At 40.1% G+C, this 60948-nt stretch overlaps 2 protein-coding genes and 2 non-coding genes across 5 annotated transcripts; 2 read left to right on the forward strand and 2 right to left on the reverse strand.

The window, feature by feature from the left end:
• Positions 1-4868: 4868 nt before the first annotated feature.
• Positions 4869-4941, reverse strand: TRNAF-GAA (transfer RNA phenylalanine (anticodon GAA)). Its single transcript has one exon. It is a non-coding gene; the product is annotated as a tRNA-Phe (tRNA).
• Positions 4942-6024: 1083 nt separating this feature from the next.
• TRNAA-UGC (transfer RNA alanine (anticodon UGC)) lies at positions 6025-6096 on the forward strand. The gene has a single exon. It is a non-coding gene; the product is annotated as a tRNA-Ala (tRNA).
• Positions 6097-10480: 4384 nt separating this feature from the next.
• DHX37 (DEAH-box helicase 37) lies at positions 10481-41838 on the reverse strand. 2 transcript variants are annotated; one of them, XM_072144362.1, is made up of 28 exons: positions 41692-41838; positions 39648-39760; positions 39398-39564; positions 37963-38075; positions 37434-37779; positions 36884-37032; positions 35318-35410; positions 34266-34362; positions 32006-32119; positions 31756-31857; positions 30503-30617; positions 30091-30189; positions 26850-26926; positions 26192-26327; positions 25651-25727; positions 25335-25567; positions 23255-23366; positions 22493-22599; positions 19402-19590; positions 17953-18077; positions 17613-17729; positions 17337-17509; positions 16790-16904; positions 16345-16482; positions 13345-13439; positions 13192-13265; positions 12677-12774; positions 10481-10814 (listed from the first exon to the last, which is right to left on the reverse strand). In XM_072144362.1, the coding sequence occupies exons 2-28, from the start codon at positions 39748-39750 to the stop codon at positions 10732-10734; spliced, it is 3447 nt and encodes a 1148-aa protein (XP_072000463.1). In that variant the 5' UTR covers positions 39751-39760; positions 41692-41838; the 3' UTR covers positions 10481-10731. The 2 variants fall into 2 exon arrangements, with proteins under 2 accessions (XP_072000463.1, XP_072000462.1); XM_072144361.1 differs by having other exon boundaries at positions 41686-41837.
• A 2871-nt stretch (positions 41839-44709) lies between these two features.
• BRI3BP (BRI3 binding protein) lies at positions 44710-54551 on the forward strand. The gene is made up of 3 exons (XM_072144363.1): positions 44710-45163; positions 49042-49144; positions 49688-54551. Exons 1-3 carry the CDS (start codon positions 44987-44989, stop codon positions 50104-50106), a joined length of 699 nt encoding a protein of 232 aa, XP_072000464.1. The 5' UTR covers positions 44710-44986; the 3' UTR covers positions 50107-54551.
• The last annotated feature ends 6397 nt before the right edge of the window (positions 54552-60948 follow it).

Consider the following 60948-nt stretch of genomic DNA (forward strand, 5'->3'; position numbering starts at 1 on the left):
GGACTAGAGATGAGCTTGAAACTGCTCGTTGCTCGGACGAATATTTCGCCAGCTCGAGAAAATGGCATCTCCCGCCGTTTTGATTTTTGGCGGCCAGAAACAGAGCCATTCACAAGCCAGGAGACTCTGCACTCCACCCAGCATGACGTGGTACACTTACACGTCGATAGCAGTGGTTGGCTGGCCTGATCAGGTGACCCTGGAATAGACTAGCCCCTGCTCGCATCATTCTCTGTCTGGATGCCGTTAGGGAGAGAGCTGCTGCTGGTCAGGGATAGCGTTAGGGTGTTCTATTAGATTAGTGTTAGGCAGGAGTGATTCTACAAGAACCCAACAGCCCTTGTTAGGGCTACAATAGTGTTATATATATTTTTTTTTATTTGCTTGTGGCTGGGCTTGCTGGCACTAGTAGTGCAGCTAGTACCATATTGGGACAAATTTGCAGGGAGACTTGCGAACGCTGTATTTAGCTCTTAGTGACACATATATCCATCTCAAACACCTAAGTGGGACAATTTATTAGGGGTTTGATTGAATTAGGCACAGTCTGCCAATTTTTTTTTTCAAAACTTAAATTGACAGGCACACCACAAAATCCAGTTGTGTGCTGTCAGTGTAGGTCAGAAACTAGGCATACAAAAACCCAACCGGCTTTCTTAGGGCTACAATAGCGTTATATATTTTATTTTTGGTTGATTTGCTTGTGGCTGGCCTTGCTGGCACTAGTAGTGCAGCTAGTACCATATTGTGCCGAATTTGCAGGGAGACTTGCGAACGTTCTGTTTACCTCTTAGTGACACACATATCCATCTCAAACACCTAAGTGTCCACCCATGTCACCGAAATCAGCACTCCTCCAGCTCCTCCACCTCAGCCTCCTTCCCCCCAGTCTTTGGCATTTGAACCGGCATACTCTGAGGAACTGTTTTCTGGACCCTTCCCAGAGTCACAAACCACTTGTCCGGTTGCTGCTGAGCTCTTTTCCGATGCCCAGGTTTTCCACCGGTCGCAGTCTGTGGGTGATGATGACATTGTTGACGTAGTGGAAGAAGTGTGTAAAGAGGTGTCGGACGATGAGGAGACACGGTTGTCAGACAGTGGGGAAGTTGTTGTTATAGTGTTATATTTTTTTTTTTTATTTGCTTGTGGCTGGGCTTGCTGGCACTAGTAGTGCAGCTAGTACCATATTGGGACAAATTTGCAGGGAGACTTGCGAACGCTGTATTTAGCTCTTAGTGACACACATATCCATCTCAAACACCTAAGTGGGACAATTTATTAGGGGTTTGATTGAATTAGGCACAGTCTGCCAATTTTTTTTTTCAAAACTTAAATTGACAGGCACACCACAAAATCCAGTTGTGTGCTGTCAGTGTAGGTCAGAAACTAGGCATACAAAAACCCAACCGGCTTTCTTAGGGCTACAATAGCGTTATATATTTTATTTTTGGTTGATTTGCTTGTGGCTGGCCTTGCTGGCACTAGTAGTGCAGCTAGTACCATATTGTGCCGAATTTACAGGGAGACTCGCGAACGTTCTGTTTACCTCTTAGTGACACACATATCGATCTCAAACACCTAAGTGGGACAATTTATTAGGGGTTTGATTGAATTAAGCACAGTCTGCTTTTTTTTTTCTTTTCTTTTTTTTCAAAACTAAAAGTCATCAGGCACAGCACAAAATCCTGTTGTGTGCTGTCAGTGTAGGTTAGAAACTTGCCATAGCAATAGGATAGCATCGTTTTGTTAAAAAAAAGAAAAAAAAAATTACAGTTTACACTTTAATTTTGAAAATGTTGAACCCGAGGGCTAGGGGTAGAGGACGAGGGCGTGGGCGTCCAACTACTGCAGGGGTCAGAGGCCATGGTCATGGGCGGGGTGAGACACCACCTGCTGTTGAGGGAGCAGGGGAACGCCGCAGAGCTACACTCCCTAGGTTCATGTCTCAAGTTACTGGGACTCGTGGTAGAGCACTGTTGAGGCCAGAACAGTGCGAATAGGTGATGTCGTGGATTGCGGACAATGCTTCTAGCCATTTGTCCATCAGTCAGTCTTTCATGCAGTCCACCCATGTCACCGAAATCAGCACTCCTCCAGCTCCTCCACCTCAGCCTCCTTCCCCCCAGTCTTTGGCATTTGAACCGGCATACTCTGAGGAACTGTTTTCTGGACCCTTCCCAGAGTCACAAACCACTTGTCCGGTTGCTGCTGAGCTCTTTTCCGATGCCCAGGTTTTCCACCGGTCGCAGTCTGTGGGTGATGATGACATTGTTGACGTAGTGGAAGAAGTGTGTAAAGAGGTGTCGGACGATGAGGAGACACGGTTGTCAGACAGTGGGGAAGTTGTTGTCAGGGCAGGAAGTCCGAGGGGGGAGCAGACTGAGGGATTGGAGGATGATGAGGTGACAGACCCAAGCTGGGTTGATAGGCCGGGTGAACACAGTGCTTCTGAGACTGAGGCGAGTCCTCAACGAGAACAGGTTGGAAGAGGCAGTGGTGGGGCCAGACGGAAAGGCAGGGCCAGAGCTGGTGCATCAGCGCCAAATGTTTCATCTAGTGAAGCTCCCGTGGTGAGGGCTAGATTTTCGGAAGTCTGGAGGTTCTTTAAAGAAACACCGGATGACCGACGGACTGTGGTGTGCAACCTGTTCCACCACTACTAGCTTAACCACCACCAGTGTGCGCACGCATATGAATGCTAAACACCCCACTCACTGGAACCAAGGCCGTTCACCTCCGGCCGGGCACACCACTGCTCCTTCCCCGGTGTCATCTTCCCCCAGCCCAGGACCCCCGGCCCAAACACCTCCCATGCGAAAACCACACCTTCGCCTCCATGATCCTCCACAGCATCCACCAATGTCTCCATGCGCAGCGTTCAGCTCTCCATACCCCAGACGCTGGAGCACAAGAGGAAGTACAGTGCAACCCACCCACACGCCCAAGCCCTCAACGTCCACATCTCCAAATTACTTAGCCTGGAGATGCTGCCCTATAGGCTGGTAGAGACCGAGGCCTTTCGCAACCTCATGGTGGCGGCCGCCCCTCGGTATTCGGTCCCCAGCCGCCACTACTTTTCCTGATGTGCCGTCCCAGCCCTGCACCAGCACGTGTCAGACAACATTATCCGTGCCCTGACCAACGCCGTTTCTGACAAGGTCCACCTGACCACAGACACGTGGACGAGTGCTGCCAGGCAGGGCCACTATATATCGCTGACGGCACATTGGGTTAACTTGGTTGAGGCTGGGACCGAGTCTGACCCTGGGGCTGCTCATATACTGCCAACGCCGAGGATTGCGGGACCTACCTCGGTGCAGGTCTCTCAGGCCTACTATGCCTCCTCCTCCCACCCCTCCTCCACCTCCTCCTCCGAGTTACCATCCGTGGGCATGGCGCCATCAGTCGGTAGCTTTAGGCACAGCAGCAGTGCCGTCGCTAAGCGACAGCAGGCGGTGCTCAAACTGCTGAGTTTAGGCGATAAAAGGCACACCGCCCAAGAGCTATTACAGGGCATCATGGCGCAGACTGATCTGTGGCTGGCACCGCTGAACCTGAAGCCAGGCATGGTTGTGTGTGACAACGGCCGTAACCTGGTGGCGGCTCTGCCACTCGGCAGACTGACACATGTGGGTGTTTTCCCGCTAATCGCCGCTGACTGTTCCTCTATATGTCATAAACTGGAGCAGTTTAGGTGACAGAGATTGAGAAAACACATCATTAGCAGGAAGCACATAGGTACTTACAGTACCCTTGTACAGTACTTGCTTGTTCCTGCTCTGAGGCTTTAAAAGGACCAATTTGTTAAAATAACATGAAAAACAACATGCTTATGTGCTAAAGGTCCAGAAACTTTTATCAAGTATAAATTGAGATATTTCAGCTCTTAATAAATAAAACAGACTATAAGAAGTCTCATTGTATGAGATCTTTGTATGATCTTTGTATGAGATCTTTGTCTCATTGTATGAGATTGTATGTATCTACTCAATTCGTTTTAGTTATGCTTCTCTATATAAAACAAAATTAAAACAATATAACAAGAAACAATATTTGTCTGGAGGGATTAAAAAAAGAATTGCCTCCCCGTCGGGGAATCGAACCCCGGTCTCCCGCGTGACAGGCGGGGATACTTACCACTATACTAACGAGGACTAGCTGTATAAAGCCATCTTCAGTATCACTTTCACAGCTGATGATGGAATGTACACACTGCTCGACTACTGTGGAAGGAAAGCCCCAGAGATCTGTGAACCAGTGACATTATTTGGCCAATACTGTATCACAATTGAATTGTGATATTTAATGAAGTGTCTTTGGTAACTGATGTTCCTTAATTTGGATTGTGTGCTTAATTGCTTCACTTTTTCAATATGCTGCATCTAGCATATGTAGGGTTAATAATCTATTGATATGAGAGGACGTTAAAAGTTGATGGAATGTACAAAGTGCTAAAATACTGTTGAAAGAAAGCCCCATAGATCTGAGAACCAGTGACACAATGAGCAAGCGACAAATAGGATCTCAATAGCAAATATAAAAGTACGTTTTGTATCTGCTGGTTAAAATAAGAAAAAAAAAACTTGCCTCCCCGTCGGGGAATCGAACCCCGGTCTCCCGCGTGACAGGCGGGGATACTTACCACTATACTAACGAGGACTAGCTATTGAAATTTGCTAGTGAAACAGTCTGAACTGAATACCAAGCAATGCACAATCACCCATAGAACTAATATTTCGTACATTAGTCATCACATTTTAGGACTTTACAAACATAAAAATCACATAGTATTAGGGTTTAATTATGCAATTAAAAAACTACAATATAAAACACATAAAATAAACCATAACAAGTAATTGCAAAACAACTGCCGAAACCCGGGATCGAACCAGGGACCTTTAGATCTTCAGTCTAACGCTCTCCCAACTGAGCTATTTCGGCTGTGAATGCAAGAACGGCTATTAGACCCTTATGCCGAATATGTCATTGAAGTGTCAGGTCGGATCATCTCTATTAAGTTATGTATTCCTGTAACACAGAGGACGCTCTTTCATTATCACTTATGTTTTCAGTTTAATTTTACACTGAGCTTCTTTACATCATCCTAGTGATATAACATTAATACAATGAGGATGCACTCAGCTTCATCACATTACCATACTAGTGCTTCTACATTAATACAAAGGGGATGCACTCAGCTTCATCACATTACCATACTAGTGCTTCTACATTAATACAAAGGGGATGCACTGAGCGTCATCACATTATCATACTAGTGCTTCTACATTAATACAAAGGGGATGCACTGAGCTTCATCACATTATCACACTAGTGCTATAACATTAATACAAAGGGGATGCACTGAGCTTCATCACATTATCATACTAGTGCTATAACATTATTACCAAGAGGATGCACTGATCTTCATCACATTATCATACTAGTGCTTCTACATTAATACAAAGGGGATGCACTGAGCGTCATCACATTATCATACTAGTGCTTCTACATTAATACAAAGGGGATGCACTGAGCTTCATCACATTATCACACTAGTGCTATAACATTAATACAAAGGGGATGCACTGAGCTTCATCACATTATCATACTAGTGCTATAACATTATTACCAAGAGGATGCACTGATCTTCATCACATTATCATACTAGTGCTTCTACATTAATACAAAGGGGATGCACTGAGCGTCATCACATTATCATACTAGTGCTTCTACATTAATACAAAGGGGATGCACTGAGCTTCATCACATTATCACACTAGTGCTATAACATTAATACAAAGGGGATGCACTGAGCTTCATCACATTATCATACTAGTGCTATAACATTATTACCAAGAGGATGCACTGATCTTCATCACATTATCATACTAGTGCTTCTACATTAATACAAAGGGGATGCACTGAGCGTCATCACATTATCATACTAGTGCTTCTACATTAATACAAAGGGGATGCACTGAGCTTCATCACATTACCATACTAGTACTATAGTATCAATACCTAGGGGATGTAGCTCAGTGGTAGAGCGCATGCTTTGCATGTATGAGGCCCCGGGTTCAATCCCCGGCATCTCCAAGGATATAATTTTGTTTCCACTATCATTGTGTTTCCATGCAAGAAATCATACACAAGTAACAGGTGGTCCCCTACTTAACCCCTTATCACAGACACTAGTTTTCAGCTCAATGACCAGACTCGATTTTTCTAATCTGACATGTCTCACGATAATTGGTTATAACTTCGGAACGCTTTAACATATCCTGGTGATTTTGAGAATGTTTTCTCGTGACACATTGTACTTCATGTTAGTTATAAAATTTAAGTGATAAGTTTTGCTTTTCGTTCTGAAAAAAAGTGAAAATTTGGCAAAAGTTTGTAAAAATTCTTCATTTTCCAAGTTTGAAATGTTCTGGTTTCCAGACAGGAAGTAAAACTACCCAAAAAGTTTGATAATTAACATTTACAGAATATCTGCTTTATGTTGGGATGATATTTTATGCTTCCGGTCATTTTTCTAGGATGTTATGAGGCGCAGAACTTTAGGTGCGATTTTTCTTATTTTCATGAAAATTGCCATAACTCACATTTTGAGGGACAACTCAGCTTTCAAGTGACTTTGAGAGGCCTAAATAATAGTAAAACCCCATAAATTACCTCACTATAGAAAGTTCACCCCTCAACATATGTAAAACAACTTCTATTAAGTCCATTAACCCTTTAAGTGTTTCACATGGGTTAAAAAATATGGACCTGCGATTTAGAAACTATGGAATTTTTTTGGAAATACATTCATTTAGGCCAAAACTTTTCAGAATAAATTAAATGATGAAACGCACTGCAACGCTTGATGCCCAATTCCTCCCGAGTGTACTGATACGGGCGCACGGCCGGGCATAGAATGAATGGAGGCGCCATCCACAGCAGATTTGTATTGTCACATTGTACGACCTATAAAATTTTTTTTTTTTTGGTAATGCGATCATATGAGGGCTTATTTTTTATGGGATGAGATACAATGTATAAATAATTTATTTTGGGAGTCTAAAGCTTATTCATGAGATTTTATTAACTATTTCAAGGGGGACACAAACAAAATCATCAATTTTTATTTTGGATTGTGAGCATTTCCCCCCCCCCCCCCGCTCACCGTAACGTAAAAATTATATTTTATCTTTATTCTCTGGTTCACTACGATTGCGGTGATACCTCATTTATATAGTTTTTCTTATTTTGCTCAATTTTCCTGAGCAAAACCAATATTGGAGAAAATCGCATTGTTTTTACTATTGACAACTTTTCAGGGCCATAACTTTTGTATTTTTCTGTTGTCAGATCTGGTTGAGGGCTTATTTTTTGCGAAAACAGTTGTTCTTTTCAGTCGTATCATATTAGGTACCGTAACTTTTTTGATCACTTTTTAGAACATTTTTTGTGATGGTGTTTGATGAAAAATTGTATATTATGGGAAGTTTTTCGAGTTTTCTTTTTACGTAGTTCACCGAGCGGGTTCAATATTGATTTAGATTTATTGTACAGATTAATACGGACGCGGTGATACCAAATATGTACGTGTTTTGTGTTTTATATACTTTATTTGCATTTTATGTGTTACTGGGGAGATTATGGGACTTTTATTTTATTTATTTATTTAATTATATTATAAAAAGATTAAATTTTTTTTTTTTTACATTTTCTACTTCTTGGCTTGAATAAGCGATCATCCGATCGCTTATTCAAGCCTTTACACTGCAATACACTTGTATTGCAGTGTATAGTGAAAGTAACTGAGCATGCCGCGCATGCTCAGTTACTTACAGCCGGGTCCTGCCAGGAAGGCAGGACCCGGTGAGAAGAGGAGCCGACAGCCCCGGGTCACTCGTCGGAACCCGGGTCCGATCCACGGGGGACACACTTGCACGCTGCGGTCATGCTTGACCGCGGCGTGCAAGGGGTTAAACACCCGGGATCGGAGTTTTTCCGATCCCGGGTGTTAGTGCCGGGTCTGGGCTGTGATATCACAGCCCGACACCGGCACCAGCGAGACCAGGTGTCCCGAAAACTTCTTCTGATGCGCCGCCGTAGAAAGGCGTCGCATCAGAAGAAGTACCCTTAATGACCGCCGTAAAAACCCGATAGGGCGGTCATTAAGGGGTTAAGGACACCCGACTTTCAGACAACCCATAGTTACAGACAGACACCTCTGGTGAAGCTTTCTTAATTCTTTACTATAATCCTAGATTGCAATAATCAGCTGTAAAGTGTCTGTAATGAGGCTTTATGGATTATCCTTGGTCCCATTACAGCAAAAAATGTTTAAACTCCAATTGTCACTGGGGCCAAATTTTTTTTTTCTGGATCTACAATTATAAAATATACAGTTTCGACTTACATACAAATTCAACTTAAGAACAAACCTCCGGACCCTATCTTGTACGTAACCCGGGGACTGCCTGTATTATGTATAGGGTAAAACTCTTCCCCCAACATCATGTCATAATTACAGAAGTATTAGCCATAGAATGGGCATGGCCAGCCTATTACCAGCATGTAGGAGAAGCATGGTGTTTCATACAGCAAAGGACTGACATCTACTTCTGTTGATACTGTACACTCCATAAGAAATTAATTATATTGGTAATACTGCATCACAATTGAATTGTGATGTTTAATGAAAGGTCTTTGGTAACTGATATACCGTAATTATGGAAGGCCGCATCTACTAATAATCTATAGGAGAGGGGGTTATGAGTTGATTGGCAGCAGTGCCAAGTGTTGCAATCCAACCAATCAGTTGTCATACATGGCAGTTGTAGCTGGGAGGGCACCGTCCTGTCTGTTCTGTACCAAACATCCTAATGTGCCTGGCACAGCTGATACAGTACAGACAGGTGTGTTCTCCCAGCTACAAGCAATGGTGCCAGGTGCCACATCCTCACTCATCACATTTTAATGACCTGCTCTATGGAAAAATAATTAGCAGCATAGATAGCCTGAGAGTATTTCCAGTGCACGAGTGCCGGCATATGATAAATGCCCCCACTGAACGCCTCTGCGTAAATGTGCCCTTATAGGTTGACATTTATCCTGCCCAGGCGCATGATGAAGCCTATTGCACTGCCGGATACAGGCGGAGGTTCCGGCCTCTATGTATTTGGCAGATCTGCAGTGTCGGCATACAATTATATGCAAGGGTGCGGCCACACGCTGCGCTTCCAAGCTCAGGGGGGCTGTGCTTCGGCCCGCTCTCATTAGAATTTTCAGTGAAACGCATGCAATTTGTTTCACTGCAAATGCATTTGACCAAGGCACGCCCCCATTGCGCTAGCACAGCATGTGACTGCACCCTCAGGCTTTGTTTGGTGTACAATTGAATGGCAGCCTTTCACTCATTAAAGTTTTCAGCATATGGTGAGTGCACAGGTGGGGGAAATAACAGCCCACTCCATGCCGACATAAAAGCCGTGAAATCTCCCCCTTGTCCCTATCCATAGGATGTCTGTGGGATAACCCAATAAGAAAAACAAAGGACTTATCTCACGTGCGACGAAAAGAAATGGGGTACAGTCATAAGATATCTGGGACCCTCTAAAGCAATTAATCAACACAACATAATAGAGGGATGACACCAATACTACAATTGAGGTTAAAAATGGTATAATTTTATTATTAAAAATCAAAGATTAGTATACCTGTTTAAATATTGGTGGGCACATATGTCCCATCTCAGAGCTATTATGTTTTAGGGTACATACACACAGCCCTATGGCCGTCCGACCGCAGCCGGGCGAACATACAGATGCGCGGTGGAGGAGGTGGTGACCCCTCCCCCCTCCATAGAGAAAAATGGCACACGGCCCGCACACACAGGAAAAGATATCTTTTCCCCATGTACGGCACCGTACTGCCAGCGAGCTGCCATTGCCGTCTATGGGGTCGTATATATGCCACTGCATATACATCCTGTCTAAATGTACCCTTAGGGGGATCTTAGGATAATATATGTTTTACTAAATTTTCTTATTTATTGTTTTCTTATTTTATATTATTTCCTATCTGGTTTTTCTTGCATCTTTGATTTTTAAAAAAGCCAACACTTAACAATAGATAGATGACACAAAGACTACAACCTAGGTTAAAAAGGTATAAACTGAAAAAAAAATAATCAAAGATATATACGAAAAATTAGGACATAATGAAATCATTACGGGACCAATTGAAGGAAACCTGTCCACATTGAGGCATTAACCAGCTTACAATGCAGTGGCGTAATGTCCTGCGAAATTTTAGGCTACTGCTATTGTAGACATTAAGTCAACGATCTGGAGTTCTTATGTAAAGGAAGTGTGAAGTTCAAAACAGCTGACATCATAAACATTGTAGGAACTGGTAAAGCAATGTTACCCAATATACATCCCAATCCCACATGAAGACACAGCACAAAGCAAACTTTTTTGGGGGGTTTATTTTACCAAAAAAAAAAAATTGATATTTTATTTTGTTGTATATACATATTATACAATATGTAGTCCGTGTGAAGCAAACATCATATTCTCATGAAAAATGTGAATTCAGTTACATTGTAACAATGTATGAGACACGAAGGAAGGACGTCAGAAAGACAACTGTAGAGGACAGTAAAGAAATTCATTTGCAGTCGTCACAGTATTTCAAGGCACTTGAGATGTTTTCACATGTTTGATCTTAAAGGATTTAAGAAGAGACAGGAGGCCAAGCTTTTGTGACATCTGCGTGTGCCGCTTCAGGAATCCATTGACAAAACGCATGTAAGAGGTCTGGGAACAAAAGAATCAATATCAATGTACAGATAGAAAGTAAATTCAATACTTAACACAGCCCTTTTTCATTTTATCTTTTCCATTTTTCACACCCCACTTTCAAAATTCCATAACTTTTTAATTTTTTTCATGTATAGAGCTGCCTAACCAATTGTACATCCTAGTGATTATATTTAATATTCCATACCGTGTACTGGAAAATTGCAAAAAAAAAAAAATTACAAATCCAGTGAAACTGATGAAAAAGCACATTTGCGCCATTTTCTTTTGGACTTTGTTTTTAAGGCTTTCATTGTGCGCTACAAATAAAACCGCCCCCATATTATTTGGTCAGGGAAATTATGGAGATACCGTATATACTCGAGTATAAGCCGAGACCCCTAATTTTACCACCGAAAACTGGGAAAACCTATTGACTCGAGTATAAGCCGAGGGTGTAGTATACAGCCAGCCAGCCCCCATGTAGTATACAGCCAGCCAGCCCCCATGTAGTATACAGCCAGCCAGCCCCCATGTAGTATACAGCCAGCCAGCCCCCATGTAGTATACAGCCAGCCAGCCCCCATGTAGTATACAGCCAGCCAGCCCCCATGTAGTATACAGCCAGCCAGCCCCCATGTAGTATACAGCCAGCCAGCCCCCATGTAGTATACAGCCAGCCAGCCCCCATGTAGTATACAGCCAACCAGCCCCCATGTAGTATACAGCCAACCAGCCCCCATGTAGTATACAGCCAACCAGCCCCCATGTAGTATACAGCCAACCAGCCCCCATGTAGTATACAGCCAACCAGCCCCCAGTAGTATACAGCCTGCCCCCATCAGTATACAGTCTGCCCCTATACAGATAAAGAAATAAAACGTAATACTCGCCCTCCGTTGTCCCGATGTTCGTCGCGGCTCCCGGCGGCTTCCGATCCCCATCGCAGCTCCCGGCGGCTTCTTCACTCTTCTCTGGTCGGGAGACCGCGCTGGCCGTCACACACTGTGATGCCGCGCTGTCGCCGCTGATGACGTCATCCGCGGCGACAGCGTCGCATCACAGTGTGCGACGGCCAGCGCGATTTCCCGGCCAGTGAAGAGTGAAGAAGCCGCCGGGAGCCGCGACAGGGATCGGGAGCCGCGAGGAACATTGGGGACACCGGAGGGTGAGTATTAATGTATTTATTTTTATCATTGACTCGTGTATAAGCCGAGGCAAGGTTTTTCAGCACATTTTTTGTGCTGAAAATCTCGGCTTATACACGAGTATATACGGTAGTTTTATAGCTTTTTGGTAGATTTAAACAGTATAAATCGTTAAATAAAAAAAAAAAGATTTTTCATTTTGCCAGGTCAATATATTTTCATACTTCGGTGTACTGAGCTGTGTAAGGCGTCATTTTTTGCGGTATGAGATTAATTTTTTCATTGCTACCAATTTGGGGACTGTACGACCTTTTGATCACTTTTATTTAAATAATGTCTAGGAAAATGGCAAAAAAGTGGGGTTTCAGACATGTTGCTGCCATCTTCCTCTATGGGGTTCACCGCTGTGAATAACCGTTATTATATTTTGACTGATCTGGCATTTCGGGACTTTATGATGCCTAACATGCTTTTATTTAACTTATTTTTAAATCAGTGCTAAGGGAAGGGGGATGATTTGAAATTTTAGGTTTTTATGCAAAAAAAAAAAAAAAAACTATATTGCAGTGTATTCTGTGTTGCAGAAGAATAGATTAAGCATTAGAGCATTGCTTTTACAAGCCGTAGTTTCTTGGGATTGTTAAAAAATAGAGACTTGGGTGGGCCAATAAAAACAAATACAATTTGAAATAGAAAATGGCCAAACAAAGGAAAAACAATAAAACCTCTTACATTTAGGATTTTTTTTCCAAACTGCAAGTAAAGATGACAGATTGTCCACCTTTTCTGAAACCAAGGTTTTCAATAAAATCTCAGTCCTGGGCTGAAGCCTGTAAGGAATAGAAATGATCATAAGATTGCAGGATATGAAGAGTACTATTATTAACAAGTATAGTTGTATAGTTTTGTAGATCTTTCTAAGATTATGCAGTAAATAAAACCAAGACACTGCTTATACATATTACAACCACCATTATGAAACAGAGGTGGTTTGCAGCAAATACCATTTTGGCTGCTATATTTCCAATAAGGTTCAACTGCTATTTCCAATGTTATGGCTGTGCGTTGAAGCTGCAAGCGGTGCTACTGTAACCCCTGCAGCGAGCACAAAAGCGATGTTTGGATATCATGTGTGTTCCACATTAATCATTATGATAAAACATCAACCATAAAAAACCCCACATTCTTTATCTCTACCCTTGCTGCCATAGACTGCGGGAGGGGGGGGGGGGGGTTCAGTCACTTACCTGGCCCATGTTTTGATCATTGTTATAGGGTTTGATAGTAAAATACTAGTGTAGGAGCCCAGTTTTTTGATCACCTAAAAACAATTTAAACTGGGTTACTGTAAAGAATAAAACTTGGACCTAAATGGAAAAGTAAGAAACGTGACTTTATACCTTTCCTTCTAGTAAAAACCTTGCAAAATACTTGTAGCGATCAAGATCTTCTGGATAATCCATCTCCACAGCAGGCAGTGGCCATCCAACTCGATCTAAGGAAGCAAAATAATAAGTTGGTAGTCTGAATATTAGAACTATATGGTAAAAATGGCCCACTACAGCCCAAAATGAATAATGATCTAGAAAGGGGGTAAAGAGCATGTAAGGAGGTACCTGGAGGGGCTGTTTGGTACCAGGCACTACACTATGATGTGCATGAAGGTAAACTAACTGAGGCCTACTCAAGTGCTGGAAAGTGCAGATGCTGCGTTTATTCCTCTACACTGCTAAAAGGTCAATTAAGCAGTTCATCTTTTCTTCATGGAAATTTCTGTCCGATGATTTATTTACTATTTGATTTTCTTCAATTTATTATATTTTCATTGTCCAGGGATTATGAGACGTGACATCTTTCCTGGAAAAGGCAGTGATGGAGGGTACATGGAAAGAGGAAGAGTCAGCAATGGAGGAGTGGAGGAGGTAGAGGCAATGATGGAGGGGTAGGGGAGTAGGGTGTATGATGGAGGAGGTAGTGGTGTAATGGATATTGGAGGGGGAAGTTGTAATCAAGGGGGCCGGGAGAGGACAGGAAGAAGCAGTAATAGGAGTAATATAACTGAAGACCTGGGCTGAGCTGTGATGACAGGAGAATTTGTTATTCAACATCTTCCAACCCCTTACCCCATTTTTCAATGTTTTTTAAACAATTCTTGTGTATTAACCCCTTAGCGCTCTGCGCCGAGTCCCGCGAATAGCGCTCAGCGCAGTACAGCTACTGCGCAGAGACGATGCCGGTTCAGCGCTGTATAGCAGCCGAACCGGCATAGTTAGCCGCGGGATTTCAACGGTAATCTACCGTTGACATCCCCGGCTAACACCCGCGGTCGGAGTGGGCTCCGATCGCGGGTGTTTAACCCGTTAAATGCCGCGGTCAACGCGACCGCGGCATTTAACATGCCTTCTGGGGGTCTTTACCCCACGATCGGCCCCCCCGCACCGTTTTCAGGGGGGGGCAATCGCTGTTTTGGCACCTCTGGGGTCCGATCGGGACCCCAGAGAAGCCTGGAGGGTTTACCTTTAAGATGGCGTCTGTGACGTCATCTTAAAGGCAAAGTGTCAGCCTATGCATCTGCATAGGCTGGCACTGATAATACCCTGCAATACATTAGTATTGCAGAGTATTATCAAGAACAAGCAATCAGATGATTGCTTGTTCATATCCCATGGTGGATCATGTAAGAAATGTAAAAAAAAATGTTTTTCAATAAAAAATTACTTTATAAATCACTAAAAAAGCCCATAAGCCCCAAAACATATAAAGAGACATATAACGCTCAAAAAAGTCTAAATCATAACACAAACCCCACATATATAGTATCACCGCGTCCGTAACAATCCATAGAATAAAACTAAATGACTATTGAACCCATATGATGAACGCCGTAAAAAAAAAAAAACAACGTCAAAAACCCGCCAAAAATTATGATTTTTACCTATTATATCCCACTAAAAATGCAATAAAAAGTGAACAACAAAACATATGTACTCCAGATTGATATTGTTGCAAAGAACAACATGTCCCGCAAAAAACAAGCCATCAACCAGCTCTGTAGCCAAAAACGTAACAATGTTATGCCACTTGGAAGACAGCGATGCAAAAATGATAGATTTTTCCCCACATTAGGGTTTTATTTGGCAAATTTAGTAAAACATAAGAAAAAATATTCATGTCTGGTATCCCCGTAATCGTATAGACCCATAGAATAAAGATAACAGGATTATTAGGCTATACGGTGAACAGGAAAAAAAAAAAAAAGTAAAAAATCCAGTACAGAATTGATGCTTTTCTACTCATGACCTCAAAAAAAGTTCCAAAATTTTCAACAATAGGTGATACCAACCCCAAAATGGTAACACTGGAAAAAGCATCTCGTCCTGCAAAAAAAATGCTGTCACATGGCCCAAATAACAGAAAAGCGAAAATTTTATAGCCTTCAAAAGGGGGCAACGAGAAAACTAAAATCATGGCAGCTGCAGGGTGCTCCTTCCCTTCTGCACCTCGCTGTGCCCCCATAACACAAGTAACGGCCACGTGTGGGGGGGGGGTCGCTGCACTCAGGAGAAATTGTAGAACAAATTTTATGGTGAGTTTTCTCTTTTTATCTTTTGGAAATGTGTAAATTTTAGGGCTAAATGAACGTATAACCGACAAAATTTGACCATTCTAAATTTCACTGCCATTTTGATTCAATTACTATGAAGATCTCAAGGGGTTAATAATCTTTGTAAATGCTGTTTCTGATAGTTTGAGGGGTGCAGATTTGAAAATGGGTTGGTTATATAGGGGGTTTTGTTGCTAAATATGTAAAATTTGATTTCAAACAGTATTTATCCCCAAAATAGTCAATTCCAAAAATACGGAAAATCGCTATTCGATTTGTAGGCCGCGTGACGTCAAAATAAATTATCCAAACATTTCAAAAATTATGAAAATGTAAAGTAGACAAATGGGAAATGTTATTCTGCAAGTTATTTAGGTGGTAAATTTATCTGCCTCAAAACGCGGTGATTTTGAATTTCATCATTTTTTTCTTTTTTTTGTAAATAAATGCAAAACTTATCTGCCAAAATTTACCACTAAAATGAAGTACAACATGTGGGGAAAAAAACAATCTCAGAATCGCTTTGATAAGTAACAGTGTTCAAAAGTTATTACCACAGGAAGAGACACTGGTCAAATTTCAAAAAAAAGTTGCGAGCCTTAACCTGCAAACAGGCTGCGTCCTTAAGGGGTAAACAAAAAAAAAAAAAAAAACACCGATCAAAAATAGAATGTCTGGATTTACGGATTTAAATATATAAACAATAAAAATTGCAATATAAATAATCAGCCAACAAGGTAAATCAATATGACGATTATCTTTGAAGGAAGAACTGATTATTTTCTAATAAACTTACAGAATGTGCTTTCTCTTTGACACTTTACTGTCCCTGATGCCTCGCAATAAAAGGGAGGGGGGTCCTCCAGAGGATCTTTAAAATGGCAATACTGGGGAAGCAAGATAGGAATCCACTCAGGTTCAATGGAGGAAACCCCTGCAAGCAAAATATATTCAGAAGGATTTCAAAGATACTGAAAAGAAAAATACAAGAATGAGCAGGGAAAGGCAGGAATGCTTCCCGGCCTCAATCACCCAGAGCTTAAAATTAGGATGAAGTAATAAATGGGCATGTACTCATGCTTCCAGGAGACAACCTTCAGTCTTTATAGACAAAGTTTAGGCACCTGATTTCATGCACACGATTGTTTGGATTTCTAACAAAATCATTTAAATAGGAGACTGCACGTTGATTAGAACTACAAGGGAAGGAAATATGACATTCACAGGATTAACCAGCTTACCCTTCATGTACATCTTGGTTGTTTCCACAATTTCCTGGAAAACTACAAAATCAGGAAGTTGTCTGAAGAGAGAAGAATTTGGATGGATGAAAACTGGATCTTCAAGAAGAGGGGTCTGGAAAGAGAAGGCAAGTCTTTAATACTGCATTCAGGGAGGAGAATCTGACAATGGGTTGCTTCAAAATGTCATGGTCGGTCCCTGAATCAAAGTCCGTGCAGCATCTCGTTTCATGGACCGACCATACAACTGTGGACTGGACGTCTAGCATCAAAGCAATATATGATGCAAGAAGTCACTGCTTCCCCACTAAAAAGCAGTTCAAGATTAGTAGGCTATCATGGACAAACCTCCTTGGCTGAGAGGAAAGTTAAGAAGCACAAAGAAGAAGTAAAGTGGTCAGACTTTTAAATGAATCTTACTTCGTGCTTGCAGGATTGGGTATTGACTTATCACATCTCACACAACCGCTTGTCTATTCCAAATGACATAAGCACAGACTTAAAACCAACGTTTAATGTTGTGATGGCAGTAATTAAGTTTTCACACCTTATAACCATTCTTCCATTTCTTATCAAGAAGTTCTTCAGGGTGGATCCTTCGAGCTATATGATCACCCAAGCCAGACATCACAATCTGCCTTAGAAAGTTTACTTGGCTCTCTGTAGGCGGTGACATCTTTGAGTCCAGGAAAATAGAGACATCAGGGCACAAGGAATTAACTGTTGAAGGAAGACAACACTTAGAGGTGTATTCCCATTTGTGGCATATCAATTTGGCTATAATAGGACATGCTAGCATCGGGGATCAGAATTCTTTTTTTACCTGCTGTGGTTAGTTGCCCTCTTAAACGCCTTATCTCCAGCATGGCTTTATATCGGAGGCCATTGCGTTCACAGAATGACGGCGTTAGTCCGGAATATTCACATGCACCCACAGCACCTGCAAAAGAATTATAATACTGGACGCAAAACTATATCACAGATTGCTCACGGCTTTATGAAATGTGCAAATTGATGTTTTACCAACTGCCTAACAGCAGGGACCATTCGCATCAGTTCATTTTGCTACTTCTCTGATGTAGTTCCAATGACTATTCTTATTTATCAGTACCAGAAAATACATCCTGGAAATCAGCTGGACAAAAAATCCTCTCAATACGTACCAAGCATAACCATAAGGTCACCCAGTTTCTGTCCAGGGCCCTGTCCTGCCCAAATCTTCTGCATTTGTAACACTCTGGCCTTCTTGCCTTTTAATGTTACTTGCTCTTCATCATTTACAGCAGGTCTGGGGAAATAAAAAACAAATCATAATTTTTCTTAATATGCCACTAAGTAATTGACAAATTATTAGATCCCATTTGTAGGCAGGCTTTGTATTCAGACAGTGTGGAATCACATCACACAACTGGATAACTGGTCCACATAGTGTATTACAAGTTACCTTGTACATTCTATGTTGAATATTTAAAGGGAACCTGTCATAAGAAATTGGCCTAATAAACCCCTAACAGTATGTCATCAAGCAGTTCTACAGCTTCTAGATCAAGTTTCTTTCATGGCTCAGCATGGCAACATCATCCAGAAAATTCACATTGAAGTGAGATGTAAGTTGGTTGTATAAAGTCAGGGAAGCAGAGAGTTAAAACACTGAAATCAAGCTCTCCCTGCCTCTGAAGACCTTTTTGCATGTGATTGACATCATTCATTGGACTTCAGTAGATCTTATCAATGATGTCCCTGGACACAGGACCATCAATTATAGCAAAGGGGGCATTCTAAGGCAGGAAAAGCTTGACTTCAGTGTTAAACTCTCCGCCTCCTCAATGTCGTAAAACAAATTTCCATCTGACTTCAAAGTTGCTTTTCTGGATGATGCCACCACACTAGGCCATGAAAGAAACATCATCTAGAAGCTGTTCAGCTGCTTGACAACAGACTGGTAGTGGTTTATTAGGCCAATTTCTGATGACAAGTTCCCTGACATGTTAATAATTGTTGCAATTTATTTCTTAGCATAATACAGTTACCCCAGAGCAAGAAATTGTATTTGCAATTAAATATAGTGGAACCTTGGATTACAAGTGACAAGTAGTATCCTAAAATTCTGACATAGTTTATAAAGAAAACTTCATAATACAAGCATTACATGAGTCCACCCTTTACCGCAAAATTGTGTACCACAATATTGAAGAAATAAAGGGACTGTATTATGTACTGCAGAAGACAATGTCTGCATTTCAATGATCATCTGCATTTCAATGATCATCTGCATTTCAATGATCATCTGCATTTCAATGATCATCTGCATTTCAACGATTTCCTATGGGAAAACTTGCTTTAATATATGAGCGATTTGGATTATGTGTAAACTGACATTTATTGATGAAGAAGAACAAAGCAATCAAATGGTATAAAGATAGCAATTCACTTAAAGATATGACAGACATGGGATATTATATAATACAACTGAACAGAGCGATCTGAATTATGAGCACAAATCAAGTAACAAAGTACATTCCTGATGGTAGATTTCCTTTAAGCTCCTAATCCAAGGTCCCACTGTATACAACTGAACAATAAAGAGTACTGTCATGGTATCTGTCACCTACCTGTCCAGCTCCTCAAACAGCTCTCTGACAGTCATGGCAGCCACAATGGTAATAACATATGGCAAGCAATCTTGCTGCTTTCCCAGGGCAAGCATTTTAGCATATCGTGGAGCAACTGGAAAAGATGCCATGACCCTTCCTAGGGGTGTGATGGGACTACTAAGTTTAGCTTTATTCAGCGCTTTTAGCCTGCAAAAATATATTAGTAAAAAAAATTTCTAGGTATATAACAATGTTTATATGGCCATATAAGTATTAGAAACATAACTATTGTCTACAGATTACATCGGATACCATATAATGAATGGGACTGTTCTGCAATAACAAGTATAGTCATGATATATACCATAAGCATCAGCTGGATTGACAAACAACTTAAAGGGGAGTTCCCTTGTCAGCAAATAAATATTATTGTTTGTATAAGGAAAAAAAGTTATAATTATATATACTTGTAATTTTCCCATAAACTTTGTTTATGTTTTCTAAATTTGCAGTCACACGTTGCAGTTACAACTGCTTCACAATCAGTTTTGAGGTGGTTTTACGTGCAGTTTTGTTAATTTAACAAGTGAAAGACATAAACTGAATGGGTGAATTTGATTTTGAAGGGGAAACCTGTTCCACAAATGTCATTCACCTATGAAATTAACAAAACTGCACCTAAAACCACCTCAAAGCTGATTGTGATGCAGTTTTAACTGCAACGAGTGACAGCACCATGAGGGTGCGGTCACACGTCGCGTTTAAATCATGCGTTTAAAAACGCATTGCAATAGCTGGAGAGTGATTTAATTAAACAGCTGTTAACACCTGTGTTAAAACACAACCGCTAACGCATTGTTAACACGTGTGTTAACATCCCGGTTTACGCATGTGTTTGTTAACGCATTGCGTTTTGTAAACACAAGTGTTAAAGGAAACCTACCACTTGAAGTGGCAGGTTTCCGATGGCAATACCGAGCACCAGCTCAGGCTGAGCTGGTGCCGGAGCTTATTTTAGTTAGTGTTTTAAACCGCGGTATCGCAGTTTAAAACACTTTTTAAACTTTATAGCCGGCGCGGGGAGGTACGCGCTCGGCACTTACCATGCGCGCGGCTCTCATTCACTTCCTATGTAGCCGCACGCACGGTAAGCGCCGAGCGCGTACCTGCCTGCGCCGGCTATAAAGTTTAAAAAGTGTTTTAAACCGCGATACCGCGGTTTAAAACACTAACTAAAATAAGCTCCGGCACCAGCTCACCCTGAGCTGGTGCCCGGTATTTCCATCGGAAACCTGCCACTACAAGTGGTAGGCTTCCTTTAAGAGCAGTTTAATTAGGCAAATCACTCTTCAGCTATTCCAATGCGTTTTTAAATGCATGTGTTAAACGTGACGTGTGACCGCACCCTGAGGGTGCATTCACACGCGTTTTAATTGTGTTTGAAATGCATTACAACAGCTGCGGAGAGGTGATTTGCCTAATTACATTACTGTTTACAATTGTTAACACATATGGTTTGTTAAAGCATTCCGTTAACACCGCATTTAAGCAGCGTTTTGTGAACGCAAATGTTAACAGTAATGTCATTAGGCGAATCACCTCTCCTCAGCTGTCAAAAGCAATGAAAACGCAGGCCAAAACGAAAGTGTGAACACGCCCTCAGGGTGGTGGCACACGAGGCGTTTTGAGACGTTTTTAATCATGGGTTCTTCAAAAACACATGTGTTTTCAAAACGCATGCGGTTTTTAACGGACTGAAAACACATAACTAAATACGGACTATAGACAGGTTCAAAATGCCACTTGTGCCACCACCCTTGGGGTGCTGCCACACATTGCGTCCTTGGGCCGTCTTTGCACCGTTTTTAAATGGACTGAAAGTGCATGCGTTTATGTAAGCTTAGGGTACATTGTCACGCGGTATGCCCGCCGTGTGCTGGAGAGGAGGAGGAGGTGGCCCCTCCTCCCTCCACAGAGAATAGCGGGAAACGGCTGCAAACACGCCGAAAGATAGAGCATGCTCTATCTTTCTGCGGTGTGCGGCCCGGATCGGTGCCACACATGTATCCCTACCGTGCCGCTATTGCTATCTTTGGGGACGTACATGCGGCCGCAGACGGCCATGTGAATAAGCCCTTACCATGCGTTTGGCTGGTTTTACAGCTGCCTATACTTCTGGAAAAGGAGACCAACAGGTTCAAAGCAGCCAAACGCATGGTAGACATTCACGGTAAACAGACAATTAAACAGACTGAAAACTCATGCTTTAAAACGGTCCAATAACATGACGTGTGGCAGCACCCTTACATCCAGTAGACAGAGAGCCGATTATGACCCGTCATTTTGAATTCATTTAAAAATGGCACAAGAACTGTCCAAGAACGCACTGTGTGACAGCGGTAGTGGCACACGTGGCGTTTTGAACCAGTTTTTAAGCATGCGTTTTCAGTCTGTTAAAAAACACATTTGTTTTGAAAATACATCCATTTCTGTCCGTTTTCCAACTTTCTTAAGATAATTGGGGAAAAAAGCTGACAAAAACGGTCAAAAACGCATGCGTTTTTAAAATGAATGTGTTTTTTTAACAGACGGACTAAAAACTGGTTCAAAACGCCACGAGTGACACCACCCCCTAAGGGCTCTTGCACACTGGCTTTGTTTTTCAAGTCCGTGGTACAGCTATTTCCACGGATGCCTCAAAAGCCTTTGATTTCTATGGGTGTTTTCACATTAGCTTGTATTTTCACTGATTCATTGTCCATGGAAAAAAAAAATAAAGAAAAAAAAAACTGATGAAGTGGTTTTTTTTTCCACCGTTGAGGCTGAAAAACAAGGTGTGACGTTTTCTTCAGTTTTGCGGACACAAACAGAAGAAAAACGGAGACACAATGGAGACAAAAAGGCAACGGATGTGCAACTGAAGCAGAACATTAACACCAATGTGAAAAATGAGAAGCAGAGGGGCTTGGGAACCCCATTCTTGTGATTGGGTGGATCAGAGTAATCAGATACTTGTCACAAATGTGATAAATGACCACTGTTGGGCATAATTTTTTTTTTTTTTTGAAGGGAAAGGTTTGCAGATAGATCAGTAGCATCATGGTCAAACCTGCCAACTTTCGGAGGCTCTTCTAATGCTCCAAGTGCGATGAGTAACTCCTCAGCTGCGATCAAAGCATCAGGCGAGGGTGGTGTTGGAAAAGGAAAATTTACCACCTGAAATCAAACCAAAAAAAACTGCTAACCCATCAACTGTGGCAAATAAGAGGACCTTTCATTATAAGCTTTACCACAACATACAGTACTTTATGATAGCACACAGTGGTGATGGATAGAGAAAATGGGGGACATTTACTTAGAGTGTCGGTGTCTGCATTGGCTTTGTTACCGACTTGCTCTCGGAAAGAAGATACACATTTAATATTGTAGAGCTGTGCAGAGACATTTCTGTCCCCGAGCCCATTTTCTGTCCCCGAGCCCATTTTCTGTCCCTGGGACCAAAATCTGTCCCAAGCACCAGAAATGTGTCCAACAGTCTCTGCTAGACCAGTTTTCTTTTGGTCTACTTTCCGCCAGTTTACAGCGCCCAAAAATGGCTGTGACACATATTAATTCTGTCTGAGTTTCCACTCCGCCAAAGCCACGCCCCTTTTCGGAGAAGAGTCGGAGCAGACGGAAAAAGGCATTTTTTCTGTCCCCGACAGCTAATAAATAGGTAGGAGAGCAGAACATGTGGTGAGAGTGCCACAAAACTGGCGGAAACACCATAGTAAATGTCCCCCAATGTGTTGCCCATTTCTTTATGACTATTTTTTTTTTTTTAAATCCATGCAGCTATTAATATTTGAATTAAAGTCATTATTTCGCTCACCTTTTCGATGTTCAGATCTTTCATTTGCAGAACTAAATCTTCAACGGGACGTCTTGTTATTTCAGGGGGGGAAAACTGTTCAAAATCACTAAAGACAGCTGAGGAGTACAATCTACAAGAGTGAATATAGTGGATATAGGGTTAGACAATGAGCCTTATATTCCCAACAATACTACTGGAAGGAACCTAGTTGGACACCATGAAATTCCAATATGATAGTGGAACATCATCATCTTAGGGCCAAAACTTATCTGCATTTTGGCTTTCGTTTTGCAGTTTCCATTAGATTTTAAAAATGGATTGTTATTTAAACAGATAGGCAGACCGATACATTACTAGCAATCAGGGTTTTTTTTTAACCCCTTAGCGCTCTGCGCCGTACTTGTACTGCACGGGCTCCTGCGATTAGCTCTCAGCACAGTACCAGTATAGCGCTGAGCCGATGCCGGTTCAGAGCAGCAACGGAGCCAAGCCGGTATCGGGGATCACGGGGTGTCAGGGTTAATGTACCGCTGACATCCTCGGATAACACCCGCAGTCAGAGTGGGCTCTTATCACAGGTGTTTAAATGCCAGCGAGACTGCCGCATTTAACGTGATTTTGGGGGGTCTTTCCCCCACAATCACAACCCCCCACCCCAAGTCGTTTTTCTTGGCGTCTGTGATGTCATCTTAAAGGCAGTGTCAGCCTTCGCATATGCATCAGTATTGCAGAGTATTATCATGAACAAGCAATCAGATGATTGCTTGTTTATGTCCCATGGTGGAAACTGTAAAAAAAAACTAAAAAAAAAAAAAAGTGATAAATCATTAAAAATGTCCATAAGCCCCATAACATATAAAGAGACATATAACGCTAAAAAAAAAAGGTCTAAATCATAACACAAACACATCCACATATACATTATCACCGCATCCATAACAGCCCATAGAATAAGATTAAATAATTATTGAATCCGTATAATGAACGACATAAGAATTTTAAAAAACCTGCCAAAAATTCTGATTTTTACCTATTTAATCCCACAAAAAATGCAATAAAAAGTGATCAACAAAACATATGTAGTCCAGAATGAGAACAATCCATTAACCAGCTCTGTAGTCAAAAAAGTAACAATGTTATGCCACTTGGAAGACGGCAATGCAAAAATGATAGATTTTTCCCCACATTAGAGGAAAAAAATCCAGTACACAATTGATGTCTTTCTACTCCTGACCTCAAGAAAAAGTTCATAAATTTTCAACAATAGGAGATACCAACCCCAAAATGGTAACACTGAAAAAGGAAAAATGCCATCACATGGCCCCTATAGCAGAAAAGCTAAAATTTTATAGCCTACAAAAGGGGCCAATGAGGAAACTAAAATCCTGGCAGCTGCAGGGCACTCCTTCCCTTCTGCGCCTCGCTGTCCGCCCATAAAACAAGTAACGGCCACATGTGGGGGGGTCTCTGTACTCGGGAGAAACTGCATAACAAATTTTACGATTGGTTTTCTCTCTTTATCTTTGGGAAATGTGTAAATTTTAGGGCTAAATGAACGTATAACCGTCAAAATTTCTAAATATCACCTCCATTGTGATTCACTTACTATGAAGATCTCAAGGAGTTAATAATCTTCCTAAAAGAGGTTTCTGATTGGTTAAGGGCTGTAGATTTGAAAATGGGTTGATTATGTAGGGTGGTCTTAATGCTAAAATTTCATTCAAAACAGCATTTATCCCCAAAATAGTAATTTCTGAAATTACGGAAAACGTGCTAATGTACACCATTGCAAGTATATTTAAATCAATAGGAAAAAAAAAAAAAAAACGAAACCTGAATGCAGATGGGTACTGGCCCTTACATAAACGAAGAGTACACAGAGTCTGTAATCACGTCTATTAGAAGCAGCCAATGACTGAATGATGTTGCAGGTGAAAACAGAGGCTTAACTAAACAGAGTACAACCATTGCAGGTGGTTCAGACTACTGGCACAGCAGTGAACTCACTGCATAGTATGTTCTCATTGGAGATCTATGATGATTTATAAACATGAACGTTCAAAATGCAAAAGAAAAATCAGAATCTAAGAAATATTACCTGTAGCAGTGACCAGGCTCAGTTCGCCCAGCTCTTCCTGCTCTCTGATCTGCTGACGCTTGTGATGTCCATTCCACGCGGAAGGAGGAAACGCCTGTGACTTTATCATAGAATCTTTTCTTTACTTTTCCACAATCAACAACAAATTTTATACCAGGGATTGTAAGAGAGGTTTCTGCTACGTTGGTGGCCACAACACATAATCTAGTGCCACTTGGCGGAGGGCGAAAGACCTACGTAAAAACAAAAGGTCAAACCGTAGGTAATAACAAACTAATGTAAGAATGCTGTATAGAAGGGACAGAAAATCTATTACCTTGGCCTGCTTTTCAGGAGCCAGCAAAGAATACAATGGTAATACATAAAGTGGAAGGGATGAGTCTGATTCTTCTTCTAGAAAACAATGATAATACATATTAGTGCACATACATATATATATATATATCTATATATCTGTTTGTTCTGTGTACAAGATGCGAAAAATAGATAGTAAATTCTTGCTACATCTCAGACTTCGCATATTAACCCTTCTAGCAAACTGCAGAAATTAGAAATACAGTGTGAGTGTGAGTGTGTGTGTGTGTGTGTGTGTGTGTGTAATGCTTTTGGTGATTGTGACATGTCATCTTTATTTTCTAGCAGTTTTCATCAATGCCGCCTGTGAGTTTGCCGTTGCCTGTGGGCATACCCTGCATTGAGCATCTATGCAATATGACACCTCAATGAGATTTTGTTCATCTTGCTAGCAAGTTGGAATTCTGGGGAAAGGCTTTTTCCATAACGAATATTACTAATGCACCAACAAGCTAGTGATGCCATATAACAAACCATAAAAAAAAAAAAAAAGTAATCAAGACCTTCATCTGATCCTGCATCTCCTAAACCCAGGTCAAAGTCTGACCCCTCCTCTTCATCTCCACCAGCCTCCCTGTCTTCGTCCCCTTCATCAACGGGCAAAGCTGAATAATTGTCCAAGCTGATTTTAGGCAGGTTCTAGATAAAGATTTAAAAAAAAAAGTCAGTTTGTTTTTTTTTTTTTAACTTAAATCTCAAGAAACTATTAACATTATTAGATTCAAAGGTTAAGTAGTAATAGTTAAAGAGTGCTTGACATGAGTTAGTGTCCGTGGGGTGGCACCCTTACTGACTGGTTTGGAGGGGGAATTCCAGTGGACACTTTTGTGGTATTTCAGTGTAAAATACAATTCTTTTCAATGTGGGAGGGTGTCAGAATTTCATCCTGCTTGCGCTTTAGAAGTTCCCTGTTATAGCCTCTGTGAAAAGACACTAAGGCCTATTACCTACAAGCAAGTTTGGTCCGACAAACTTGCTCAGTGTACTTTCATGAATTATCAGACTAAACCTAGAACCACTGAATTGAACAGGCATGCCAAGTTCAATTCAATAATTCAAGGTTCAGTCTGTTAAATTCCAAAGCAAATGTATCACACCAAATTCACATGTGGGTTTTAATTTGCATTTTAATTTGTAAAGTGTAATAACAAATGCAAATACCAATTTCTTCTGTGGTTTTGACTTCTTAAACTCTTTCAGTGCTTTTGCATCCAGTGCATCTTCATCCTTTTCATCATCTGAAAAACAATGAATAAATGTCAAATTTAGTGATTCAATTTAAAAATAGAAGATAAAAACCCAGCCTATCAAGGTGAGCTCAATACTTAAAGATAAAATGCCACAAGAAATCCCATTTTAACCATGTTTTTATGTAGATGAGATTTGTGTCACTCACAATACAGCTACTATTAACCGAAGCCAATTAGCCAAGGTTAACCCATTACGATTCCTCCATTTGTGTCCCCAGTCTAGGGCCATCAAATCAGCCCAGTTTGGAAACATCTATAGCAACAATCAGAAAAATATATTCTACACCTTATTATAAAGAACAATTTTCCCAGTATACAGTAGATTAAAAACATATATTAGCAGTATTATTATTACCCGTAATAATTGTAAATTTAAATATATTCTATAAACATATACACCGAATCAAAATTACATCAAGTAACAAAATTACACAATATGGCAGTAAATAGTAATAAAAACCTAAAAATATACAATGACCCAATGTAAAAGTAGAATGACTATGGACACAATGCTCTAGAGACCAAGTATGGTATAAACTGGTGTTCTTCAAGATCCTGAGTGTTGGGCCTTTATCTGGATTCAGTGTATGTTAGACCGTGAAACAGTGCAAAGTCATTATATAAAATCCTTATATCATCTTTATTAATAGCCAAAATATCCAACACACTGCCGTTATCAATATAATCTTATGCGTCAGTAGTGTTGTCAATTAAATTATTTAAAACTGTCAATCCACACACACACACATATTATATATATATATACATATATATACATACATACACATATACACATATATATATATACATACATACATACACATATATATATACATACATACACATATATATATATATACATACACATATACATACATATATATATACACATATACACATATACATATATATACATACATACACACATACATATATATATACATACACACATACATATATATATACACACATACATATATATACACACATACATATATATACACACATACATATATATATACACACATACATATATATATACACACATACATATATATATACACACATACATATATATATACACACATACATATATATATACACACATACATATATATATACACACATACATATATATATACACACATACATATATATATACACACATACATATATATATACACACATACATATATATATACACACATACATATATATATACACACATACATATATACACACATACATATATACACACATACATATATATATATATATATATATATATATATATATATATATATATATATATATATATATATATATATATATATTATGTACGGTATATTAGTAGTAACTGAGTATCAATGTTCAGAATACTTCATAAGGATAAAATAACTTCCATTTAAAATACTAACCATGATTTACAAAGCTGTCCATAACCTGTCGCCTCCATATGTCTGTGACCTAATCAGCCAATACCATCCCACCTGTAATCTCCGTTCCTCAAAAGAACCTTCTGCTTCACTCTATTACCATTATTTTCGGACAACAGTCTCCAGCATTTCTCCCGTAGAACACTCTACAAAAATGAGTCAGACGTATGTTTTGGATTGGCTACAATATGCAATAACTGCACTGCTCTACTCTCTCACCTTGTGTCTCCATCTACCCTCCCATATAGAATGTGAGCACTCACAGACAGGGTCCCTGATCACTGTAGTACTGTATTTGCATTTACATTTGTTCTCATCTTAGGGCTCATTCACATGGCCGTCTGCGGGGACGTACATGCGGCCGCAAATTTGCGGCCGTATGTACGTCCCTATAGACGGCAATAACGGCAAGGCGCAGATACGGTGCCACACGTGTGGCAACGATCCGGGCCGCACACGGCAAAAAGATAGAGCATGCTCTATCTTTTGCCGTGTGTGCGGCTGTGCGCCACTATTCTCTATGGAGGGAGGAGGGGCCACCTCCTCTCCAGCACAAGGCGGGCATACCGCGTGTGAATGTACCCTTAACATAATGTATTTGAACCCCTTATCGATTGTACAGAACCATGGAATTAATGGTGCTCTACAAATTTTTATTGAGATTTTATATAATGACTTCATATGGATTCACTATATGTTAGACCCTGATACAGTGCAAGCACTCAGGATCTTGAAAAACAGTAGTTTATACCATAGCTGGTCTATAGAGCATGGTGTCTATATTCAGTCCACTTTTACATTAGGTTGCTGTATATTTCTAGGTTTTATTATTATTTACTACCATTTAATGTAATTTTATTACTTATTACTGCTTAAGACATTTTGATTACACAGGTGTCGTCTGTAAGTTGGGTGCCCTTAAGTAGGGGACTATTTAAGGACGCCCAACTTACAAACGACACCCAGTTACAGACGGACCCCTCTGCCCACTGTGACCTCTTGTGAAGTCTCTGGATGCTTTACTATAGTCCTGGGCTGCAATGATCAGCTGTAAAGTGTCTGTAATGAAGTTTTATTGATAATCCTTGGTCCCATTACAGTCAAAAATTTTGAATTGATTGTCACTGGGGCAAAAAAATATTTTGTCTGGATCTACAATAATAAAATATACAGTTTCGACTTGCATACAAATTCAACTTAAGAACAAACTTATGGACCCTATCTTGTATGTAACCCCGGGACTGCCTATATATATAAAAAAAATGACAATTATTGTGGGTACTAATAAACAGATGTTTTTAATCTACAATATACTGTGAGAATTGTTCCTTATAATAATGTGTACAATATATTCTCTGATTGGTGCTATAAAATACTGCCATTTAGATATCAATTCCTTGCATTTTCCTTGAGATACCCAGGGTTTTCTTTGAGCACATTATGTATATTGCCCTCTCCAAATATAATTTTTTTATTGTGATGCCCCAAAGCCATTATTTAGTTTGGAAACTTGGCCTTACATTGGGTGTGTGAAATAGCTGAACCTTAATCAGCTAAGCAGAACTCAGTTTGCCTCTTAACATTAAGATCACATTTATGTTTACAATTTTAATCTCCAAAACATAGCTCACTTGTACGGGCACATTGTAGCAATCCATTTCTCAGTATTAAAATTTAAAAAACAGATGATTGAAGTTATAATCAGCCAGAACCTACCTTTAGCTCCTTGTTTTCCTCTATGAGGAAACATTTTTCTTAACCGCCGACAGAGTGAATGTACTTCTGCTTGACCTGTGACGAACACCAAGATTCCCCCTAGTAATAAAAGAATTACATTATAGAACATAGAGCAAAAATTATTTATATTGGTTTCACATGGAAACATTTTGATACCTACGGTAAAGACCTTTTCTCAGACCACAGATCAAAAAACTTTGGGCATGATTCCAATAGATGAGACCTGAACTTTTAGAGAGCTCATTCAGAGGCCCATGTCTAAACCCTCTGATCACAGCCCTAAACTTTACATACAAAGGCTTCAATGCCCATGTAAAATGTATGCACTATGCAAGAAATCTTTAAAAGGCCTCGTATAGTATGCAATTTCATAAGTAGGATAATACTATACCTGAAGGAAGCATTCGATGAATTTTGCTGACTTTTCTGAAACATTCCCCTACATAGTCATCTATTGGAGTACGTTTATTAAAGTGCACGGTTACTGGAAACTGCCTGGCGTTTACCTAAGTGATAAAAAAAAAAAAAAAAAAAATCACAAAAATACAGTTTCACCATTAGTCTTGAAAAGAGAATAAGAGGAAGACAAGTTGCTGTTGAATAAAAAACAAAAATATATATTTTTTAAAGAATATGGAAAAAAAAAATTATAATATATATACATATATACATTTTTTTTTTCTCCTCCTCCTCCAAATAGGTGATCAAAACAAATGGCAACCTTTACAGACTGCAGAGAAGTAAATAAGCTAAAGGTGTTTACATGATTTAGCTGTAAGTAAGTAGAAGTCAACTTGCCAACCTCAGAAGTATTATATTAAATTAAATAGAATAAAGATGCTGGACCGTCAAGTGCAACCAATAAACTTACAGTGTCGATGCAGAAGAAGGAAATAAATCCCATAAAGCTGATAGCAATTCATAGTTAACCATTAATTTTCCTGACTCAAATATGTCAAGAAATTCCTGGATCAACATTTTATCTTTAGAAAATGATTCCCCCAAACAGGGCCCGCGCCAGCATTCAGCAAACCCGGGCAAGTGACGGAGCCCACAGCTGCTGGGTGGACCCAATCGTGCCCACATATCCGTCCCCAGCAGCCTTGCCATGCCGGGTGCTGGCGCTGTAAAGCAGAGCTCCGTGCGCAGTAGGATACTGCCCTGTGTCTCTTCACTGTGTAGCTGCCGGCAGTAGGAGGAAGACAGCAGAGGTGACTAAGGCGAGTATTACTTTATTTTAATATTTACTAATTACATTTACTAGTAAATGGGGGTGAAGAGGGGGACAAATATAATGAATGGTCGGTGAGGAGGGGGGGCCACATATAATCCATGTGAGGGGGAGTGGCTGCATATAATTAATCCATGGAGGAATAGTCTGCATATAATCCATGGGGGTGAGGGGGCTGCATATAATGAATCCATGCCGCTTTACTGCAGAAGGGCCCACTGAAACCAGCCCTGCTCCAAAACATGTGATTTTTTTTCTTTTCAGAAACAAATTCAGGGCCCTCTGGAGTATCTTAAAGTTACATTGATTGCTTTACAGAACTTCATATCATTCAAAATATTGAAAACCCTATATGTAATAGGGGGAATATATGAAAATCAAAAAAGTTGATGCTTTAGATTAAGATCAGTCACCTTAATCACCGGAGGAGTAATAGGGAAAAGTCTTTTGTTTTCAGTGAAGTCTTCAATACGCAGAGTAGCCGACATGATAATCAACTTTAATGGCGTTCCTTTCTGTTGGACATTATAAAAGTAGTATTTATATTGATAACATTGCAGAAAATAGCAAATATAAATTGTAGATGTAAACATCAATATATAAAACTAAATTGTAAAGTAATAAATTCAAAAAACTTACACCACCAGATTATTTTTAAATTACCTTTGTGCGGAGTGGGACAATTCGAGATAGAAGTCCTATCAAAATATCAGTGTAGACACTTCGTTCATGGGCTTCATCTATTATTATTACTCTGTATCTTTTAAGCAAGAAATCCTAAAAATAAAAATAATCTAAATGCATTGGGGAATTTAAAAAAAAAAACTGAGCTAAAAATAACATTCTAAAGATTCATTCCACTCTGAAAATACTTAATAATGTACAGTATTCCTTGAGTTTTAAAACCAATAAAAATAAAAGTGACGAATGTGGGTCAAGTACCCGTATTTTTGAAGAGGCTGGCTAATACCTACAGTAGAGGGGGGGGGGGGGGAGGGGCGGCGGACAGGCTGGCTACACGCTACAGGGGGCAGGGGCAGGCTGGCTACACGCTACAGGGGGCAGGGGCAGGCTGGCTACACGCTACAGGGGGCAGGGGCAGGCTGGCTACACGCTACAGGGGGCAGGGGCAGGCTGGCTACACGCTACAGGGGGCAGGCTAGCTACACGCTACAGGGGGCAGGGGCAGGCTGGCTACACGCTACAGGGGGCAGGCTAGCTACACACTACAGGGGGCAGGGGCAGGCTAGCTACACACTACAGGGGGCAGGCTGGTTACATGCTACAGGGGGAAGGCTGGCAATTTTGCTTGTCTGCCTTGGACACCAAAATGCCTCGTCCTGGCCCCGTTTCCACCACTCCCTGCCACCCAGTTATTGGCACTTTCTGCTGCAGCAATGAGGTGTTGCTAGCAATTAGCTGAAAAGTTGTACCCATCTCAAAGAGCCATCGCTGCAGAAGGAAGTTTAGACCAGCAGGGGATTGGTGAGATTTGTGCCCCTTGCTACACAGAAGGTGTCCACTCTACACAGTGTTATTTCTGTTGGGCAAAATACTGCTTTATCCCCTACGGGACTCAGCATCTTTTGGCCTAAAGGACACGGCCCCATTTTTCAAGTCTGGCCTGTGTCACTTTAAGTGGTTATAACCTGGGAACGCTATGAGATATCCAGGGGATTTTGAGATTGTTTTCTCGTGACACATAGTACTTCAAATTAGTTTAAAAATGTGGATGAAATCTTTTGCTTTTATGAAAAAGATTAAAAAAAAAAAAACATAATTTGGAAAAATTCTTTATTTTTAACGTTCTAAATTCTCTACTTTTGATGCAGATAGTCATAGCACCCAAATAAATTCATAACTTACATTTCCCAAATGTCTGCTTTATGTTGGCATGGTTTTTTAAGATTCCACATATTTTACTAGAATGTTATGAGGCTCAGAATTTAGATATCATTTTTCACATTTTTTGTAAAATCACCAAAACCCGTATTTAGATGGACCTGCTCAACTTCTAATTGACACAGAGAGGCCTAAATAATAGCTAGACTCATAAATTACCCCATTAAGGAAACTACACCCCTCAACGTATGAAAAATCACTTTTAAGAAGTTTGTTAACCCTTTACATGTTTTATAGGGGTTAAAACAAAATGGAGGTGCAGTCTGCAAATTGTAATATTTTTTCACAATACACCCATTTTGGGTGGAAAATTAAACATTTACAATGGATTAAATGAAAAAAATGCTCCACAAAGTTTGATACCCAATTTCTCCCGAGTACACAGATCCCCCATATGTGGTGGTAACCTGCTGTATGGGCGCACGGCCGGGCATAGAAGGGAAGGAGGCGCCATCCAGATCAGATTTGCTATGTCACATTGTACAGGCTATAATTTTTTTTTTTTTTTATTGTGGACCTACAAGGGCTTATTTTTTTTCCCACATGAGATGCACTTTTCTGTTACGTAATTTTGGGGCATCTATAGCTAATAGGTGAGATTTAATTAACTCTTTGTTGGTGGAGGAAATGAAAATCATCAATTGTTAGGAAAATTTTTATGTGTTTTTTTTGGCCATTAACCATACCATAAAAATAGAATATGGTATTTTATGGTATTTCGATTACGAAAATACTTCATTTATATATATTTTTTATTATTTCCCATTTTTACTGAATAAAAAGTAATAATACTCCGATCGCGGGTGTTACAGCGCGGTGTCAGCTGTACTAGACAGCTGACAGCCGCTGCTTCTGGTACCGGCTCCGTTGGTGAGCCGGTGCCAGAAGCAGGACATTATAGTGCGTCCTGGTGCGCTAAGTATCTAGCCACCGGGACGTACTATAACGTCCTGGTGCGCCTAGGGGTTAACTATCATCAGATAAATGCCTTTCAGATTCACTTAGTAGTAAAGATGCTCACCTTCTGAATTTCTTTCAGCAGAACACCATCTGTCATGAACTTTATTTTTGTTTCAGGGGAAACATTTCCTTCATATCGAATTTGATAAGAAACAACACTTGGAAAAAAAAGAAACAACAGGAAAAATAGAGTTACATTAAAAACAATTAGACATTTTAATTCTTTTCTTTCCTTCTTTGCCTCTCTATTAATAGATTGTATCATATCAGAATAGTCTCCTAATCCTTCTAATCTCTAAATTTCAACTGGAAAGGGGTAGGGGAACCTTTTAGTAAATACATTTCAAAGAGAAATTGCAAGCCCATTTTCCCTCTATTAGTTGAGACAATAAATCTCTATGTAGAAAGAGAAGTCCTTATATACAGCAGCTAAGTGGCATCACTCTCCAATGGTGCCTAACATAAGAGCATGCAGTAGTCATGGAAGTCCTCATCTATGAAACTGGAAGACTGCAAGAATAATCCTCTAAAACCTTGCAATGCAAAAAAGCAAGACCTTGTTGCAAAGGCTAATTTTCCAGTAAGCAGGGCAACTAAAAATTGATCCAAAAGGGACACCATTAATAGGTGTTTTCAATACTTTTTGGCACAAGCGGAAAAAGAACTCCATGTCCAACTTCGTCCAAGATAATTCAAGCTTCATTTAAGGCATAGTAATTAAAATCCCAGTGCGTTTGTAGGCCAACGTGTTTCAAATGGTGGACCCATTCTCAGCCATGACTAAGAATGGGTCCACTGTTTGAAACGCGTTGGCCTACAAACGGACTGGGATTTTAATTACTATGCCTTAAATGAAGCTTGAATCATCTTGGACGAAGCTGGACATGGAATTCTTTTTCCGCTTGTGCCAATTTAATGCAGCCCTTGCAGGAGGGCAATCCGTGCCTTGTCGGATTCTATTCTATGGTTTGAGGTGACCTGGACTTTTTACTGTTTTCCTGTTTTCAATACTTTACATTGTAGTACCACGAAGATTACGAAGTCTAGTATGTACAGTATTTTTTAAGGCATATGTACTTCTTATTTTCTGTGCATATTAGAGATAAAACTTACTCCTGAGGCAGGTTCATTTCAAGAGCCACTCTTTGTGACATGGTGACTGCTGCTACACGACGTGGCTCTGTGATGCCAATAATGTCATTATTACTAGTAACAAAGCAAAAAAAACAACAACAGGGAATTAAATAAGTGCAGTCATTACTTTACAAGAGTAAAGGTATAGATATAAAATACTATAGAATAAGAAATAAAAATAAAGGGGCATGAGAGGCTAGATCTCTACCCATTAGTCAGAGGTAGAATTGTAAATTCACACATCCATACTGCTTTCTATTCAGATTTATGGATGTCAGAGCTATTTGACAAAAACTCTATGGCTCTCTATTTAAGTCATCAGAAAAAGCTTAACCCCCTATTGCTTGGCTTATTATTAGGGTCACTTAAAAAAATGAACACTATCATAATACCCGATTTTCTAATGTTTAGCCTTGATCTGAGATTTGTGAAAATATTTCCTATTATAATCCTGTAATTCTTGCAAATATTTGCAGCAGCCCTTGAAGGAACAAGGAATCCTTTGTTTTCTACATCACACCATTTCTGCATAGCTTAGCAAATAGGCAGCACAAGAAAACACCCATAAAGAAATAGAACTAGGTCTGAAGGCTGCCCTATTACAATATCTTACACAAAAAAAAAAAAAGCTACAGTTCAATAATAAATGTGGTCCCACCATTGCAAGCTACTGTTTGCAAATGAAGTATGCACAATATGAATCCCTTCCTGCGTTCATATATACTATTACTTCCGAATAGTATTCTACAAGCGCTGTCAAGAGCTGATTTGACTTATACAGATCTAAAGCAGTTGTAAGGGAGAGGACACAAAGTGATCATCGTGTGCTTATGAGATACCATAGCAGTCAGAAGCCTAGCAAACACCCTCATGCCCACAGTGAATTAAATCCCATAAAAAAAAAGTATCATTAACTACATTAAAAATTTGGCACAAATGAGCAAACAGTGACAATTATGAGACAGAAAACATGACATAAATAAAATTATACATACTGCCCTCCTTATGAATGAATGTCTTTCAAATATATTGTGTAATAGGATGTGTTTTTTTTTTAAGTGGTATTACAGGTTTAAAAAAAAAGCCAACAAAAACTACACACAATCTCCTATCTGTAGGATTGGTGATCAAACTTAGAACAAGAGTGGGAAACTATGATCTCATATATATATAAGCATCACCGTTAGGGATACATCAGTATATAGTTAGCAAAGTTAGGGGGGTTGAAGCCATGGTGGAGTGTGCAACTATGCACACTATGGTCGCAACCCCCTCCTTGGCAGGAAGGAAAACGCAAGTCTGGCAGTTCGCTAGATTATTTAAGGGTTTGTACATCAGAAAACTAGCATACAAGCTCTGATAAATGTTCCACCCAGAAGTCCAAAATCCCTGCCCAAAGATTATCTCCTCCATGGCCTATATGCAGCGCAGTCTGATTTAAGTGAAAGGGGCTGAACTGTAACAGCAATTTTAACCTGAATTGAGGAAACCTACTGCAATAATTTTCATACATTCCTTATTTTACAATAATAATACTTTACTCACCTTCCATAGCCGGCTTCATAGAGGAACTGTGGCACCTGAGTGGTTTTCCCACTGCCAGTCTCACCACATAAAACTACAACAGGGTTTTCTTTAATGGCTTCCATTATAACCTGTTCTTCTGCTAGTATTGGAAGTTTTAACCTAGCCTCCTATATAGAATAAGGAAAAATTAGCATATTTTATGTTAAGTTTGTGCATTATGAAGATCAGACAGTACACAGTAGGAGAACTATTGTAAGCATAGTGATGTCAATATCTTGATGTTGCATGGTTATATAGGGCATCTTCCTTTGGCTCAGGGGGCATTCACCAAAAAAATGTAGTCACCCTTCAATGTGGTACAGAAGAGATGAAGAATTGGATTCTGCCTTACCACTTGTGTTACTGGGCCTGTCCCAGGAGCCTTTTCAGAAGATGTTACTACAATCTCCTTTACAGGTTGAAGTGACATAGCTGTATGTCATAGAGTATAGCTGCCAAAGCCTATATGTGAAAAACTCTTACATGTCGGATTTTTTCTAAGCCTCCTAGCAATGTTAGTTATACACACCTGGATTTCAGGAGACCTGTCAACAGGAACAAATATTGCTGGCTCCAAATCCTTAGGTTCAGGTTTGTCTTTTGGTGGCTCAGTATTAGCTGGCTTAGAGTCTGAGGGCAGGTCCTGTGACAGAACCGTCTCCATAGGCTTCACAACAGTGACATTATCTTCAAGCTTTTCTTCCTTTGTCTCAGCTTCATCATCCTCTTCTTCCTGTTCATCTGAGCTGTTAGAAGACATGACATTCTCAACTTGTTCTTCATCTTCAGCTGAATATTTTCGCCTACGTTTCTTGTTTGCTCCACTGATGCTGTTTAGGCATTCTACTCCTGTACTATTTACTTCATCATATACCCTAAGAAAATAAAGTCAAAGTACATGTCAGAAAAGCTAAGGAGGTGGGACCTCAAGCAATAATGAGGTGGGACCTCATGGATTCATCACAAGGATGCATAAATAAGAACAATGCAAAAAAAACAATTACACAAAGCTATAAGTGGTAGCATTTATTGCAAACAGCTTCTCTACAGAATCTTACCGTTTGGTACTATAAAGCCGTTCACCTGTGCCCATCTTGGATGTTGTATACAATAAATTCAGTTCCTTCTCAGTGGCTTGCACCTCACTGAGTTTAGTGAGGAGTTCTGATCTCTACCAGAAAGAAGACAAAAAAAAACGATGCTTTGTGTTAATTTCCAGTAGAAGCCAGGGCTGTGAAGATGGATTCTCATTCAGAGAGCATTTTGGTAGAATAATAAAATCTTGATAAAATGGAGCAACTTCACCTCCCTCTATCAGCATGGGAGTGGGAGGTGACGAGGGAACTAATAATTAGCAGCCTTGTCCCTGAGCTCCTGCTAATTAAAAATCTTTTTTCCAGAATGTTAACATTAAAGGGGTTGTCTGAGACTTTCCAAAAAAACAAGGGTGGCTGTGAGGAGGCTGCTAAATAAATAAACATGTACTTCCCTTCCGGGGCCCTCAGGGTGTCCCGCGTTGCTGTCGCTCTGGTCCATGCCCCATGTAAATAAACATGGCTGCGGACGCAGTGCTGCATTCAGCTTCCGGCCGGCTGAGGTGGCCAGCCACGCCCACCCACCCCTATTCCCAGCACTGTATATGCGACACGGATGGGTGTCAGGTCCAGCCGAAGCTGAAATCGTCCGTTGCCATGTTTGTTTACATTGGGCAAAGACCGGAATGACAGCAGAGCAGGACACCCGGAGGGCGCCGGGAGGTAAGTACATGTTTATTTTTTAACCAGCCCCCACCTGGTCACCCTTGTTTCTTTGGAAAGTCTCAGACAACCCGTTTAAAAAAGGCCAGCGTCGGGATCGGAATGAAGAGGAGCAGGGGCAAGAATCTGTAGTTTTTTTTTTTTTTTTTTTATATATACCAAGTGGTAGTTTTCCTTAAAAAGGGCAGCACAGGATTCTCTACTACACTCTAATCATCCACATAAGTGGATTATTTACAGTTGCTGTGGATCAAATCTTTTGCTGACTTCAGCAACCCAGTGGGCGTACATGAGGATTACTACTGTTTCTGGTCATTGTGTGACTAATTTAATTATCCAGCAAACGCCTCATGCAACCGAACTTCAATTTAAGAGTGAAAAACTAATTAGAAAGGAGAATGGATAAAAGCAGAGTATGTGGAGAAAGAATGTTTCTTTGAAGAGAGCCACCACTGATAAGGTGGCTTTAGTAACTTTATTTTGAAATATATTAATACTAAAGCAGCCTCTGCACGGGATATTTTGTCTATATATATATTTTGCAAGTAAACTGCATCCCATTCTGGGCATATGGGGTAAATATAACATTAATTCCTTTAAGAATGTACAGCATAGGTCCATCATGATATTGCTTCATGTACTACATGGTCACGTCTGCACAATTGCAAGTAAACTTGTGGGACATATCCTACAGATGATTTGGCCACTGCTTCAGAAACAACAAAAATTTACCAACCTGGCTTTTTTTCTCTTTCTGCTCCAAAACTTTTTGTAGTGCTTTTTTCTGTTTTCTACTCAATGGCTTTTTGGCAGGTGCACTTTGGATTGCTTTTTTCTGTTTGGATTTTTTGGATGGTAGCACTAGAGCGTTGCACTCGTCCAACCCTTTCAGTTGTTCCACTCCTGGAATACATCATTTTATAAGAAACAAAACCTGTTGTGACATACATGCTATTTACAAGCAGTTTAATGGCACATCATCTCACCTTCAATTTCAACCTGCACATCTTCCTTGGGTTCGGACTTGTCCTCGGTGGTCTGCACTTGTTGTCTTGCTTTCCAGTTATGCCTCTTTCTTGACTTACCCATGCTGGAAATTCTGCAATCAAATCATATTATAAAAAAAAAAAAAAAAAAAAAATTCCACGAAAATACTACTGAAAATGCCTTTGGGGATGCAGCGAGTAGCATTTTCATTTATGTAATGCTATTGGATGAATTTTCACTACAGTGACTCCTTAATGCTTAAAACACCCCAAATGTGCAAATTCAGGGCATATGCTTGACATCTACTCCTCATCGCAGATCAATGAGTGATTCTGCTTTAACAGCGTGGGATGCATGTACCAGGAGCTGTCAGAGATGCAGAGACTTCAAAGTTATTATTCTGAGTCACAAAAAAAAGAGAGAAATTTTGTTTAACCGAGACCTAGTATTTTATGTACGGTATGTGCCAGATGTTATGAGATAACAGAAAATCTTATATAAAAAAAAAAGAATAACCATTACGCACCTGTTGGTAAAGCTATTAAAATGTTATGGTAGCTGCAGAAAATTTTAAAAAAAATTCCGGCATCTGGCCGGTGGGGTCCTTTCTGTCAGGACATATTTATAGTGGCTGCCGTTGCAGGCAATCCTCAATAAAAAAAATATCATGTTAACTTCCCACTGCCAGTCACTAACCTCAACAGTGGCTTTTTCAATTTCAAGACAATCAAGCATCAAAATCGAGCATGATAAATCATAGACCCAGGCATTGTGACTGTTGTTATAATCTTATATGGGCTCTAATCCATGGGCTCCTTTTCAACTTTTCAAATTATGCTTATGAGTGTGAAGGGATACTCTAGCCCAGTGATGTCGAACCTATGGCACTGGTGCCAGAGGTGGCACTCGGAGCTCTCTATGTGGGCACCCAGGCCATCACCCCAGCATGAAGTTCACCAGACAGGACTCAAAGAATCTTCTTACAGAATCTTCCTACAATGATAGGAGTATTTGCCCTCCTCCTTTCAACTGCATAGGTGTCTTTAGGAGGCTGAACATTTGAAAGTTGTCAAAGAACAAGGAGAAATAAATTTCAGCTTAAATTGCTGTGCTGGCACTTTGCAATAAATAAGTGGCTTTTGGTTGAAGTTTGGGCACTCAGGCTCTAAAAGGTTCGCCATCACTGCTCTAGCCTATACGTTACTCGGCTTTACAGACTGTTATACTGTCTCAACCCCCCCTGCTCCCTCAGCACTTATGCAGCTGGAAAGGCTCACTGCACAAGTGCTAAAGGGAACAGGGGAAGAGTGAGACCGTGTAAGAGTGCAGTCCCATGTGGCGTTTGTATTGCATTTACAAACAATGAGCAAACGCCGGGGCTTGTACTGATCACATTGTGTTCATGCCAAACACTGGGTTCTGGTTACCAAGTGCATGCAGTTCCATGGTAAGGCAATTGGGCCAATGCCTAGGCATTTCCGTTGAGTTTGTAAACAAAATGCAACCACCACATGTGGCTGTTCCCCCGCAGTAGATCACAGAGGGGCTAGGGTAGCCCCTCTGGTTCATTAGAACAATTATTAAAGTTTATTTTAGAAAGCAGGAGGCCATGAATAACAAATAAGAAGATTGTCACAGTGCCTGGATCTATGAGTAAGTGCCATTGGAGTAGCATGCTTGACTTTGATATCAGATTTTCTTAAAAACATGTGACTGATGAGGCCAGTGATTGGCTGCAGTGGGCATGTGAATGATGTACGGTGTGTCAATGCTGCAGAACCAACTTAATGGCTAGGAAATTTAATTTGTTTAACAGTAAACTAAATTTGATACTTTGTCAATTTTCTTTAAAAACGGAAAACTTCATAATGGTTAATGAGAGAAATGTGCTCCAGCAGCCATTACTGACGGAGGTCTTGTTTTCGGTATCTTAGATTGAGCCACAATAACAAATATGACATCTGCCTTTGGAGAAGTAGCGACAGCACCGCAGCCCGCCGGTGTACACGGTATTCATGATACACAAGTGAAACTCACACTCACGAGCAAGCCTTGCGACGATGTACTCAGTACTGGCATGTAACTCACATGGAGCTGCCGGCCCCGGAAAAGGAAGTGACGTCAGCGGTCCATGGAAGCCACTGCTCGCCTGCAACCGAGGACGACGTGCTTTGCGTTCCGGGAGCATCAGGCTGTAGAATGCGGGATGTGACTACCAAGTGAATGTACTTACATTGTTTATAATCTGTATTCTACACCAGCGTATCCTAATACATGAAGGAAAGCTGTGACTGACTGCATTTACCGGACTTACAGGGGAAAAGCAAACGTATTTATGCACGGACCCCCCCCCCTGCGTCTCAAATGACATTTCTTATTAATTCTTGGGGTCAATAAGATCACAGGGATACCAAATTTGTATAGGTTTTAGTAGATTTTTTTTTAAAAAAAACTTTAATCTTTCGTACAAAAAACAACATTTGCAATCTGAGGCCAATAACTTTTTACACTTTGGTGTACGGACCTATGCAAGGTGTCATTCTTTGCAGTACATGCTGCTCATTTAATCTATATCCATTTGGGACCTATAGAACTGTTTGATAATTTTTTATTCAAATATTAATGGATTGAAAAATGGACACTTGGGCGCTATTATCAGTTATGGTGTTGAGGGTCGTGAATAATCTTCTTTATATTTTAAAAGAACAGCATTTTGGGATCCTGCGATACCTAACATGTTGATGATTAAATCCAGCAACGACCACAGCAGTAGCAGGCGGTTGTCAGCTATATTCCACAGCTGACACGGAGAGTGTATGGAGAGTGCTCAGACTATGAGTTTTCTTCATACACCCCCACAAATGGTTAAATGCATCTCTCCATACAGAAAAAGGGGTTAAATGCAAAACAGCGGGTTTGGCAGCCTGGTTAACACTTACACTGAACTGAACTTGAGAATGCACCCTCATAGTGTATGAACATTGATTTGGCCGTACACGAATTTGCAGAGCCCATTGAAACTGACTTGTGTACTGTTCCAATCCCAAGGGAGTCCTTGCATCATAAAGAAATATGACTCCCTGTCTGCAGGACAAACTGCAGTGTCAGTGGGCCTAATACAAATGGATTCACAGTGGGAACTTGTCTACATTACACATGGATTCCTACCATAGTGATTTGGCAATCTTCAGTAGATGATGCAATATTTCTGGTGGAAATATTTAGCAGCGAGTTCATGAGTAGCGGTGAAACCACATTTATTTCAGCAATTCTGTAAAGAAAATATTCCACGGATCCAGAACTGTGCAGGAAAACCTAAAGAGAACCTGTCATGAGGATTTAAGCTGGTGAAACGTGCTGTTCAAGTTGTGTTTCTGTATGCATTGAAAAAACACATGCATTTTTTGTTGTCTGGTTGTGTTTGCATTTTCAAAACATAATGCTTGATGTACTTCAATTGAATATACTGTATCTGTGTCTCTTGGTATTTGTACAAATGTAGTGGGTTTTTGTTATTTGGTAACTTGCTTGGAATTCTTGCTCTCCCTGCTGTTTGTTCGTGTGACTGCACGAGCAAAGAGTCCAGAAATGCAGCCATTTTCAAAAAATGCTATGAAAAATGTACCTCCCAAACTCAAACCTTAGAAAGCTCAGTGGATAAAGTGCAAAGTAACCATACAAAATCTTGAATCCCATTTGAAAAGAAATGAAGCAAAGATACAAACAACGCAATGGAAAACGCAACCTGAACGCTATGTGTGTCCTCGGCCTTAGATCCGCAAACTGCCACCAAACTGTTATCTGGACAGTGACGGGATCACAATGATTTCATTGCGTTTGAAATGCATATACAACAGCTGAGGAGGGGTGATTTGCCTAATTACATCCCTGTTAACATTTCCGTTTACAAAGCGCATCGTAAACACAATGTTAACATTGCGTTTACAAACATAAACTGTAATGTAATTAGGCAAATCACCTCTCATCAGCTGTTGTATATGCGTTTCAAACGCAATGAAAACGCGACCAAAACGCAACGTGTGAACGCGCTCTCAAAGAGGGAGAAAAAAATGAGGCAAAACTGTGACATCCAATAAGGATTGAAAAGTATGAAAATCTTTATTAACATAAATACGTATTACAATGCATCAACCAAGTTAAAACACATGAAGATGTTAGAGGGTATAGAAGATGGTGTACAGACAAAAAAAGCAGTCATGCCGGGACATATGAGGAGAATGTATAGTAAATAAAGTAAAGGAGGACTGGTAGACAATTAGAACAACATAATCCACAAGATAGGGTAACCAAATGGTAATTACATTGCACAGCAAAAAACATGTGCCATAAGGGGTAGTGGGAGAACACATACAAGCTACCAGTACCTTACCAGTGTGAATTGTGGTGGAATCCAATGTCCGGGGATGGCTGCTTCCCCGACATGCGTTTCGGCACTATTGAGCCTTCGTCTGGGGGTGACAAGTTAGGCTACATGCACGCTGCCATTGTCTGCCGTACCGTAGCACGGTGGGCACATGGCAGCGTGCGGGTAGAGGAGGAGGAGGTGAGCGCTGCTCACCCCCACCCTCCTCCATAGGGATAAATGGCACACGGCACCGTATGCGGGATAAGGAGCGGTACAGTGCCGCACGTACGCCCATTGCCGTCTATGGGGGACGTATATCAGCAGTGTGAATGTAGCCTTATTCTGTATTCAGGGAGAAGTGACTTCCTGCAGAAATAGATATTTAAGGCTGCATTCACATTGCGTATTAGCCCTGTTAGGGCGCCAGCCCTCATCCCTCCTCCAGTCCAATGCACTGATGGTTAACTTTCAGGAATTTCTGATAAATCTACCCAAAATTTATACCCCCCCCCCCCCCTAAGGCGCATTCTAGATTTTTGGAAAACCCCTTTAAGAGATGCCAGCGAAGTGGAAACCCCAGTAAGTGACCCTCATTTTGTTTATCCACCATATTATTCACTTGTGTAGGAAGTGGAGCATTGATGATGAGGCGCCTCATGGCACTGTCCACATGGAGGACTGCTTTTCATCATCCACAGCTCTGGATAGGATACATATGATTAGAGGGCCTGTGTGTGACTGCAGACATCCAGAGGCATCTTTCCTATAATCTTGTATGGGAGATGTTGAGCCTGCTCCATGATCATCAGGAAGCAGCTACAAGAAGGAGCCCCGGCACAGCTATGACTACACCACTGTAGGAAGGGGCCGATCTTCCGGTGCGGGGAGGAGACGGAAGGCAGGAGCGAGGGCTCATACATTGTATTGTAGCAGACGTCTCCTCTCCTGCCATCCGCCCGTCACTGCTGGGACATGGCTCTCGTGTGCTCCCGGCTGCCCTGGCTCCTCACCCTGCTCCTGCTCGGGGCCCAGGCTACGAGGAACCGGGGCCATGACAAGCAGAACAACTCCTTCCGCAAGGCGGCCACCGGCTTCTACCAGACCATGAGCGGCACCTTCGGCGAGGAGAACGTGAGAGCCGTGCAGAAGGTGAGACACGTCCCGCTCCCGGCTCTATACCTGTACAAGGTGATATCGCTCCTCATCCCCCTCCATCCATCCATAGGGCTGACTACAGCATCACATTGATGTAATACAAGAGTCACTGCTGCACTAAACTTGTCACTGAAAGGGAGGAAATGACTTACAAGGATGGCTACTTACCTACTGAGTACCCGCTCCACCAATCACGGTACAAGAGATCACTGAGGCCAGTGATCGGCATCATTGCTGCACCCTTGTATACAAGGATAGTTGGTGACCACCGCATAATCACATGTCAGCACCCCTTTAAAAAATGTCACATGTCAGCAGTGTTCCCCCAACCACTGGTCCGTGGCCCGAGACCAGGCCGGGTACGCCTGGTTCTGGAACGCAGCCGACCTCTGTAAAAACAAAAAAAAAAAAATACTCACCTTCCCTGTTCCCCTGCAGCAGTTTTCTTTCTTTACTTAATTTCCACTGCCCTATTGCCGGCGAGCGTCATTATGTCATCACATTGTGTCTAACGACAATAGAACCATGCATTAATGCGGAAGAGAAGTCTGCTGCGGGAAGGTGGGGACAGCTAAAGGAAAGGGGACATGGGAGGAAGGCATGATGCAGGAATGGGGACACAGGAGGGGGCAGACTGCAGGTAAGGGGACAATATAAGTGTGGGGGGGTACTTCGGGAAATGGGACAATATAAGCTAAACACTCAAGGGGTTATGGTGGGGCATGCAAACATACATTTTTGGCTATGAAACTGATACCAGCCTGTATCCCCCCACCCACCAGTCCCTGGAGAAAATCTATGTTTACAGCCAGTCCCTGGCAAAAAAAAAGGTTGGGGACCACTGACTTAGAGTCCAGCCCAAGCACCTTGTCTGCACTGAGCTTTGTGGTCCTGTCATGTCCTCAAATGCATTGATGAACATATCCTGTACACAACCATATGGCAACTGATTATACAATTTGCAGACCTATCAAGGCCCCCGTAGAGGTCTATGATGCACAGTGCAATAAACGCACACGGGGCAATCGTTATTTGTGTTGCAAGGTGTGTTTATTTTTGTTTTTTTTTAAATGTGTTCTTCGTGTGGAGAATTTTGAAGAATACCTCACCACGAGAGCATAGATTGACACACTGAACAGTTTACTTTTTCTTGAAAGTTTAAAATCATTAAAACCACATTTAAGGTGTAAATACGAGCGATCTGCTACCTTGATAATATTCATTTTATAAATTGTAAATGTAGTTACAAATGCATTGAGGAGCAACAAAGGGTTAATACAAGGCTTTGTACAGGATCAAATGGGCCCTTAGGCCGGAAAACCACTTTAGTTAGCTAATGGTGCAGCTGACCACAATATCTGCCATGTAAATCTACAGCCTGACATGACGCTCTGGTAGTAGGTGAAATAACTAATGTTAAATGGATTGTGCTGGCATACTCAGATATGATTGTGGAGTGATGCCAGTAAAGGCAAGTTGGTACAACTCCTAGTATTCTACTAGGATTTTTGCCCAGTTCACACTTGCATTATATAATCAGGTTTTGTTTTTCAGACGTTATTTTGAGCCAAAACCGGTTGCGAAGACATACAGATAAGGAGTAATTGAAAGAAGTGTGCCCGTTCTCCTGGTGTTTTTTTTTTTTTTTTTTTTTTTTTCCGTTTTAGTTTTTTTGCTTGAATTATAGAGCAGCACCACGATTGGATATTGTCAAAATGATCATGCGAGAAATAATCAGAAGATACAATCCAGCTCTTGTTTTAAAATACTTCAATCCATTTTATTTATTTTGGTAAAATAACCACACATGTTAAGCTTGGTAAATGCACACAAATTGGAAGAAAAAAAATCACCTTCGTGTTTCGAGCATTATCTCACGCTCTCCTTCATGGCTCATCGAAAAGGCTCATGTTTCTTTGATAGTACCTAAACTTTTTAGGATATCCTATAGCAGCGATGGCGAAAATTTTAGTGACCGAGTGCCCAAACTACAACCAAACCCACTTATTTAAATGCAAAGTGCCAACACGGCAATTAAAGCAGTAACATGTTGCTACCTGTTTAGTCATGGCTATTAATTGTATCCGTGTCCTGAGGACACTAATACAGTTAAAAGAAAGAGGAGTAATTCAGATTATCATTGTAGCTTCCTTCCAGGGTCCCCTGAACGGGAATAACTGCAGGGCCCAGTGCAGGAGCTCCAATAACAGCCCTGTCTACACCTCCTTGCTCCTCCTGTAGTCCCAGGCAGCTAAGGATATGCAGCTTTAAAACAGCACTGGCCAGGGACTGCAGGAGGAGGTTTTGAGTCCTGTCTGGGATGATTGCCTGGGTGCCCACAGAGAGTGCTCTGAGTGCCACCTCTGTCACCAGTGCCATAGGTTCGCCACCACTGTCCTATAGGTTCCATCACCCTCAGCATATTTGTTACAGAAATTGCTGTGTCTAGAAATAAATTCATATGAATATGGCAGCATATGTATAGGTTTCTGCAAGCCTTGTGTATGGGGCAGTTGTAGACATTTCTACAATATAAACCACATTTCACAGGAAATACTTAAAGGTGATGCCTAGTTCCTGCTTTTACAATAATGTAACTAACCCCTTATTGACCATGCCATTTTAGATCTAAAGCAATTTTTTTAATCTTTGCTACCAATCCTAACTTTTTTTTACTGCTACACAGAGGGGCAGATTTATCAAAATGTTTGTGGAGGAAACCGTTTAAAATGCCCACATTTATTGAAGGGAACCTGTCACCAGGGACCCCATTTCCACTAAATACCGATTACAGAAGCCCATTACAACTGTATAGCAAAATTTGCCTTTCTGCTTTCTCTACGATATAATTACAATATAATTGTGTGTTATAACTTGCCTTGCACCCTAACAGAGTCCCCTTTGTAGTCTTAGGGGTTGGGCTTTGGTTTGTATGCATTTCAAAAAACATGTGACTTGTCTGTGCTGCAGACTGCTGAGCTCTTTGTGTTGCTGTACAGTTCCTCCCTCACCCACTGATGTCAGCTCACTAGGCTTTGACCTTTGTGAATGAGTAGGGGAGAGGAGCTGAATGGGAGCACAAGGATGGGGTCTGACAGCTGAGGAGTCAGTGGCACATACAAGTCACATGTTGTTTTTTTGAAATGCATTCAAACCAAAGCCCAACCCCTAGGACTACACAGAGGATTCTGTCAGGAAGCCAGGTAAGTTAATACACACAGTTATATTGTAATGCAAATGCTTAGAGAAGGCAGAAAGGCATATTTGCAATGAAGCTATAATGGGTTTCTGGAGAAAAAGAAGTCCCTGATGACCATTTCCCTTCAAGGCTTTTTAGGCACTCTTCTGATTAGTGGATGAAACGGTGCATGAGCGTGGAGAAGGCCAAGCGTTTTTTTTCCTCCCTCCATGTGTATGACCTGCCATTTGTTTCCTTGTCTTCCATTTGTATTGGATTGTCCGGTTACCTGTAGCCACATTTTGTGGTTAGAATACTGGTTGGTAGCAGTAAGAGGAGTATGCACTCTGTGTAAAAAGGATCTGTAATGCCCTCCACATAATAGTATAATATGTTATCAATTCTGTTGTATTCTGCACCAATAGCAGTAATTAACCAAGTGGGTGGTCCCTCGCACTTAAGCACATAGTGAAGGCACAGATATACAGAGCATGTAGTGTTATAGGAGGCACAATAGTTTTCTGTAATGCAGTTCTGTGCTCAAGCCACAACAGTACTGAAGGTGAGTTCCACCTCCCCAGTCACTTATTGTTAAACATGGTTGGTAGAACAAAATAAGTATAGTAATTTTGTGTCCATTTGTAGCTATATTAAATTTTAGTCATCAAAATTCCTTGTTGCTTTTGTTCCTTAGTTCTTTTCACGACTGACTGAAAGGTTTGTATATGGAGTGGATGTGTTGGTGGACACTTTATGGAGAATATGGACGGAGCTTCTGGATGTTCTTGGGATAGATGGTGAGTAGGTTATTTATAGCTTGTCTTCTTACAGGCACCGATGACATATTCTAGATAAGGGGGTGCAGAGAGGTAACAGACATTTCTAAATTAAGACTTCACCTAATATGACAGAAGCTTGTTTGGAAAAATCTGAGTTGTGTACAAGAGCATATTTCTTATCAGAATTAAGAACCTGCATGTGAATAGCCCTGCTGACAATAATGATATTCTATACTGGTTCTGTACAGGATTAGATGTAGACCATCATGATAAATGAACCTCGGGCAGTAGTGTGGATTCAGGGAACCCACCTTACTAGGAATGGGTGGTGAGCAGGTTAGGGGAAAGGTGGCATCCTTAGGACTTTAATTATATTTTGTAGAAAGCATTTTGCAGCAAAACTTCAATTTTAGACGGATCTTCCAGAAATTGTAATGGGGCCAGGACAGGCATAAAGAGCTGGTCAAGGCTAGCATAAAATAAGAGAAAAAAAAATTGGATTTTCTGAAAATTGACCTTTAAAGAAAGTGTTAATTGTACTTTTTTTTGTTTGTTTTTCAGCATCAAATCTCACTCACTACTTCAGTCCAGCTTCAGTTGCCAATAACCCCACTCGGGTCCTGTTGCTAGTGGTGGCAGTTCTCTTGGCCTATTGGTTTGCCTCTCTCTTCTTAGGATTTTTCTTCTATATCTTACACGTTATCTTTGGACGTTTTTTCTGGCTGGTGAGGGTGTGCCTCTTTGCACTCTCCTGCATTTATATCCTCCAGAAATACGAAGGAGAACCGGAGCACGCCATGCTGCCTCTTTGTTTTGTTGTCGCCATCTACTTTATGACGGGGCCAGTTGGAGTTTACTGGAGGAGGAATAACAACAACAACCTGGAAGACAAGATCGATCACTTAGACAATCAGATCAGGCTACTAAATATCCGTCTTACAAGGGTCATAGAAAGTCTGGATAGAGCCAATGACCAGTAATCCTCAAGTGTTTGGTAGATGACACCAGCTCCTCTAGCACATAAAGCACTCTTGTTTCTAAATCGGATGTGTAATGTGTATCTCTAATGTAGTCAGAATTCTGTGTAGTAGATAAATAATAATGTTATGTAAATGCAATAGGCCAAAAAGTATTTTGCCAACTTTAAATGTTCAGGTTTTACAAACCTATCCCTTTTTTTTTTTTTTTTTTTTGATGCCTTTATTACCAAAAACTTCAAGAAATTGTAAAATTGAACATTTGTCTACCTTGCTTAACTGAATTGTAGCCTTCAAGTGTACCTTACACTTGTGTAGGCACCTTTGCTAAAATACTGTTGAGTTACTATTCTGTAGCAACAAACAAAAGACCCTTAAAACTTAAGCAAATAATCTGAATTCATATTCCCCTTTCTGCCCAAACTTGTAATAACCAGTTTAAATGAGAACAATGAGTTATTGCATCCATATAGGAACTCTAAAAGTTGGGGCACTGTAATTTCGTCATGCCCAAATCATTGCTACATGTCAAGTGACTTGTACTTTATTGGAAGAGCCATAAGTTAACCTGGACATGTAGAAAATGGTACAACCTGGGAGGAAAACTAAAATGCACAAGGTTGGGCCCAGTTCACAGATGCACCTGGGTTTTCTATCCGCTCTCTGTTTAAGGAGAGAGTAAAAGAAGGTGAGCGGAAGGTCATCCATTCACATTCTATTCCCCATATATTTTAATAGCCCTTTCGTTATGTTCCTTTACACATTTGTTATAAATAGAAGAAAAGACGACATGGGCTGTAACAGAGCCTGCTAAATGCTGGTTTGAACTCTTCCTCGGACGAATTACAAAAAGAAAAACGGTAGATTAGCATGTGCCGGATTGCCATCGGCTTAGATAAATAACACCAAAATGCTTGAAAAATATGAGTCATATATGTCCAATGCAATATAAATTTTTTACAAGACACAATATAAACAAAGCATGAAAGAAGTAATGTGGTGTGTGGACCACACAGAGGAGCACATGAGTACAGCTCACAAAGTGCCAAGCAAATACCATACCAAAGGATGAGGCCCCGACACGTGTTTCGCTGTCGCGCTTTATCAAGGGAGTCATATTCATGATATTACTGTTGTCACATATGACTCATATTTTTCAAGCATTTTGGTGTTATTCGTCCTCGGACTAGGCAAACTTGAATTGTGCCATCAATTCTGTATAATAAGTTCATTAAGGTTTTTTTTATGCCAGTTTACATCAGAAACTGCTCCAAAATTTTTGTGCTCCTTTTTTAGTACCTAGTATTTCCAGCAATACTTTTTTTGTTCTAACTTTCCTTTTTTAAAATTAAAATTTGTTATATTTGCAATTAATTTGCAAAAGGAATACTTATAGAAAGTAAACTCAACAACTCAATCAAGTTAATGGGATCTATAAGTAATGGCCCTTTGCAAGGAAATAGCTATGGAACTCTGGCGGAATCTGTCTTTGGAAGGGAGATTGGATCACTGTAATGTAAATGTGCACTGACCCAAATATTGTTTTCTCAGTGATCCTGAGAACACTTTTCTTTTACCTTCTGGTAAAATTGAAGAAGTAGATACAAATGATGTATCGTAATAAAGTGTTACTGTGCATCCCTTAAAGCAACTCACTGCCTAAAAGTCTTGCATCTGCTCTAATAATCAATATGTCTAATCTGTAATGGATTTCAAATGTGCTTTCTAGATAAATATAGTGTTCACAAATTAATATTTTTAAATAGGAAGTAATGTGTTTTTATATCTTTTTCTGCTATTGCTGAGTACACAGTTCTGTGAATTACATGGGTAGAATAGAACTATACAGACAAATCTATGTGCTGTAACTGCTGTGGTTTATGTTGTGCTACACTTTTTAGAATAGCTGGATTTATTAGACGCGTTTATACTGTATTGTTTTTATTATGTGTTGTCTTCAGTTGTAGGGGGTGGATTGAAATTTAGTTTCCAAATTTTACTTGCTAAAAAATTGCAGCTGAATGTCCCCACGCCCGTTGCTGCTGAGATCTTTCTCAGGGTTTGACAAGCAGCAATAAATAAGTTGTTTGCAGTATGTTACTTTTGTGAACCTTTTTATATTATCTATTGTTTATTTTTTTTTTTTGTGATGAGCAGTTATGTTTTGTACTTAAATGATACAAATAGCCTTTCTATTATAGCTAACACTGTAGTATGTTTGTGCTAGTTTATATGGCTCTGAACTGAGGGCATAATAGGAGATCCTTTCATTATGCATAGTTTTTATGTATCTTATTGGTACAATCATTATGGGTGGTGTTGTATATGTGTTTGCGTTTTGTGCTACGTTCAGTTTGTTTGTTTTCATTATACTTCTTTCTAGACATTGTTAGTGGCTGTGAAATTAATTTTATACGTCTAACTTTCCCAGGCCAGAGGTCAGCTGTGGAAATAAGAAACCATACTTTTTTTTAAAGGAGTTTTCCACTCAGCAAATACTTGATACTATTTGTAATAAGTAATTCAATTTTCCAAAATACTTTCTGTATGAATTCTTAGCTTTCTAGATGTTTGCTTGCTGTCCCTCATTTGTTTATTTCCTGTGGTCAACAACTGGTCCACAGGAAGTAAACAATGTATCTTCCTAGTGAATGACGACAAGCAGAGATCTAGAAATCTATGAAAGCAATGTATAAAAAAGAGAAAATTGTGCTCCCAAATTGGTATAACCGTAGCCCACAAGTGTCCTGATACTCAAATGGTGGGGGCTACCTTATTTGAGCTATTAACACAGCAAAGGAATGTAACGCATCCAGATGCATAAAAGGGGATGTGCACTTTCAGCAATAATAAAAAGTTCAGCATAATGAAAAGTTTTTTTCTAAATACATTTTGTATCAAGTCCTCATAGTTTTCTAGGTCGAAGCAAAAAAAAATAAAAATCGGACAGATTGGCACCAACATGTAGAAAAGTATATACATTTATTTCATAAACAGAGGATTACAGATGTTTATATAATGAAAAGTGGAATCAAAAATTAAAAAAAAACAATTGCTAAAATTGTTTCTGGTTGCGTTACATTCCTTTGCTGTGTAAATGGTATACCAGCAGAATTAAAATGTGAGGCTCAATGTTCCTTCCTCCCCTGTATGCTTCTTTTTGCTGCTAGTTTTTCTATTATTGTATATTTCCCCCTTAGCCACCTGCATGCAAAAAAGGTGATTTGTTGGTATAATATATATGGATAGAAAAGTAAAATTGCTTACATTGTAAATAAAGCTGATGGTTTAGGTCCAGGGACAAGTTAAAGCAGATCTGTCAATTAAAGGCATCCACTAAGCACCTTCCTATTCCTCCCACATTTTGTAGGCGCAAAATTGTCAGCTTTGGCCAAGCTTTTTGTTTTCATGCTATGTATACCATTAAATTGTTATGCATGGTATGATAAATTACCCCCATTATTTTACTCCCAGAAGACTGGCTTGGCCATTGGCTCTAAAATGTATAGTCAAAAAGTTTCTATGAAGTGGTTAATCCATGATTTATTACTGATTGGGAGGGGGGGGGGGTGAACAAGCATTGTAGTACAAGTTACTGTTTCTTTTAAAGGCATAGTAATTGTTCACACACGCATTCTTGGTATAAAAACTTTAAAGGACATCTACCATCTGATATTTTTACTTGCCTCCCCATCCTGTCCCCACGTGTAGCGAGCTTCTTTTCCTATAGCTTTTCATGGCCGCATTGCTGAGAAAAAGAAGTTTATAGCCAATGCAAATTGGCCTGCGGTGCTCTGCAGAGCACCACAAGGCTCCGCCATAATATAACTTATTCACCCTCCAGGGTGGCTGGCACTACCCCGTGAGTCAGTGACATCACTGGCTCTTTTCAAATCACGTGCTGGGCATCAAGCCGGTAGCGCAGGAATTGCAAAAATCTTGCACATGCTGTGTGAATAGAACTTTAGTTAATACATACTTTCCCCATTAATTTATGCTGTATTGTGCTGTTCCTCCTGGGTGTATGTATTTTACTGATCCGTAGGAGCATTGGAATAAGTAGCTCTCCTGAAATGGTCAGAAATATGACAAGGCTGCTACTGTTATAACTTGGTGTCCAATACTATGCACTGTATCGAGAAATCCATGATAATCCAATGATTGACATTTCGTGGGTCCCTGGCAGATTCCAACTTCCTGCTCTCTCCCAGCAGGTAATGACCACTCAGCCAATCAGTGGCAGAAACGTTTTGGCACCAGGGTTAGAGATGGGATGAGCGGCCATTTTCTAGAAGACTGTTGGGGACATTCTCAATGCAATATGGAAAGTCTGGTTGTTTTACAAATTCAATGTCCTCATTTCCACTCCTGCGCGACGGCTGTAAAAATTTACAAATGGGTATTTTAGAAAAACACCATTAATCATACCTATCTATAATAAGATTTGGTTTCCTGGTTGTTTAAAACCAACTTCTCTATTCTTCTGCTGCTTTGGCCATTTTTGGCCCTTTGCTGTTAAATGTGATGCATCATATAAATTGTATGTAACCTTTGCTATGGGTCATATATGGTAGTAGAAATCTGATAGGAAGTACAACTCTGCACTATAGAAAATATTTTGCACTGATTACTAGAAGTATATATTGGGGGCACAGACTGCATTATTTTGTTGCTGTTCTTTTTGGAGTTTTGCACTACACCAGATTGTGTCTTTGCCTGTAAGTGTTAGGAATATAAGCTTGTCAGTATGTGTATTTTCTATAGGAAATCATATACAATGTCATTTCAGTTTTTACCTGTAATGTTTTAATATTTATAGCTATCTGGGTGTAAGATCACTACATTGTCTCCATATGCTAAAATGGTTTTCTGAGTCTCTAATACTCGAATGTGCTCGGCCCACGGAAGCAGAAACCTGTGCAGGTCAGATCCCACGGATCAAACAGTGCAGTGAACTGGAGCCCATGCATCACAGAGAAGTATGATATAAGGAATCCCTGAGTCATTTAGTGTTGGTGCTACAGTTCAGCCATCAGACAAATTATTTTAATGTTTCTAACTAGCAGTAGTATTATCTTTGCTTATTTTCAGGTCATGTGGTGCTAGGGCACTGTGATTCCTATGGAAGTGAGGATAACCCCCTTTGAGGCTTTGCAAGAGAGAATTTATAAAAGAGAAACCTATAGGATGAAATACTACAGCACTGTGACCACCATTAAAAAATACTACCATTAGTAAAGAAAGACCAAAGTAGTCACTGTAGAGGGAACACTGGACCTGTGTGGGGTTTTATTTGTTTGTTAAACCTTAGATATAATACATTAGCAAAAACTACAAAGGGGTACTATAACTCCTTTAAGGGTTTTCATGATCAGAAGCAAGCATTGGATTCTCAATGTCTGCAGGATACTAGCATGTAGTGACTAGCTGGTATTTTCTTGATTCAGCTTTGTAAATGAAGTGTTTTACCATTCTGGACTTTTTTTTTTTACTTACTTGGCCTTTAACAGGATTGTTTTACTTGTGTATTGATGGACATACAGTAGAAGTTTACATGCACACATCTTGCCAAAAGTGTCTATATATTATATACATATATGATTAACGTAACAGATCTTGTTCTGATGGTAGCGGAGGGGTATATATTTAAAAGTAGGTTACTTATAAAACTTTAACCAACCCACTAGTGGCAGCTCATACCCACTCCAATGGATACAATATTTGAAACCAAATATAAATACTTAAAATATCTTTAAAAAAGGCGAGTTTGTGTTTACCAGCAAATTTAAGTTGTTGTATAATTTAGATTTCTCCTTACTACTGAAGAAAGGATTCAGATTCCATTTATGGTTATATCTTTTTATACGGGTCCAAACAATGCATGAATGCCATGTAGTTCTACCAGCAAAGAAAACTGTAGTGTAAGATTTACTTGTACTGTACTGCAGTCCATAAGTGTAGGACAATGCACAAAGTTTTATGCCTTAGTTACATGAGCAGTTTATGGGAGGAAAATTGTGTACATGCAGCTGACTCTCTGAGACCTACACTGGAACACTATTCCCAAAAGAAAGTAGATCATTGATCACCTAGCTGAAAGGGTCAAATAGAATTTTCCTCCTTCCTCAGGAAACCTTTTCCGATAACATTCACTTGCTTGGAGATGGTCCACAACAAAAAACACCACCTAGGACAAGGGTAATGCTTCAAGTATCAGATCCTTTTTCTGAACCCCCTGTTTCTGCTCTCCAGTGTTCACATTGAAAGCATCCTATGTGGTCAGCTGCTTATTAAAGACTACCCATGGTGATTTGGTACTTGTACTACTGGTTAATCTCACTATATTGTACTACATGGATACTGTAAGTTGCAGCCATGGCTGCTGAATACAATAATTGTGTGTGTAGTGACACTTATGGCCTCTGAGTATTTGATAAAGTATTGGCAGTTGTCCGCATGCACATTATATAAAACCGTGTTCTCTTTCTACATTTCTTTACAGATCTATATGATGTTAGCTTTTGTGTTTCTTGGTAATCCTAGATTTATTGCTGCATTATGAAAATATATTTTTAAATGGAATTCTTTTCATTTGTTATCGATTTGCTGTAGTAGGAAACTTTACAATAAAGATATGCTATTAGTAAATAGTGTGAAAAAAGCTTAAAGTAAATCTTCTTATTTAGTTATGGTCACACATGTTAAATGTTGTATACCAACAAGTTTTTCAGGCTTAGCCTTTTCTCCTGACACAGCAAAAAATATATCAAGGGACAGTCTCCTCTCGGCACTCGCACTACTCCTGAATCGTCTAGAAATAATTTTATAAGGTGTAATGAGTGACTAGCTCATTTGTTGTGGGTATGAGTATTTTCTTGTCCTAACCGCTTCTATAGTAATGGTTTCATTATGTCTTTAATACGATATGAATATATGTGTGGTCCTTTGTCAGCCTATGTTTCATCGATTTTGTCTGGTCCGCTTACATGTGGATGACCATCAAAAAAGACTGCAAGAAATTGACCTGTTCTATGACTGGGGCAGCCCAAATACACATGTGCATAAAATTATTGGTACCCCTCATTTAATGAAAGAAAATCCCACAATGGTCACAGAAGTAACTTTAGTCGGACAAAAGTAACAATAAAATTTCTATGCACAAATGAAAAGCAGACATTGCTTGACAGGGTTGGATAGAAATGATGGTCCCTTACCTTAATATTTTGTTGCACCACCTTTTGAGGCAATCGCTGCAATCAAATGATTTCTGCAACTGTCAATGAGACTTCTGCACCTCTCAACAGGTATTTTGGGTCACTCCTCATGAGCTGCTCCAGTTGTCTGGGATTTGAAGGGTACCTTTTCCAGACGGCGTGTTTCAGCTCCTTCCAAAGATGCCCTATAAGATTTAGGTCAGGACACATAGAAGCCACTTCAGAAGTCTAAAGTTTTGCTCTTAGCCATTCTAGGGTGTTTTTAGTAGTGTGTTTTGGGTCATTATCCTGGTGGAAGACCCAAGACCAAGCAGCACATTTCTCTCAAGTGTTTCTAGATAGTCTTGAAATTACATTATACCCTGCACAGCTTCAAGACACCCTGTTCCAGATGCAGCAAAGTAGAACATAACAGAGCCTCCTCCATGTTTCACAGTAGGGACAGTGTTCTTTTCAATATATATAATGTGAATAGATGTGCCTTGCCAATCTTGCCTAATCTGTTCATAGGACATTTTCCCAAAAGCTTTGTGGCTTGTCACCGAGTAGCTCTGCAATTTCTAGAATAGCTTTTTTATGATTTGTTTTTGGCAATGGTGTTCTCCTTGGTCACCTCCTATTAAAACCTTTTAGGCTCAATGACAGATGGCGTGATCTGACGCTGATGTCCTCTGAGCTTGAAGTTCACGTTTTAATATCTATAGAATTGTTTTCTTTTGTTAACATTTGTATTATTCAACATCAATTTTCCTCCTTACCTTTTAACACCTTAAGGACATGGCCTAAAATGGCGTTTAGTACACAACCCTTTCTTTTGTCTTTCCAAAGGAGATCACTTTTTATTTTTTTTGTACGACATGGGCATATGAAGGCTTGTTTTTTGCAGTGAGACTTTGTATTTTCCAATGGGTTCATTTTTATAAAAAATAACATGACAATTCAAATTTATTAACTCTTTCCTGCAGCAAAACAGAATAAAACAGCTGTTTTGAACTTTTACACAGTTCAGCATAGAGTATAATAAACAAGATAAAACTATTCTGTAGGTTAATACGATTAAGAAGACAGGTTTTCTTATGTTTTACTACTTTAGCAAATAACATTTGTTAAGGAAACTTCATTTGCCTATATGTCGCCATTTTCTGAGAGATGTTTTTCCCTTTTTTTTTCTGCTTTATTTAGTAAAACGCCTATCATTACAACATGAGTACAAAGATTTTACAAGAAGCATGTAAGGAATAAATCATAAATATCCATCCGCTTGTTGTCTTCCTTCTTACTGTACAATACTTCTTAAATTTAATTATAACATTACCCTATTTCCATATCAATCAATATTAGAGGGCACTTCCCCCAGCATGGAGACCCCCAATAATAATATTCCAAGAAAGACCTCCCTACTATCTTCAACACAAATCCCTCCAACCAGGGCAGGGAATAATATAATAAAACAAAAAATAAACTGAAAGAGAAAAAAAAAACCCAAAAAATGATTTTTATTATTATTTAACCCCTTAAGGACGCAGCCTGTTTGCAGGTTAAGGCTCGCAACTTTTTTTTGAAATTTGACCAGTGTCTCTTCCTGTGGTAATAACTTTTCAACGCTTTAAGATATCTCTGTGATTTTGAGATTGTTTTCTCGTGAGACATTGTAGTTTATGTTAGTAGTGTCATTTCGGTGATCCGTTCCTTTTTTGGGGGGTAAAAATTCAAAAATTTAGGAAAAATTTGAAAAAAATGACTATTTTCAAAGTTTCAAATGTTATACTTTTTAGACAAAAAGTGATACCACAAATTTTTTTTGATAGAAACCTTTTGCCATTGGTCTTCTTTTTATATCCATTATTTGTTTTAAGTTTCCATTTTTTTTATGGATGTGAGAAGGTTTGAAGTTTTAGTAGCAACTTCTCAGATTTTCTTGAAATTTGAAAAATGCGAACTTTTTGGTGATCAATTCAGTTTGGAAGTGCCCTATAAAGGCTTATGTACTATATACCCCCACAAGTAACACCATTTTATGAACCTAACATCTCAACCTATTCAAATCAGCATTTAAGAAGTCTGTTAACCCTTTAATTATTTTTCCGGAAGCATATGAAAATGGAGTGGAAATTTTGAAATTTCAATTTTGGATTTCAATCTTTCCAATTTAGCCCTAAAATGGATACATTCAGAAGGAATTTGAGGTAAATATATATTCCTAATTTCTTGCCCTGCTTCTTCCGAGTACGGCGATACCAGACATGTGGATGTCAGCTGCTGTTTCCCCGCACAGCGATGTCCAGAACAGAGTTAGCGATACTGGGAATTTGGAAAGCCAATTTGGCTGCAAATATTTTGTGGTGCCACAGTGTAATTGAAGAGCCCCTGAAGTAAAAGTACAATAGAAAACCCCCCAAAATGTCACCATTTCGGAAACTAGACCCCTCAAAGAATTTATCGGTGGTTGTGGTGAGCATTTTAACCCCCGACATGCTGGTCAAAATTTTATGCAAAGTAAATGGTGCAGAGTAAAAATTGCGTTTTTATCTCAAAAATGTCATTTTAGTGCCTCATATACTGTGCCCAACCCATGCCACTTCAGACAAACACCCCAAAAATCATTCTGCGGGTTGTCCCGAGTACGGCAATACCACACATGTGCCAATAATTTACAGGCTGGGCACACAGAAGGGATGAGAATGGAAGGAGTGAAATTTTGATTTTCCAGCTCCGTTTTCACACGTTTGGATTTGGAGTGCCATGTCATGTTGGCAGGGCCCGTGAGGTGCCAGTGCAATAGAAACCCCCCAATAAATGATACCATTACGGAAACTAGACCCCTCAAAGAATTTATCGGTGGTTGTGGTGAGCATTTTAACCCCCGACACGCTGGTCAAAATTGAATGCAAAGTAAATGGTGCAGAGTAAAAATTGCGTTTTTATCTCAAAAATGTCATTTTAGTGCCTCATATACTGTGCCCAACCCATGCCACTTCAGACAAACACCCAAAAAATCATTCTGCGGGTTGTCCCGAGTACGGCAATACCACACATGTGCCAATAATTTACAGGCTGGGCACACAGAAGGGATGAGAACGGAAGGAGTGAAATTTTGATTTTCCAGCTCCGTTTTCACACGATTGGATTTGGAGTGCCATGTCATGTTGGCAGAGCCCGTGAGGTGCCAGTGCAATAGAAACCCCCAATAAATGATACCATTACGGAAACTAGACCCCTCAAAGAATTTATCGGTGGTTGTGGTGAGCATTTTAACCCCCGACACGCTGGTCAAAATTGAATGCAAAGTAAATGGTGCAGAGTAAAAATTGCGTTTTTATCTCAAAAATGTCATTTTAGTGCCTCATATACTGTGCCCAACCCATGCCACTTCAGACAAACACCCCAAAAATCATTCTGCGGGTTGTCCCGAGTACGGCAATACCACACATGTGCCAATAATTTACAGGCTGGGCACACAGAAGGGATGAGAACGGAAGGAGTGAAATTTTGATTTTCCAGCTCCGTTTTCACACGTTTGGATTTAGAGTGCCATGTCATGTTGGCAGGGCCCGTGAGGTGCCAGTGCAATAGAAACCCCCAATAAATGATATCATTACGGAAACTAGACCCCTCAAAGAATTTATCGGTG

Source organism: Engystomops pustulosus, chromosome 1 (assembly GCF_040894005.1).
Source record: "Engystomops pustulosus chromosome 1, aEngPut4.maternal, whole genome shotgun sequence".
NCBI lineage: Eukaryota > Metazoa > Chordata > Amphibia > Anura > Leptodactylidae > Engystomops > Engystomops pustulosus.

Excerpts from the sequence above, each read along its gene's own strand:
- BRI3BP (XM_072144363.1), top strand. The coding sequence starts at position 44,987 with ATGGCTCTCGTGTGCTCCCGGCTGCCCTGGCTCCTCACCCTGCTCCTG. Across the intron at positions 45,164-49,041 it reads ACGTGAGAGCCGTGCAGAAG|TTCTTTTCACGACTGACTGA; the intron begins GTGAGACACGTC and ends TTTGTTCCTTAG. Across the intron at positions 49,145-49,687 it reads GGATGTTCTTGGGATAGATG|CATCAAATCTCACTCACTAC; the intron begins GTGAGTAGGTTA and ends TTTGTTTTTCAG.
- DHX37 (XM_072144362.1), bottom strand. The coding sequence starts at position 39,750 with ATGGGTAAGTCAAGAAAGAGGCATAACTGGAAAGCAAGACAACAAGTG. Across the intron at positions 23,367-25,334 it reads GAGCCTGGTCACTGCTACAG|ATTGTACTCCTCAGCTGTCT; the intron begins GTAATATTTCTT and ends TCACTCTTGTAG. Across the intron at positions 13,266-13,344 it reads GGTTTTTACTAGAAGGAAAG|GTGATCAAAAAACTGGGCTC; the intron begins GTATAAAGTCAC and ends AATTGTTTTTAG.